The 71,933-nt window shown below is 44.0% G+C and overlaps 3 protein-coding genes and 1 long non-coding RNA gene across 6 annotated transcripts in view; 2 read left to right on the top strand and 2 right to left on the bottom strand.

The window, feature by feature from the left end:
* The window catches only part of LOC139544921 (BMP-2-inducible protein kinase-like), a 96,396-nt gene extending 68,977 nt beyond the window's left edge, over window positions 1-27,419 (bottom strand). For all 3 annotated transcript variants that reach the window (XM_071352122.1, XM_071352123.1, XM_071352124.1), the window contains exon 1: window positions 26,270-27,419. In XM_071352122.1, the coding sequence (XP_071208223.1) occupies window positions 26,270-26,414 (145 nt within the window). In that variant the 5' untranslated portion in view covers window positions 26,415-27,419. The remainder of the gene's footprint in view (window positions 1-26,269) is intronic.
* A 17,686-nt stretch (window positions 27,420-45,105) lies between these two features.
* LOC139544920 (uncharacterized) lies at window positions 45,106-51,612 on the top strand. The gene is made up of 3 exons (XR_011668971.1): window positions 45,106-45,515; window positions 45,730-45,795; window positions 50,691-51,612. It is a non-coding gene; the product is annotated as an uncharacterized lncRNA (long non-coding RNA).
* Window positions 51,613-51,737: 125 nt separating this feature from the next.
* On the bottom strand, window positions 51,738-55,360 carry LOC139544919 (probable glutathione peroxidase 8). Its single transcript, XM_071352121.1, has 4 exons — window positions 55,064-55,360; window positions 54,651-54,912; window positions 53,422-54,359; window positions 51,738-51,814 (listed from the first exon to the last, which is right to left on the bottom strand). Exons 1-3 carry the CDS (start codon window positions 55,283-55,285, stop codon window positions 54,196-54,198), a joined length of 648 nt encoding a protein of 215 aa, XP_071208222.1. The 5' UTR covers window positions 55,286-55,360; the 3' UTR covers window positions 51,738-51,814; window positions 53,422-54,195.
* Window positions 55,361-62,947: 7,587 nt separating this feature from the next.
* On the top strand, window positions 62,948-70,579 carry LOC139544917 (granzyme A-like). Its single transcript, XM_071352118.1, has 5 exons — window positions 62,948-63,100; window positions 63,278-63,449; window positions 63,745-63,883; window positions 69,457-69,741; window positions 70,131-70,579. The coding sequence occupies exons 1-5, from the start codon at window positions 63,037-63,039 to the stop codon at window positions 70,281-70,283; spliced, it is 813 nt and encodes a 270-aa protein (XP_071208219.1). The 5' UTR covers window positions 62,948-63,036; the 3' UTR covers window positions 70,284-70,579.
* Window positions 70,580-71,933: the final 1,354 nt, after the last annotated feature.

The raw sequence follows: 71,933 nt of genomic DNA, 5'->3' as shown, positions 1-71,933 counted from the left end.
AGCGGGCCGGGCGAGGTCATGGCTCAGCCTGGGCTTTAGTAGCGGGCCGGGCGAGGTCATGGCTCAGCCTGGGCTTTAGTAGCGGGCCGGGCGAGGTCATGGCTCAGCCTGGGCTTTAGTAGGGGGCCGGGCAAGGTCATGGCTCAGCCTGGGCTTTAGTAGCGGGCCGGGCGAGGTCATGGCTCAGCCTGGGCTTTAGTAGCGGGCCGGGCGAGGTCATGGCTCAGCCTGGGCTTTAGTGGCGGGCCGGGTGAGGTCATGGCTCAGCCTGGGCTTTAGTGGAGGCCGGGTAAGGTCATGGTCCCTGAATCTAGAGCACAGATGGGAAAATTCCCCACTAATGACAGGCCTGCTTCACAACACCCACACAGTAGGCGTAACGGAATACAACCAACGGGATTACGATTCCAACGGACTGTCAGGGCTGCCAAAGCAAGAGGAGGAGTAGAAAAGAGAAACCCAATAAGGAAATGGGGGGGAACAGGAAGATTGTAAAAGGCTTTAGTAGCTTCATAAAGAGACAAACACAGATGGTGTGTGTTCTGTTCAGGCATGAAGCAGATAGTTTCATCCATCTGATGCATGATGTCATTGATGATGACATGGTGTTTTCTGTTATGGAATTCTCCCTCTCTCAGGGTTCAGAGAACAGACGCCCCCCCTCCCTCTCTCAGGGTTCATCGGAGAACAGACGCCCCCCCTCCCTCTCTCAGGGTTCATCGGAGAACAGACGCCCCCCCCTCCCTCTCAGGGTTCATCGGAGAACAGACGCCCCCCTCCCTCTCTCAGGGTTCATCAGAGAACAGACGCCCCCCTCCCTCTCTCAGGGTTCATCAGAGAACAGACGCCCCCCTCCCTCTCTCAGGGTTCATCAGAGAACAGACGCCCCCCTCCCTCTCTCAGGGTTCATCAGAGAACAGACGCCCCCCTCCCTCTCTCAGGGTTCATCGGAGAAATGACGCCCCCACATGTGAAACTTTAATCCCACCCATTCATCACTCCCCCACCATCACTCCCCCACCCTCCCCCATTCATCACTCCCCCACCCTCCCCCATTCATCACTCCCCCAGTACTTCCCATTCATCACTCCCCCACCCATCACTCCCCCATTCATCACTCCCCCCCCCCTCATCACTCCCCCAGTACTTCCCATTCATCACTCCCCCACCATCACTCCCCCATTCATCACTCCCCCATTCATCACTCCCCCATTCATCACTCCCCCATTCATCACTCCCCCATTCATCACTCCCCCACCCTCCCCCATTCATCACTCCCCCACCCTCCCCCATTCAAGACTCCCCCACCATCACTCCCCACCCTCCCCCTTCATCACTCCCCACCCTCATCACTCCCCCACCATCACTCCCCCACCCTCCCCCATTCATCACTTCCCCACCCTCCCCCACTCATCACTCCCCCAGTACTCCCACCCCCCCTGCACGTGATCTAAATGTTTGCCAGCTCTATCTTATAACTATTGAGGAGTTAACTGTCTCAAATGTGATAAATGCTCTGTATTTGGTTTGCTAATTTAGTAGCTAGTTATCTAGCTAAGAGGTTAGCTTCTTGCAAAATCAAGCTTCTCTTGGTAGAGAACAGAGAATGCCCTTCTGGATCAAGAGCCTTGCTGTCTAATATTTGTTTTGGGCGTACCGCAAACTGTGAGTAGCATTTTTTTTGTTACTTGTATAACTGAGCTAAAATGTCTGTCCTGCAGACATTGTGTGTCTGAGACTGTATAAAATGTTGCGCTCATTAGCATTTAGCTAGCATTTTCGATGGGATTTTACATGTACTTGTTAGCATTGCTAACCTTCAGATAACAGAGGCTCAGTGGAGTTTGAAAATAGCTCCCCTTGTGTTCAGTGCCAGTATTAATTAAATATCCCAGGACAGCACAAGGTCGGTATGACAATCTGGATACTGCCCGAGCCTACTCAGTACAGTGTTTACTGTGTATTACTAAGCTTTCACTTTGTAATGGATTGTATTCACCTCTGTCACACACACACAGGTCTAGGATCTACACCACACACCCTGTGGTCTCCTTCATGTGCGGATATGGATATTTATTTCCCACTCACTAACATCAAGGCTCTCCTCTGTAGCCCACTTCACTTCAGGCTAGTAAGTATATGTTAAGAACACAGCTTAAAAATCACTCCCCCCCCCCCCGAGTCTACCAAAGTTACACCACATAATGATGTTCACAAAATATATCTGCGTTCTAGGTTGTCGGTCTAAAAATAGAGCGCAGCTTGCTTTTGGTGTGCAGTTGAGAGATTCTGCACCAGGAGCGTATACATCTCCCCCAACAGAACATGGCGCTGACTTGTCATTCTCTCTGGAACTTTCCAGGCGTTCTGGAATCAACAGAAGCCCTTTGATGAGGAGAAACATTCTTTCAGTTATTTTTTTTTTGTCAGGTTTGACGAACCAGGCTAGGTAATTCTGTCTTCTGTTTAAAAAAAATAAAAACACCTGTTCATTAAACTATTCAGATGTGTTCTGTATAAAAGCTTGTTTATCCAACATTTAATTGGTCTAGCTTGCTAATTTGTTAAAAAGAATGTCATACATTATGTAATAAGAGAAGAACGCATTGTGGCCTCGTGGTTTGTGGGTTTTGAAAAGACACTGGCTCTCGTGTTTTAAAAAGAGCCTCCTGTTATTCCGACCCTGCTCTATAAACTTCCACGAGTAGACTGCCTCAAAACAAGCAACCATGCTTTTACAAGGAAATTATATTTGCCATAGGACCACTGGCATGCAATAATGAGCTCTAGACCAATGTCACAAGACCCAAAGTGTGGGGTGGGACCTTATGACATCACTTATGACAGACCTATGACTGATTGTTTACGACACTTGACTATATATTTATTAATTCCATTGTTTCCAAACCTTTCCTCAGATAACCCCAACCAGCCAGTTCCACTTACTTGAAGTATTCCAATACAAGGTGACTTGATATCATTTTTTGGGGGGGGGGGGGGACTAATCATCAAGCCTTTCGGTAGTTGAATCAGGTGTGCTAGTTCTGAATAGATCAAACATGTAGAACTAGATAGCTGAGGGTACTCGGGGATAGGTTGGAGAAACATGGAAACTATGAGCACTTAAATAAAAAAAAAACAGGGCTCACCATCCCTTTGATCCTTAAATTAGCCAAAACAAGTCAGGAGTACTACCACTGTGTAGCTTAGCCCTACTCTTCCCATCTTTCCCTCCAAGTCGGTAGTGACCATGACTAGAAGATAAAGGGAGGTGGTTGGTTTTAGGTCAGATATTTATGAACCTAGAGAGAGAGGATGACACTGTCTACGGCTCTGGGATGGCACTAGCATCTAGCCTGAGATTCTTGCTAGGTTCAGAGAGAGTTCGAGGCAATCAGCTAACTAACTAATCATTCAATCCCCAGGAAGTGTTTAAAAAAAAAAAAAAATGAAATAAAATGTTTCAAATTCAAGTGGGCCAGAGTCGTCAGCACCTGGCTGTTGGCAACTTGGCATCAATGAGATATTAAACAGATGTGCAGTAGTGAGAGCTTGATATTTAGTTTGAGAAGGCCATGTAAAAAAAAAAAAAACATAATCCGGCCATATACTAAATCAGACCGACAGGGTAGTGGTGAGGCATTGGAGCCCAGAGATAAAATAGTCCCGTAGCATATTTTTTTTTTTTTAAACAGGTTAGTCTGACTGACTTAAGAGTATTCATTCCTTGTTTTTATTTTTCGATTTATTCCTCGTTAATATATTAAATAAATACATCCGATAAAAAATCTCTGCATTATTGGGAAGGGCCCGTAAGTAAGAATTTGACTGTTAGTCTACACCTGTAGTTTACGAAGCATTTCACTGTTAGTCTACACCTGTTGTTTACGAAGCATTTCACTGTTAGTCTACACCTGTTGTTTACGAAGCATTTCACTGTTAGTCTACACCTGTTGTTTACAAAGCATTTCACTGTTAGTCTACACCTGTTGTTTACCAAGCATTTCACTGTTAGTCTACACCTGTTGTTTACGAAGCATTTCACTGTTAGTCTACACCTGTTGTTTACGAAGCATGTGACAAATAACATTAGATATGATTTTAGACAACTTCATGGCATCACATGGGAGGAGAATACAAATCACATTTACAATTTACCGTGAAAATGCTTACTTACACACGTTTAAAACAACTGTGTTCAGGTCTACCCGGGGACAGTCTAATAGAGCAGTACTGTTTCTCAAAACCTCTACTCCAGTACACACGTTTAAAACTGTGTTCAGGTCTACCCGGGGACAGTCTAATAGAGCAGTACTGTTTCTCAAAACCTCTACTCCAGTACACACGTTTAAAACTGTGTTCAGGTCTACCCGGGGACAGTCTAATAGAGCAGTACTGTTTCTCAAAACCTCTACTCCAGTACACTAGCACAGCTGATTTAGTCACCTGATCATCACAATCATTTAGCTGTGTGTTAGTTCTGGAGTACATCAAGGAACATTGGACTGGCTAGGGTGAGGGGGGGGGGTGAGGGGGGTACTCCGGAAAGAGGTTTGTGAAACACTTCTGTAGCACACACACAAGTAGAATTGTGATCCTAACAGGGACTGTTATTTTAGGACATCATGACTTCTTCTGATGAAATACCTACTAGACAAGACTTGGGGCTGCTGAGGGAGGGATGGCGCAGGGCCCAGGGCAGGGACGGGAGGGAGGGAGGGAGGGACGGTGTAAGACCGCCCCTGCCAGCTGACTCAGTGTGTTAGACAGCCTTTTAGAGACTTGACTGAGTGTACGGTCAACCTCCATCCTCTCAGATCCAGCTTAAATGTCAGGGAGTGGAGAGATTCAGGTTATGCTGTGTGCGACCCAGGTTATGCTGGGTGCGACCCAGGTTAGTGCGTGTAGATCGACCCAGGTTATGCTGTTGTCGACACTCAAGGTTATGCTGTTGTCGACCCAGGTCTATGCTAGTGTCGAGCCCAGGTTCATGCGTGTGTCGACCCAGGTTATGCTGTGTCGACCCAGGTTATGCTGTGTCGACCCAGGTTATGCTGTGTCGACCCAGGTTATGCTGTGTCGACCCAGGTTATGCACTGCTCTTGCAATACATCAGTTAATTCAGTATTGTAGTGGAGAGAAGAGAGAGGTAAAGGTAAAAAATATATATACCTGAATAAAAAACAGACCCAACTCAAATCGACTTTATCAGGAACACAACCTGAAATGAACAGTAACAAGTGCAGGTGCTCCAATCAGAACGGTCTGAGCTGCAATATGGAAACACTGGGTGTTTTAACAACGAAACCGCCAGAGAAACTGCTCCGAGCTGACGCACGACGGCGAGGTATGCCAGCCTCAGCCTCCATTCGACCAACAGACTCGACTGACCTCATTTCTCCCACAACTCAATTTGCCGGACAAACTCCTGTCTGGCAAGTGTGAAAGGCAAGAATGAAGCACTAGTTAGGCCACGCGCCTCCAGAAGCAGGGACTTGGACAACTTTTGCTCGTCCTCGTTCACACAAACTACCTACCTTGGCCTCTTTTTACAGTACCAGTCAAAAGTTTGGACACACCTAATCATTCCAGGGTTTTTCTTTATTTTTACCATTTTCAACATGGTAGAATAATAGTGAAGACATCAAAACTATGAAATAACACGTATTGAATCATGTAGTAACCAAAAAAAGTGTTAAACAAATCAAAACATATATTTTAGATTCTTCAAAGTAGCAACCCTTTGCCTTGACAGCTTTGCACTCTTGGCATTCTCTCAACCTGGTTCATCTGGAATGCTTTTCCAAGTCTTGAAGAAGTTACTACATATGCTGAGCACTTGATAGCCGATTATCCTTCTGGTACTGTATATCAGGGTCATATTTATTAGTCCTCAACAAAAAAATACCTTTACATAAGTATTCAGACCCTTTGCTATGAGACTCGAAATTGAGCTCAGGTGCATCCTGTTTCCATTGATCGTCCTTGAGATGTTTCTACAACTTGGAGTCCACCTGTGGTAAATTCAAATGATTGGACATGATTTGGAAAGGCACACACCTGTCTATATAAAAGGTCCCACCGTTGACAGTGCATGTCAGAGCAAAAACCAAGCCATGAGGTCGAAGGAATTGTCCGTAGAGCTCCATGACAGGATTGTGTCTAACCACAGATCTGAGGATGGGGTACCAAAACATTACTGCAGGTCCCCAAGAACACAGTGACCTCCATCATTCTGAAATGGAAGAAGTTTGGAACCGCCAAGACTCTTCGAAGAGCTGGCCGCCTGGCCAAACTGAGCAATCGGGGGAGAAGGGCCTTGGTCGGGGAGGTGACCAAGAACCCTATGGTCACTGACAGAGCTCTAGAGTTCCTCTGTGGAAATGGGAGAACCTTCCAGAAGGACAACCATCTCTGCAGCACTCCACCAAATCAGGCCTTTATGTTAGTGGCCAGATGGAAGCCACTCCTCTGTAAAAAGGCACATGAGAGCCCGCTTGGAGGTTGCCAAAAGGCACGTAAAGGACTCTCAGACCATGAGAAACAAGATTCTCTGGTCTGATGGTGTGGGGATGTTTTCCAGCGGCAGGGACTGGGAGATTAGTCAAGATTGAGGGAAAGATGAGCAAAGTACAGAGTGTTCAGGATCTGACTGGGGTGAAAGTTCACCTTCCAACAGGACAACGACCCTAAGCACACAGCCAAGACAATGCAGGAGTGGCTCCAGGACAAGTCTCCGAATGCCCTTGAGTGGCCCAGCCAGAGCCCGGACTTGAACAATACTGGATATAGACATGAAAATTGCTGAGCAGCGACACTCCCCATCCAACCTGACAGAGCTTGACAGGATCTGCTGAGCAAAATATGCCAAGCTTGCAGCGTCATACCCAAGAAGCCTCGAGGCTGTAATTGCTGCTTCAACAAAGTAATGAGTAAAGGGTCTGAATACTTATGTAAAATGTGATAGTTTTTTATTTTTAAAACACGTACATTAAAAATAAAAAAAATTACCTGTTTTTGCATTGTCATTATGAGGTATTGTGTAGATTGATGACGGGGGGAGCAAATGTGTAAAAAGTCAAGGGGTCTGAATACTTTCACGAACTCAATCACTGTTCACATAAAAAAGACTGTTCAATGCATGGCTGAGCACATAGTGGTGTAGAGTAGGCCTATCAGAAAAGTGCAATGGTATTTATTAGCATTTAAATAAACACATTTTATGCAATTCTACAACACTTTATATATGACTTTATATATGACTGGAAACATTAGCAGAATCTTTTTTTTTATGCAACAAAAAAAGCCTATTCTACTGACGTTGTCTGATCCATATATACCGAACAAAAATATAAAAACGCAACATGTAAATGTGTTGGTCCCATGTTTCATGAGCTTAAATAAAATATCCATACACACAAAAAGTGTATCTCGCAAAACTTTGAGCACAACATTTGTTTACATCCCTGTTAGTGAGCATTTCTTCTTCGCTAAGATAATCCATCCACCTGACAGATGTGGCATATCAAGAAGTTGATTAAACAGCATGATCATTACACATGTGGACCTTGTGCTGGGGGCAATAAAAGGCCACTGAAAATGTGCAGTTTTGTCACACAACACAATGCCACAGACATAAGCTGCCTCCAACATCGTTTTAGAGAATTTGACAGTACTTCCAACTGGACTCAATGGCAGACCACGTGTAACCACGCCAGCCAAAGACCTTGTCATCCAGCTTCTTCACCTGCGGGATTGTCTGAAGGGGTGCTGGGGAGTATTTCTGTCTGTAATAAAGCCCTTTTGTGGGGAAAAACTCAATCTGATTGGCTGGGCCTGGCTCCTCAGTGGGTGGGCCCGAGGCCAACCCATGGCTGCACCCCCTGCCCAGTCATGTGAAATCCATAGATTAGGGCCTAATGAATTCATTTTAATTGACTGATTTCCTCATATGAACTGTAACTCAGTAAAATATTTTTTTAATTACTGCATGTTGCGTTTATATTTTTGTTCAGTATTACCCACCATTTTACAATGTGAGCTGGAGGCAGTATGCATTTTGAAAACCTACTAAATTGTTTGAAACCTGAATGTTTCACTTACATTGCGTGAAAATTCGACCATAGTCAAAAATTGTATTAAAATCATACGAGTATAGAGTATAGAAATAAATAAATAAATAAACTAATGTGAAAGCACCAGCCCCTGCCACACTGATACAACGTGATCATTGGTGGCTAAATAGATGGCCAATGCAGCAGTTGGCCTATAAACTTCCATTGTCAAGCATTTCGCTACACTCGCATTAATAATCGGCTAACCATGTGTATGTGAGAAATAGAAATTTGATTTGTCAACTAAGTAAAAATAGCCTACATAAAGCTGACAAATAACAAATATTTACTGATGAAAAGTCGGTTCCTGTCCATCACATTCATCCCTTTCTAAATCGGCCTTGACTTGAGTTGTCTAGTGATGAGCAACATCGTATGAAAAAATCAACTGGATCCATCCTGAAGCTGTATCAACTAACCTATTCCACTGGATATATGGGGATCATCAGATTACGATGATATTTTGCTCTTGGTGAATATCGAAGCGGTGATTGTTGGAAAGATTTTTCAAAATAGCCTAATACTTCCTCGCAGCTAACTCAGACTTAGCCTGCCCCGGAGCAGGTTAGTTCTGAAGGATTTGTTGCCATAGAAATTTACCTGGATAAAAAGGTCAGCCACTTTCGTGGTACAGGTTATCCCGAGTTGATCGAGTTGACCTCGGTAGGCTAACTCCTCAAACCTATCCCAAACCTTAATCCTTCTGAGGTTAATACCTAACCTTAAGATTATCATTATTTATTTCACTTAGGCTCCCAGCCCGAACACGCAGGACTAAGATTTGTGTACCCTTCAAATCACACCTGTAACAGAGTGACACAGACATTTTTTAAGTGAAAGAATCTGAGTCTAACATAAGCCAATGAATGCAAAGTTGAACAAACCACCTTTTGACGGTTTGTGCCGTAAATCTGTTACCAAACTTTGAATATGAACTGTTCAAGTAAATGTGTTTGTGACATTTTTATGTAGACATATTTTTTTTTAAGTAGTCCTTGTGCATAGAGTTGTATGGTTTGTTTAACTTTGCAATCTCTGGTTTTTGTTTGACAAACATTTTAAAGTGAAAAATATGAGTCTCAATGTCACTCTGTTATTGTGAAATTAACCTGAACCAGAGATCAAAACAGAGAACTTGGTCGAAGCAAGGACTGCTTGTTTGTGTAAAGATATGGAAATAACCCTGCCGACTTTGAGCTTGTCAGTGTTGACATTCTTGGAACACATGTTCAGTGAGTGGCTGTGGAGAAATCAGGGCTGTCCCCTCTCCCCCCCAAAAATGTGTTGGTTAACCAAGAGTCATCTGTTCTTTCGACATTTTAAACATCTATTTTTCCATATAGACACATCCTGTGTTTGAATAAAATCAACTATATGCACTGAGCTTGTCTGATGCTTTAAGCACACAGTTTGATTAAATATTTAAAAAGACACAATTGTCTCAAGAGGTCAAGATAACCAGAAGAACAAAAATTTAAAAACAGTTCGACCCTCCTCCCGCTGCTGCTGGCTTTCACAGATTCTGCTGTTAGGGAGTATTTCCTCGCCACCGTGCTTCTGCATTGCTTGCTGTTTGGGGGTTTTAGGCTGGGTTTCTGTATAAGCACTTTGTGACATCGGCTGATGTGTTAAAAAAAAAAAAAAAAAAAAAAGCTTTATAAATACATTTGATTGATTGAAATTTGATTGTTACGCTCCTGAAGTTGCCGTTAATAGGCTACACCTGATGTTTGCACCCTTTTCCATTTGGAGCGACAATTTATTTTACCATTCTACGTGCCAGTTATGATTTTTCAATTGCACATTTTTTGTAGAACAGTTTCATTTCAATTATAATAATGTCTTCGTATGTCAAAACCATTGTCATGTTTGTTCATGTAAATTCTAAATCCAAATAAATAAAATCTAAAAAAAAGTTTGTATGATAGGCTACACCGTGAGCCATTGGCAGCTAAAGAAGCCAGAATTGGGCCTATATATACCAACGCAAGTAACTTCTATTGCCCAAAAATAAAAACATTGCAGGTTTAAAATATTCTGATAAATATCATTGGCTACACATGGACATTTGCTTATGTTCATTTCTGTACTCCGCCTGTCTGCAACGAAATTGAAACATTGTATTAACTATCAACTGGGTCCACCCAGAAGATCAGCTAGCAAACCTGCAAAATTGTATCAACTATTCTGGGCCCTGCACCAGTGACCAGTGAGCTTCCTGCACCAGTGAGCTTCCTGCACCAGTGAGCAGTGAGCTTCCTGCACCAGTGAGCAGTCTCCACCAGTGAGCAGTGAGCTTCCTCCACCAGTGAGCTTCCTGCACCAGTGAGCAGTGAGCTTCCTGCACCAGTGAGCAGTGAGTTTCCTGCACCAGTGAGCAGTGAGTTCCTCGCACCAGTGAGCTCCTTGCACCAGTGAGCTCCTTGCACCAGTGAGCTCCTTGCACCAGTGAGCTCCTTGCACCAGTGAGCAGTGAGCTCCTTGCACCAGTGAGCAGTGAGCTCCTTGCACCAGTGAGCAGTGAGCAGTGAGTTCCTTGCACCAGTGAGCAGTGAGCGTCCTGCACCAGTGAGCAGAGAGTTTCCTGCACCAGTGAGCAGAGAGTTTCCTGCACCAGTGAGCAGAGAGTTTCCTGCACCAGTGAGCAGAGAGTTTCCTGCACCAGTGAGCAGAGAGTTTCCTGCACCAGTGAGCAGAGAGTTTCCTGCACCAGTGAGCAGTGAGCGTCCTGCACCAGTGAGCAGTGAGCGTCCTGCACCAGTGAGCAGAGAGTTTCCTGCACCAGTGAGCTCTGAACAGATGGCTGTATATGCACAAGGGATACAAAGTAATCAGTTGTTTTATGACGTTTCCACTGGATCAGAGCATGGCATCTTCCCCTTTCACACCGAGGCTCGGTGGTTATCGAAAGGGAGAGAGCTGGAAATATTTTTCATATACATTGAGGAACTATTGTCATTCTCAATGGATGTAAAGAACAGACTTTGTTTACTTGCTGTTTGAGGTGAAGAAAACATTACTTTGAGAAGCTCCACAGCTCATTAATGGTGGTGAGTTAAGACCATCAGAAATACTATCAGATCCACAAATGGGCACATTTATACATTTGTGCGCAGGCCAGGTAGCCTACTTCAATGTGTAATCAGGTGTGCGTTCATACTCAACATTGACAGGAGCACTCCAAAAAAAAAAAAAAAGAGACGATGAATAACTTGGCAAAATTTTTACATGGAATGAAATAAACCCAAGTGTAGCATAGGTTTGGAGCTCTGCAAACAACACGTCGACAACGACAAACGGTAAACGACGGTAAATGACTAATAATATATTGAATGCGTTTATAAATTAAAAATGACGGGTACTAAATGGTCAATGTACTACTGGTGATATATATATATAAAATGGAGAAACAAAAAAGGACAAAACAATTCACACAATGAAGTTATGGAACAATGAATGAGCATGACTTCACGGGAAAGAGCACATTGTGGAGAGAGACACACCATGTGCATCTTAGCAACACTTTCGTTCTTCTTGACTCAACATTTTAAAATTATACCCAAGACATATTATATTCACACCTACTGTAGGCCTAAGGAACTCACACAACCGGCGTCAGGTCCAAGGCAGGCGCCATTTATAGAAAACCAACGCAATTTCGAAACGGATGCAATCTAACTTTTTTTAAATACATTTTATCAAGGCAAATAAATGCCTTACGTTGCCGGTCTTACATGCTGACCACACCGCTCGTGTTACGTGCAAAATAAATGTACACATACATGTTTATTCAATCATTGCATCCAAACTGCTCACGAGCATCTGCATAGCCAGGCGCTAAAATATCACTATTTGTGACGCTTGACGCTGCAAGTCCTGCCTCTCCCATCTCCTCATTGGTTTTTAGGAGCATATACCCACGTGGGTGATTGAAAGATGAACTGAGGTCCACACTCCAGTCCAGTTGGTGGTGGTAATGCACCTTAAAGTTGGTGGCCAACCGCCATATAAAGTCCAAAGAAGAAGCCTGAAGGATGAGCGATGATCTAGAACGAACTTCGTGTACCGTTTTATCTGTAGATGGAATGTCAGAGTAGAGGACCTTGTGCATTTCAGGTAAAATAACAACCCAATGTTTATATCCCAGGACAAATTAGCTAGCAACAGCAAGGTAGCTAGCTAATTTGCCATGAATGCTTTTAGACCTGTCCCCAAACTAATATAGTTGGCTCTGAGTTTGACCATGCTGGTCATTTATGAACATTTGAACATCTTGGCCATGTTCTGTTATAATCTCCACCCGGCACAGCCAGAAGAGGTCTGGCCACCCCTCATAGCCTAGTTCCTCTCTAGGTTTCTTCCTAGGTTTTGGCCTTTCTAGGGACTTTTTCCTAGCCACCGTGCTTTTACACCTGCATTGCTTGCTGTTTGGGGTTTTAGGCTGGGTTTCTGTACAGCACTTTGAGATATCAGCTGATGTAAGAAGGGCTTTATAAATACATTTGATTCTGAGTTAGTTTTGATATTTCTACCTGCGTGCCCTGATCGCGTCTGGTGTGGCTGGACAAAAATCAACATGTGAATGCGCGCGCCCGATCTAGTCAGCATGTTAAGAGTGATGGACCGTGCCATCCCCGGCGGACTCAACGAGTTAGTCCACTGAGACAGGCGCAAAATCATACAAGTGTCTCTCTGGTGTCATGAAGATTTATCAAATTTGCAACCGCTCTAAAAAATAAAAATAAATTTAATCTATTAAAATCTATCCAACAACACAGCCAATCAACCAAATAATCAACTAAATGGGGTCAGCACTAGGATAAATAAACCACACTGGCTGTGGAGAAAAATAATAACACTCTGTCTACATCCCAATCAGCACCCTATTCCCTACATAAAGTGGTGGCCAATAGGGGTCAGGTCAAAAGTAGTGCACTATAATAGGGAATAGGGTGTAAATTGGGATCAAGCCCATGTCTGTTCTCACTTGTCAGTGGAACAATGTGGCCGTTTCCTTTTTTTTTTTAAACGCTCAATTCATTCGATTCGACAAAGATATGGTCTGTTTCGCGGCATGACTTCCAATTCAGAGCAACACTTCTACAAACATTTAGGTTAGTTAAGTCAGCTATGGCAAACTTTGCCCAACATATATACAATAATCTTAATTTGATCGCACTGTTGTTGCAGGTCATTTAAATGCAAACGTGTAGTGTTTAAAAAAGGCTTCTGAAGTTTGTAATTTCCAATTAAAAATGTCACTTGATTTGCCAACTACAAATGTAACAACCCCTACAAAAATGTCTATTAATTATAATCCACATTTCCTGTAGCTACAGGATTATTTATAATTCAACACTAGTTTTAGGCTTGATAAGTGAGTACATGTGAAGGATTTGCCACAGACTCTCCTGGTTAACAGACAGTCCTCATTATAAATAATCTCTACCTTCTTGCCCTTTGTGCTGTTGTCTGTGCCCAATAATGTTTATACCATGTTTTGTGTTGATACCATGTTGTGCTGTCATGTGTTGCTGCCTTATCGTCTTTGGTCTCTCTTCATGTTGTAGTCTTTGGTCTCTCTTCATGTTGTAGTCTTTGGTCTCTCTTCATGTTGTAGTCTTTGGTCTCTCCTCATGTTGTAGTCTTTGGTCTCTCTTCATGTTGTAGTCTTTGGTCTCTCTTCATGTTGTAGTCTTTGGTCTCTCTTCATGTTGTAGTCTTTGGTCTCTCCTCATGTTGTAGTCTTTGGTCTCTCCTCATGTTGTAGTCTTTGGTCTCTCTTCATGTTGTAGTCTTTGGTCTCTCTTCATGTTGTAGTCTTTGGTCTCTCTTCATGTTGTAGTCTTTGGTCTCTCTTCATGTTGTAGTGTTGTCTCACTTGTCGGGATGTGTGTTTTGTCCTATATTTTTTATTTTTAATCCCAGCCCCTGTCCCCGTAGGAGGCCTTTTGGTAGGCAGTCTGTAAATAAGAATCTGTTCCTAACCGACTTGCCTAGTTAAACGGTTAAATAAAATGATAGACCAAGAATGAGAACGTTTGAGGCATCTCATTTTGTTCACCTGCAATTAATCAAAAATACACTATTCTGTGCAAATCAATTAATCCACAACAGTCCAGCTATCTTTTTCTTTTTTAGTCTTTCCGAAGCGCCAAAGTTCACTTGGCCCGATGCCCACCCAAACCCCAATGGGATGAATAATGAGACATCCCACGACCCATAATGCTCTGGTCAAAAGTAGCACACTATGTAGGGAATAGGGTGTCATAGGGCTCTGGTCAAAAGTAGCACACTATGTAGGGAATAGGGTGTCATAGGGCTCTGGTCAAAAGTAGCACACTATGTAGGGAATAGGGTGTCATTTGGGATGCCGTAAATAAGTTGGTTGGTCGGAAAATAATTCATTTGGAATAACACAAAAGAGACAATGATGATTATATAGAGAGACGGATAGAGAAGGGTTGAATGATCCAGCACAAAGGATAGACCGCTCCGTCATGGGACCCAGAGAGAGAGAGCTGCATCGTACCAGCAGCATTCTTTATAGGGTACAAGAGCAGGACAAAAGGAGCCACAATCCACCCATTCATTATCAGTTACAGTATGCTAATAATGTAGATGGATGGGTAACAGGCAGCATTTTACCCACAGTTAGTCTCAGCAAAGACAAATAAATCAAATGGAGTCAAAGCATTTGAACTAATATTTGCAAATGAAGGCTGTAGTCATTAACCATCATTCATACATTATCAATTCAATATACCCCATTCTTATGACTGTATGCTGCTTTTAGGTCTTAGGGTTTTTTTTTTGCGGTTTGGGCCAGTTCTGACCAACACGTTGGTGTACAAAGTACTCTGTGAACGTTACAGGGTCCAGTACCTTGTAGTGGCAGAAAGTCCTCTCTGCTACCACTCTGTCAGTAGAGCTGATTTCAAGTCAGGTTTCACTCTCCACATTTGCATAGGGAGTGACGTGTCACATTTCCTGCCCATCCAGACAAAATCACTGATTTCTTCTGCCTGTGAGCGACGGAGCCTGGGAGACGGCATATTAAAGGGGGACTGTCTAGTGAATCCAGAAATGGTGGTTTCATCTCACTGTGGTATTCTCTGACAGATTTAGAGCTCTCAACATGAAAAAAATACTAAATCATTTCGTAGAATGGCGTACGTGGATAAGGCAGAAGGACATCGTTTTAACAATAAATAAAATAATCTGCACAATCTACCTTTTCCGTTTTTCAAATTGCCGGCGTCTTGAAGATAAAAATTGGGGTGGTGTGTACTGTGCTAATAATCATACAAAATAAAAATTACATTAAAAAAGATGGCGGTCTTAGCAAAACGAGGAATTTGTGGTAAGTGGATTGGAGCCGCCATCTTTATGCACCTCCGCTATTGAAATACGACCACTTTCTCTTGGTCACATGAGGAACGAAATCACTTTGTGCGTACAGCTGAAGTTGTCAAGAGTCCGTAGACATTCGAACGGTGTTTCTGCGTTGCTCAGAGGACGATCGGTTGAAAATGTTCTGTCGTCAGTTACATGAAATGGAGCCAAATTTGTACCATCACTAAATTACGATCATATTTATTTTACAGTTATAAAAAAGGTGAAGTCTTATAATAAGTGATTCATAATTTGATTTCAACTATTGATGAGTTCTAAACTTGAAATATTCTTATTAATCAAGTATCCTATTGTAATATTGAGTGGCATAATCTAGTTTTTACACCAGAAGTTAACGGGTATCTGTAAGGGTGAATGTATTGAGTAAAGGAAAGGCAATCACACGTGGCAGGCAATGATAAGGGTGGAGAGATGTGGTTTAGTGAGGAAAGGGGGGGGGGGGGTGCGAGGTCAGGACACGTTAAGGGAGAAGAAACAGTTTATTGCCCACGTCACTCAATTTCCTGCCTAGCAACAAAGATGTTGTTTAGAAAGAAGGACTGTTTGTTGTTTAGAAAAGGAGGACAGATACATCGATCGATCTACACACACTTCCCTGCAAAAGTATTCATCCCCCTTGGCGTTTTTTCTATTTTGTTGCATTACAACCTGTAATTTAAATGGATTTTTATTTGGATTTCATGTAATGGACACTTTTTATTTTTACAAACAAAACAGAAAAGTGGTGCATGCATATGTATTTACCCCCTTTGCTATGAAGCCCCTAAATGAAATCTGCTGCAACCAATTACCTTCAGAAGTCACATAATTAGTTAAATAAAGTCCACCTGTGTGCAAAGTGTTACATGATCTGTCACATGATCTCAGTATATATACACCTGTTCTGAAAGGCCCCAGAGTCTGCAACACCACTAAGCAAGAGGCAGCACCAAGCAAGCGGCACCATGAAGACCAAGGAGCTCTCCAAACAGGTCAGGGACAAAGTTGTGGAGAAGTACAGATCAGGGTTGGGTTACAAAAAAAATATCCGAAACTTTGAACAACCCACGGAGGAGCATCATTAAATCCATTATTTAAAAAATGAAAGAATATGGCACCACAACAAACCTGCCAAGAGAGGTCCGCCCACCAAAACTCAAAGAGGGCATTAATCAGAGAGGCAACAAAGAGACCAAAGATAACCCTGAAGGAGCTGCAAAGCTCCACAGTGGCGATTGGAATATCTGTCCATAAGACCACTTTAAGCCGTACGCTCAACAGAGCTGGGGTTAACGGAAAAGTGTCCAGAAAAAAATAAGCGAACATGTTTGGTGTTCGCCAAAAGGCATGTTGGAGACTCCCCAAACATATGGAAGAAGGTACTCTGGTCAGATGAGACTAAAATTGAGCTTTTTGGCCATCAAGGAAAACACTAGGTCTGGCCAAACCCAACACCTCTCATCAACCCGAGAACACTATCCCGTCACGTCTGGATGAAACCTGGCACCATCTCCAAGGTGAAGCATTGTGGTGGCAGCATCATGCTGTGGGGATGTTTTTCAGCGGCAGGGACTGGGAGACTAGTCAGGATCGAGGGAAAGATGAACAGAGCAAAGTACAGAGAGATCCTTGATAAAAACCTGCTCCAGAGCACTCAGGAGCTCAGACTGGGGCAAAGGTTCACCTTCCAACGGGACAACCACCTTAAGCACACAGCCAAGACAATGCAGGAGTGGCTTCTGGACAAGTCTCTGAATGTCCTTGAGTGGCCCAGCCAGAGCCCAGACTTGAACCCGACCGAACATCTCTGGAGAGACCTGAAAATAGCTGTGCAGCGACGCTCCCCATCCAACCTGACAGAGCTTGAGAGGATCAGCAGAGAAGAATGGGAAAAACTCTTCAAATACAGGTGTGCCAAGCTTGTAGCATCATACCCAAGAAGACTCGAGGCTGTAATCGCTGCCAAAAGGTGCTTCAACAAAGTACTGAATAAAGGGTCTGAATACTTATGTAAATGTGATATCAGCTTTAAATTTATAATAAATTAGCACATTTCTAAAAACCTGTTTTTGCCTTGTCAATATGGGGTATTGTGTGTAGATTGATGAGGGGGAAAACATTTATTTAATCAATTTCAGAATAAGGCTGTAACATAACAAAATGTGGAAAAAGTCAAGGGGTCTGAAAACCTTCCGAATTCACTGTATTACTATTTGTGCCTGAAAAAGGAACGTTCCAGAACTATGTAGCATTACTAGTTATTGTTCATGGTTATCTCATGAAAAAGTATTACTGTTGTGTATGTCTATTATATATATATATATATATATATATATATATATATAAAAACAAACTGAAGCCTTTCCAATCCAAGTTAAGTCCATATCCACTTAACATTTATTATACGTAGAATAAGGTCTACCATGTGCTGGACAAAAAAATATATATAATCAACGATGACACAATTCTATTACATCATTCTGTCATTTCTAGAATGGCCGTGGCTAATACTTGGGTCCGATAACCCCGCAGTGGTCCGTACCTCAACGATAAGTAGCAAAATGAGATCAAGTAGTGTCCCAAAATGGTAACCTAACCTTTATGTTGTGCACTATTTCTTGACTACTTTAAACCAGACCCAGAGCTCTGGTCAACAGTAGTGCACTACATAGGGGTTAGGATACCATTTTGAGACAAAGACACAGTTCGAAGCCCTGTGTTTTACTGTGACCACAGCAGCTGTGTGCATGGAAACCATTAGAAAACAAAACAGAAGAAAAACAGACTGAAAGCAGAGAGGGACTACATGGAAACCATGTTTACATGATAAGGGTCATTAGGGTCACAACAAAACGGAAGAAACTTCTTGGACTTATAAGAAAGAAGTCCTAGGGAAAAAATCCTGAGAAACTATTTTTTTTCTTCTTTTCTTTCAGTCGAAAACGTTTTCCATTGTGGGCCCCATTGAATACGACTCTAGCCAGCTGTAACCAACCAGGTTACTGGAGGTTATCCATCCAAATCCAGTTGTAACTAACCTGATTCAGCTTATCAGCCAAATTATTACAATCAGGTACACTACAGGATGGTAGCTCTCCAGGAACAGGGTTGGAGAGAAGACCTACAGGATGGTAGCTCTCTCCAGGAACAGGGTTGGAGAGAAGACCTACAGGATGGTAGCTCTCTCCAGGAACAGGGTTGGAGAGAAGACCTACAGGACGGTAGCTCTCTCCAGGAACAGGGTTGGAGAGAAGACCTACAGGACGGTAGCTCTCCAGGAACAGGGTTGGAGAGAAGACCTACAGGACGGTAGCTCTCCAGGAACAGGGTTGGAGAGAAGACCTACAGGATGGTGGCTCTCCAGGAACAGGGTTGGAGAGAAGACCTACAGGACGGTAGCTCTCCAGGAACAGGGTTGGAGAGAAGACCTACAGGATGGTAGCTCTCCAGGAACAGGGTTGGAGAGAAGACCTACAGGACGGTAGCTCTCCAGGAACAGGGTTGGAGAGAAGACCTACAGGATGGTAGCTCTCCAGGAACAGGGTTGGAGAGCCCTGATCTAGCCTCTCAGTTTGCGCTCATCTCTCAAAACAAAGGCCTCTGGTCAAGATACAAAAAGCTGATTACACAACAGAACAATGTTGAGGCTGTTTGTCGTGATCAAACTGAGTGAGTGTGTAGGGCAGGCTTGGTTTCTGAATTTTGCTGACAGAAAATTTAATTTAAAATAGTGACACCATCAGCATGTTCTGTGAGTGAAACTACAGGCTCACTTCCCTTTTTCTCTCTCAAATGCATCAACTGTACATACACGCAGAGGACTTTCCCAGGATGCATTGTGTTTTGTGGTAGTCCATTTAGACTTGGTAATAATGGTGATCTCCTATATACAAACATTATCTTACTATAAAAAAAGGGAATTCAAATCACAAAAATTTGTTTTAGGGCTGGGGGAAAAAAGCTCCTAAAGACAGGAAATAAATTCAACTGAGCACCATAAAACCTGAACTTCTCTCATGCAAAGCAAGGAACAATACAAGTTAAAACACAGAGAAGAACTTCTCTGGGCAAAGTAGGCTCAGCTGCTTCACTACATAGAGCACTAGACCAGAGTGTGTTCCCTATACAGGAAATATGGTGCCATTTGGAATGCACTTACACCTCATTGCCGTGGCTACGGACTAACACCGCAGGTGAGCGACTGACTGAGACCAGTGATACTGACAACCTGAAATGTCTGGTGTCGTTGATTTCGTAAAACAAAACAAAAAACACAACAAAAAAAAGGGCAGAGAGACATTTCCTCTTGGTCGGCTGTGCGACAGACAAGCTGACATTTGCAAGCCCAGCACTGTTACATAAACAGATGTAGGCTAGCTTGTCTGCCTGGTAGCTTTAAGGAAGGGGGAACAGAACCCTGATGGGGTGTGTGTGTCTGTTCGGTATTGGAGAAGGGATCAGACGGTCTCTTTCTGTGTTCCAAATTGCATCCTCTTCCCTATATAGTGCACTACTTTAGGGAACGGAATAGGGCTCTGGTCTAAAGTAGTGCACTATATAGGGAATAGGGCTCTGGTCTATAGTAGTACACTATATAGGGAATAGGGCTCTGGTCTATAGTAGTACACTATATAGGGAATAGGGCTCTGGTCTATATAGCGCACTACTATAGACCAGAGCACTATGTGCCCTGTGCAAATTTGAGACACAGACCATACCTGCTTACTTACTCAGTCTGCTACCAAAACACAAAATCAGCCTGAGGAGATTGGCTGGCTCCAGAAAGGAACCACCCCCCACCACCATTCTATCAGTCCTTTAATTCACTTTTATATATTGGCCCAAAATTTGATTTGACTATGTACTTACGGTCAACCACGTATCACATAACGTGAGTGTCAAGACGCAGAGGAGTTTTAGGCGATTGCCTGTGGCGAGAGGACAAGAGTAGGAAACCTAGTCAAGTCTGCTATCCCGTATAGGTGACAAGTGAGTCAGTCAACCTATAGCCTATGGGTCGAGGAAGAGAGATAGTAGGCCACGGGTGACTTCCTGTGACTAGATCCCATCTTGTCATTTCTGTAACCATCTCTGAGACAGTGACAGACCTCATCAGAGAGACTGAGAGCAATGTGGTGGGAGGAGAGTGGAAAAAACTAAGTTCTTGCTTATCACTAGATAAAACCACTGCAGTGTATGTGTGTGTGTGTCAGGGTTTCCGTTAGCCGGTAATAGCTGGCTTTTTGGTCGATAAATAAAAATTGGCGCTGGCAAAGTGTCTGGGACAAGGAAAAAAAAATCCCATTGCAAAAGAATGCCTTTTAGCCTTCCAGACAATGTAAATACATTTGAATGGTCATGCTTATCGGTTTAAAGGTCAATTTGCATAACTTCGCGGAATTAAATCGGCGCGTGTATTTTTCTTTAGTCGTTATGTATTTTATTTATCACAAGCCAACAGCATACAGATACAGAGCCTCGTTTGAGCGGGAAAATCATTTCACACAGCACGAGAGCAGCTGCTACAGCTTGTCAAACAGCTCACAATTTGCCGTTTGAGTGAAACGTGATTTTTTTTATTTTTATAAGCCTAATAATTGCACAACAATTCAAAATGCAATGACGTGTTAAAAATAGCAAAAAAAATGTGTCTATCAAAACTGTTTCTATTTCTCAACTGGTGATTGAAGCACGCTTCCCATTCGCCATTCAAGTGCATAGGCTCGAGCTCCTGAGTGGACACTGCATCTCAGTGCAAGAGCCGTCACTGCAGTCCCTGGTTCGAATCCAGGTTTGGCCGGGGGTAGGCCGTCATTGTAAATAAGAATTTGTTCTTAAACTGGACTTGCCTAGTTAAATAAAAAGGTTAAATTTTAAAATTTTAAAAATTAAAAATAGGCAATGGTAGGCAGACTTCAGTGCATCACACACCACTTTGCATTGAGCTGAAGTAGTATGAAAACATATTTAAAATTGTTTAAAACCTGAACGTTTTAGTTAATGTTATGAAACATGTCGTCTTACCTCGCTACAAAGTAGCCTAGCCAAAATCAGACCATACAAACGAGGAGGCAATTAAAAAGGACTTCCATAGGCCACTGAAACCAGTAGCCTATTTCGCTCATATTCTATTGGTTTTCAATTCAACTTTCTTTCACTGACCAGTAGCCAAAGGCACAATTCCAGGTCATATTAGCAAGCCATGCTAGTTGATGATAATCCTAGTCATATTAGCATCCCATGCTAGTTGATGATAATCCTGGTCATATTAGCAACCCATGCTAGTTGATGATAATCCTAGTCATGTTAGCATCCCATGCTAGTTGATGATAATCCTAGTCATATTAGCATCCCATGCTAGTTGATGATAATCCTAGTCATATTAGCATCCCATGCTAGTTGATGATAATCCTAGTCATATTAGCAACCCATGCTAGTTGATGATAATCCTAGTCATATTAGCAACCCATGCTAGTTGATGATAATCCTAGTCATATTAGCATCCCATGCTAGTTGATGATAATCCTAGTCATATTAGCATCCCATGCTAGTTGATGATAATCCTAGTCATATTAGCATCCCATGCTAGTTGATGATAATCCTAGTCATATTAGCAACCCATGCTAGTTGATGATAATCCTAGTCATATTAGCAACCCATGCTAGTTGATGATAATCCTAGTCATATTAGCAACCCATGCTAGTTGATGATAATCCTAGTCATATTAGCATCCCATGCTAGTTGATGATAATCCTAGTCATATTAGCATCCCATGCTAGTTGATGATAATCCTAGTCATATTAGCAACCCATGCTAGTTGTTGCATCTTTACATCTCCCCTCTTTGTAACAGATATTTTCATCTCCGTCTCATGAAACCACTGGCAGGTACAGTACGCTTTATGACAATGGTGTTTTTTTCCCGCCAATTGCATTACAGAACCAACATTTGCATGTGGCCTACGGCCTTGTGCGCATTGCTGCGCTTATGTGTAGAAATAATGTATCAACATTTGAATCTGAATGTTCTGATCTGTTCCATCAGCCTCATTGCTTTTTAACATGTTTTGGATGTATCCTAGGCCCACTGGTTGTATGAATTTGGGATCTAATCGACCCACAACTGTCCCAAAGTCTGTTTGGAAAAGGCTATTTCTTTCTAGACAAGCTGACCAATAGAATAGGTTAACTTTTCTACTAGTAGATTGACATAAACTAGGTGATTTTGCTGTTCATTACTGGTCTTGTAGACTAAGGACAAGTGTGCCCAGTTAATATAAAATGTTCAATCTGCGCATCGGAATTCGTTAAGGTCGCACGCCATCGCATCCTCGAGTCGACTGTTCTGTTAAAACGAATGACCATAATCTATATGTGATTTTTGTAATTCTGCGCAAAGTGGGTGGATGCCCTAATCAGGCAATGAGTATGAGTCCGGTATATTTCTGAAATGTCCAGTAAATTAAAATATAAATTTACCAGTCAAATGTCCTGTGCCACATTTTCCTGTGTTGTTTTGTGTGTGTTCCTGCTCATAGCTAGATACAACCATTCTGTTGTGACTGATGCTTAGCACTGGACAATGATGAGCAGAGTTGAAACGCCATGTATTTTTTTTTACTGAACCTTCCCCACAAACATCCTAATTTGGACAATAAAAAGATACTGACTTGATCACACAAGACAAATGTGAGTATTTTTCAAAATTGTCAAAAGAAAAGCCAATCGATTAAAAGTACACTGAAAACAATAGAAAAGTTCACTCTTCAAAATAAAGTTGGAGCTTTTAGTGCCCTGAAAAGGATGGTCAAAAAGCTAGGATACCTCCCAGGTTAGAAGCTTAGGTTACTCACACACTTCACATTACTTCCTCCTATAACATTTTGTGCAGAGCAGACCACATTCTCTGTTAAGTTGGGCTTTGAGGGAATCTCATGCTTTTCATTAAACTGGCACAGCTCTGGTACAGAGGGGGGCAAAAGAGAGGGAGTGAGAGAAGAGCGAGAGAGAAGAGCGAGAAATGGGGTAGAGATAAAGATAGGAGAAAAATAGAGGGGGTGGCGGAGATGAGCCTCCCTCTGAGGAACATTCCATGATTCATTGAGTTGTTTCCTGAGACAGAAAGAGAGCAAAGTCACACCAGCAACGACCCTTTGACAGACACCACCCGGCTGCAAGCAGGGCAGCCGGTCTTAAGAGGGGGCCAGAGAGAGGCGAGCATTCAGATTAGCCGAGCGTCTCTGCCCTTGCTTTGTGTCCTCAATTCCTCGGTGGAACGCCAACAAGCCTGAGGCCCCATTCCAATACCTTTACAATGCTGAAGTCACAGGGCGACTAGCCTGAGGCCCATTCCAATACCTTTACAATGCTGAAGTCACAGGGTGACTAGCCCGAGGCCCCATTCCAATACCTTTACAATGCTGAAGTCACAGGGCGACTAGCCTGAGGCTCCATTCTAAGTCCCAGGGTGAACCTCAGTAATATTTACTTGATTCCTCACATTTCCCTTTTCGTCTCCTTCTCAAAGAACATTAGAGCAGGAGACCGGAGGTTACTTCCCTTGGATTTTCTCCGCCAATGCTTTTTGAGAAGGATGATGCTAGGAATCAAGGAAATACAGTTGAGATTCACCCATGGTTTCCACTTCCTTGTTTTTGCCGTGTTGGATCCGTGGTTTCCTCTAGAGAAGAATGAGGATGTCCTTGATGGTTTCCTGAAGGAAAGATTGAATGAATGGTGCTTGTTTAACCACCAATCCTACGGGACGGACGCAGTTGGAACCACCGAACTTCACACTCTGCTTCTCAAATGAAGATTTCAGTAACTTCATGTGATTACATTGTGACACTGGGCTTACAGCCTCTTCTGTAAAAGAGTGGTGTTTTATTCCAGTAGGATCACGATGATTCAAAACTCCATCGCCGAGGTGATTCATATCAGTTGATTGGGTTCTATTACACCAACTAGAGTATCTTTTTCATAGTGTGAATAGTGTAGTTTATGTCCAATGGGTTGAGGCTGGGTGCCATCGTGATCGTCCTTAAGTCAGTGTCTACGACCCAAATTACACCCTATTACCTATGTAGTGCACTACTTTTGACCATGGTCCATAGGGCTCTGGTCAAAAGTAGTGCAATATGTAGGGAAGAGGCTGTCATTCGGGACACAAAAAGTGTTTCTGAGACGTGGCGCAAAGGAAGTTGCATAACATTAGATATATCCTGCTGCACTGTCTATGGGCGTCAGTGTAAAGCATCTTCATTAAGCCATACTTCAAATAAAATGTAGTTTAAGCTCTATTCTAATATAGAGAAGGATCATTAGGCTACAGAGCTTTTACGGGGAATGTAGGGCCCTATAAAATCTACAGACGGAATCACGGAATACAGACATTAAAACCGAATTCAACAATCCTGAAAAATTAAAACGTGAAAAATTGGGGGGAAAAAACAGAAACCTGGAAAAAATAAATAACTGGAATATGGGAGATAAAAAACTACACGGAATCAGGCATCATGACAGTGTACTGCAGTCAGCGTCTGTGTGTTAATGGCGGAGGTGCATAACAGGCCAGGGGAAGGCAGTCAGTGTTTGCTTTCAGAAAAAAACAAAATGAACTTCCTCCTTCGCTCCTCACTTCCCCAATTCTAAATGGTGGGGTCCTTTCCAGACCACGTCTGAACATGTTCCTAGCAGTCATCCTTGCTTCCTACGTCCTTGTTATGGCCTAAAATTCCTCACCTCCCTCTCAAAGCTCATTGGAAAAGGTCAGTAAAGGGAGGGACCTTGTATCCGTTTGAGAGGGAGACTGACACACACAGTATACTCTCCTGTGCACAGACAGCTTCTGTTTTAAAATAAGGAGTGGTAGAACAGGTTAAGTGGTTAGTCAGTGACTTGTTGACATGTGGGATCAGGACACCTGTATAATTAGGGAGCAGGTTATAGGCTAGATCAGGGCTGGAAGGCCTAGCATCAGTGGGTTTTTTGGTTTCTTCTCTTTCAATGAATCCCTAGACAACCAGGTGAGGTGAGTTCTTTAGTAATTAGTTACCTTAATTCAAAACAATCAAGTACACGGGATGAGTGAAAACACACCGTCACTCGGGCCCTCCGTGGAATGAGTTTGACACGTGGGCTAGATGCTACCTCAACGGAGTTTGTGAGCTGGTGACGGGTCATTCAGCAGGCCATGGGCCTTCTCCATGTTAAAGTCAAGTGAGGACTACCGAAACGCAGAACGAGACAGGGAAATTAGAGACCGTACAGGGGCGTGTTCAGTATGCAAACAGTGTGGAAAGTTGCAGATGCAAATACAAATACATAGAACAACAACGCCACCGACATTTTGCACTGTTTAGGCCCTATTATAAATTCTGACATACTGTACTGTAATTGTCAATGTAATAATCAATGCCACCCCTTACTTGGCTCCAGAGTGGCGCAGCAGTCTAAGGCACTGCATCTCAGTGCTATACAGGAGTCACTACAGACTCTGGTTCGATTCCAGGCTGTATCACAACCGGCCGTGATTGGGAGTCCCCATAGGGTGGCACACAATTGGCCCAGCGTCATCCAGGTTAGGGTTTGGCCGTCATTGTAAATAAGACTAACATAGTTAAATAAAAGGTTAAATAAATAGCAAATAAAAAAAGAATAACAGCCAGTGGAAGGTGCTGTGTATTTACTCGTGTGTTATGTAATGCATGTACTGTATGTGCAATAGCCTTACGACACATACATAGGCCTATAGAGACATACCTTCCGCTATGAGTTCTTCCACGGTGACTTGAAACCGGCCCACGGCGAACACTTTCCCGAAGTAGTTGCTGAGTCCGGAGCCGGACCCGGAGCCCCCTCCCAGCCCGCCACTCTCAGACTTCGGCATTCGGGAGAACTTCTTCATTCTGGCTTCCTTTTGACAGTCTTGACCTCCAAATGCAGTCCTTTGGGCAGCCGATACAGTCGATACGAACTTCAATCAATGTAGGATTTCACTGTCCCCTTGCTATATACTTATCCCAAATCGTTTCTTGTCCTGCATACTCTTCGGAGGGACTTCACTTACACTTGAATGTCATGACACAGCAAGGCGTAGCTATCAACAGAGGAAACGTTGCTCTTCTTCACTAGTTCGCTCGGTTAGTTATGTGGTTAACAGCGTTGCCTCAGAATAAGACAACAAATGTTATTGTTTTTTTTATTTCGACGTTGAAGCGAGCTCCACGCTGCTGGCTAACGTTAGAGCCAATGTAATGATATCAACTAGCTAGCTACTGTGGCTAACTAGCTAGCATACATGCAGGCGTTGCTGCACCCAAGAGACAGTTAGCAGACGCTTCAAAAACAATGAGTCCTAAAAGGCATGATATACACAACAAAGCATATGGGACGCTACCGGTGTTGAACACGGTCTGCGGCTTCGTCTCGCTAATAGTAGCCACAATCTGACTGCCCCTTTGTCAGACTTATTGTCGAAGAACCACTCCCCCTCCTTCTTTCCACTATCTCAGCCCCCGACTTCTCCACGGCACTTCCCAATAAGGTTGGTGGTTAGCTCGCTGACTGGCTTCACTAACGTTAGCTTCTATCAAAATAGCTAGGACAGCATGTAGCCACCACCTCCACAGTGGAATACCCACAGTGCAATAAATGTCGCGTCCGATTCAGTTTATTTTGTCTTCGTCCCAGCCCCTCGGTAAACTTCCAACTCTCTCTTGACTCTCAGCAGCACCTAATGTGTGGTTTTGGTTTGTTATTTCCCAATCAGACAGTTGACAACCTAACCCAGCGTTGTCCGTCCCCTCCTATTGTTATGATTGGTGGTGTACGGAGCGCAGAGACGTACAGGGCGCTTCTATGATGGGGCGGCGTGAATGACAGTCTGCACGGTCTCACCTTTCCTCTGTTAGGTTGAGGGAGAAACACACAAAACAGCTTCAAAAGGATTGATTGATAATATTTCTTATCAAGTAGATAGTGATCCTCATTGAGAAAATGTCTACGTGTTCAGCGTGTAGAACATGCCTTTCTCATCTTATTTGACAAATGTTTTGTATGATTCCTTCAACACGATGTCAGAGTTTGTGATTATATCAACTGGACAGATAACAAAGCAAAGTGGTTTTCAAATGGTTTCCTCATGCCAGTCCAAATCACATGAGAATAGGGTTGTTTTGAGGAAGTGACTTGGCATGTCTCTCATTGGCTGCGTTTAAACAGGCAGCCCAATTCAGATTTTTTTTTCTCACTAATTGGTCTTTTGACCAATGAGATCAGCTCTGAAGAAAAGATCTGACAGAAAAGATCTGATGTGATTGTTCAAGACCAATTAGTGGAAAGAATAATTGGGCTGCCTGTCTAAACGCAGCCATTGACATCACTTTAGGCTACAATAAATCATATCAAATTGTATTTGTCACATGTGTTGAATACAACAGGTGCAGACTTTACAGTGAAATGCTTGCTTAACCAACAATGCAGTTTTTTTAAGTAAATAAGAAAATGGTTGCTAAAAAATATATAAATAACGAGGCTATATACAGGGGGTACCGGTACCGAGTCAATGTACGGGGCTACAGGTTAGTCCAGGTAATTGAGGTAATACATGTAGGTAGGGGTAAAGTGACTATGCATAGATAATAAACAGTGAGTAGCAGGACCGTAAAAAGAGGGGTCTGGGTAGCCATTGGATTAACTGTTCAGCAGTCTTATGGCTTGGAGGTAGAAGCTGTTAAGAAGCCCTTTGGATCTAGACATGGGGCTCTGGTACCGCTTGCCGTGAGGTAGCAGATAGAACAGTCTATGACTTGGGTGTCTGGAGTCTTTGACCATTTTTAGGTCCTTCCTCTGACACCGCCTGGTAAAGAGGTTATGGATGGCAGGAAGCTTGGCCTCAGTGATGTACTGGGCCGTACGCACTACTCTCTGTAGCACATTGCGATCGGATGCCGAACAGTTGCTATACCAAATGGTGCAACCAGTCAGGATGCTCTCGATGGTGCAGCTGTAGAACGTTTTGAGGATCTGGAGACCCATGCCAAATATTTTCTGTCTGTTGAGGGGGACTAGGCTACTTTAGTAGGTTACTTATGTAATGTTCATTGTACTGTATTTGTACAATGAATCACAAAACAGTTGACCCCTAGGAATTTATTTAGGATCCCCATTAGTTGACACCAATGGCGACAGCTAGTTTTACTGGGGTCCAATACATAATGTCAAAGACATTACCAACAAAAATACAATTGACAGACATTCAAAAACATTAACATGTTGACATTCCAGACTTATACAGTGCATTCAGAAAGTATTCAGACTTTTTCCATATTTGGTACGTTACAGACTTATTCTAAAATGGATTCAATTGTTTTTTTTCCACCTCATCAATCTACACACAATACACCATAATGACAAAGCAAAAATAGTTTTTTTGAAATTTTGGCAAATTCATGATTTTTTTATTTTTTTTTATTTTAACATTTACGTAAGTATTCAGACCCTTTACTCAGTACTTTGTTAAAGCACCTTTGGCAGTGATTACAGCCTCGAGTCTTCTTGGGGATGACGCTGCAAGCTTGGCTTGTCAGGTTGGATGGGGAGCGTCACTGCACAGCTATTTTCAGGTCTCTCCAGCGATGTTTGATTGGGTTCAAGTCCGGGTACTGGCTGGACCACTCAAGGACATTCAGAGACATGTCCCGAAGTCACTCCTGTGTTGTCTTGCCTGTGTGCTAGTGTAACGGATGTGAAATGACTAGCTAGTTAGCGGGTACGCGCTAGTAGCATTTCAATCAGTTACGTCACTTGCTCTGAAACCTAGAAGTAGTGTTTCCCCTTGCAAAGGCTTTTGTGGAGCGATGGGTAATGATGCTTCGTGGGCGACCGTTGTTGATGTGTGCAGAAGGTCCCTGGTTCGCGCCCGTGTCGGGGCGAGGGGACGGTTTAAAGTTATACTGTTACATTGATGCTGTTGACACGGATCACTGGTTGCTGCGGAAAAGGAGGAGGTTGAAAGGGGGGTGAGTGTAACAGATGTGAAATGGCTAGCTAGTTAGCGGGTACGCGCTAATAGCGTTTCAATCAGTTACGTCACTTGCTCTGAAACCTAGAAGTAGTGTTTCCCCTTGCAAAGGCTTTTGTGGAGCGATGGGTAACGATGCTTCGTGGGCGTCAGTTGTTGATGTGTGCTCCGTTCATCTTTCCCCCGATCCTGACTAGTCTCCCAGTCCCTGCCGCTGAAAAACACCCCAGCGTGCACCTGCTGACTCCATTCCATAGGTGCGTGTTTCTGTCAGAGTCTAGGTGATGTGGGTAAGGCAGAGTCAGGCCCAGACAACAGAGATGAGTCATAATAGTAACTTTACTCAAAAATAATCTTCCAACAAGGAGAACGAAAATCCAGAATCACATAAACGAGACAACTGACAACAATAAACACGCACAAAACCATGACGGCTCCAGAGGGTTTAATAGGGAAATAATTAAAATGTAATGGGAACCAGGTGTGTACAATACAGACAAAACAAATGGAAAAAGAAATGTAGATCGGTGGAGGCTAGAAAGCCGGTGACGTCGACCGCCGAACACCGCCAGAACAAGGAGAGGCACCAACTTCGGCGGAAGTCGTGACAGTTTTTGCTCTGACATACACTGTCAACTGTGGGACCTTATATAGAAAGGTGTGTGCCTTTCCAAATCATGTCCAATCAATTGAATTTACCACAGGTGGACTACAATCAAGTTGTACAAACATCTCAAGGAGGATCAATGGAAACCGGAATGCACCTGAGCTCAATTTCGAGTCTCATAGCAAAAGGTCTGAATATTTATGTTAATAATCTATTTCTGTTTCTATTTTTAATAAATTAGCAAAAATTGTCATTATAGGGTATTGTGTGTAGATTGATGAGGATATTTTTTTTTTTTTATCTATTGTAGAATAAGGCTGTAACGTAACAATGTGGAAAAAGTCAAGGGGTATGAATAAAAGTCTGCAATGAAAACTAAACACACACAAATAATTCTGGACAAAATAAATAAACATTACAAACAAAGATTATACATTTTTAAGAAATACAGGATCCAGTTTTCTCTTAGCCTAGGCTACTGTTTCTGTTAGACTAGGCAACTGTTTCTGTTAGACTAGGCTACTGTTTCTGTTAGACTAGGCTACTGTTTCGTGTAGACTAGGCTACTGTTTCTGTTAGACTAGGCTACTGTTTCTGTTAGACTAGGCTACTGTTTCTGTTAGACTAGGCTACTGTTTCTGTTAGACTAGACTACTGTTTCTGTTAGACTAGGCTACTGTTTCTGTTAGCCTAAGCTACTGTTTCTGTTAGACTAGGCTACTGTTTCTGTTAGCCTAGGCTACCGTTTCTGTTAGCCTAGGCTACTGTTTCTGTTAGCCTAGGCTACTGTTTCTGTTAGACTAGGCTCCTGTTTCTGTTAGACTAGGCTACTGTTTCTGTTAGCCAAGGCTACTGTTTCTGTTAGACTAGGCTACAGTTTCTGTTAGCCAAGGCTACTGTTTCTGTTAGACTAGGCTACTGTTTCTGTTAGACTAGGTTACTTACAGAACCACATAACAAGTTAAATATTATATTCTGAGGTGACCTATTTGCAAAGTTATGTTAATTGATTGATCATAATATTCAGGTCATTGGGTAGTTTAGGCCAGTGGTTTAGAAGGAGAGGGCGAACATGGCAGAGATACATTTACATTTACATTTAATTCATTTAGCAGACGCTCTTATCCAGAGCGACTTACAAATTGGTGCATTCACCTTATGATATCCAGTGGAACAACCACTTTACAATGGTGCATCTAACTCTTTTAAGGGGGAGGGGGGGGTTAGAAGGATTATAAATCGATGAGATGTGAGGAGGAGGTAACTAAACTACTCTACCATGTCTGGACAGGGAGGAGGGATCCCGTTCCACACTAGGCCCACTGCCACATATAGGGTCTCAGAGGAGGGTCTCTGTGTCTCTCTGTCTATTGACACAGTTATTGTTCTGTGTTGTGGAATGATATATATTTTTTATTTAACCTTTATTTAGCTAGGCAAGTCAGTTAAGAACAAATTCTTATTTACAATGACGGTCTACACCTGTCAAACCTGGACGACGCTGGGCCAATTGTGCGCCGCCCTATGGGACTCCCAATCACGGCCGGTTGTGATACAGCCTGGATATGCTGCCCCCTGTTGCCGTTTTAGGCTACTGCTGGGCTATAGGATGAAAGGGAAGCTGCCTATGTATGTCATGGTCCTACTAAACCCACTATCTAACCCAGAGAGAATGGTATTAGGGGAATGGATACGATAACAATCCACTATAGGCATGCTTCCTCGAGAGAATACACACACACACTCTGGTGTGACAGGGATGGGCGGAGGGAGGGGGGGAGCTGTGTACGTGTGAGGATAGAGATGTGGGTTAGCAGGTCTTCTCCACCTCTCCTCTGAGCAGAGATGGGGAGGAGTGAAGGATGCTGGGTGATTACATGGCTCTGATGAGGATCTGCCTTCCTCCACCTCAATAAGCTCTAACTAGTGTGTGTGTGTGTGTGTGTGTGTGTGTGTGTGTGTGTGTGTGTGTGTGTGTGTGTGTGTGTGTGTGTGTGTGTGTGTGTGTGTGTGTGTGTGTGTGTGTGTGTGTGTGTGTGTGTGTGTGTGTGTGCGCGCCTAACCTACTCTCCTCATCACACTAATATAATATCTGCTATTTAGCAGATACTTTTATCTTTTTATCCAAAGCGACTTGCGGTCGTGCATGGTTGGTCCCGGGAATCGAACCCACCGCCCTGCAATTATCTGCACCATCAGCTCCAAAATGACGAGCTCTCTCATCTAATCAGCGTGTTAAGGAATTGAACATGTTTAGAGTATGACAACCACACCCAGTACACAGTACAATAACAGTAGATTGCAGTAGGACTGAGAGAGAGAGAGAGCAGTTTGAACATATAGGAATGTTGGAGACTTAGACATCTGAGAATTGGAACCTATATGATAATGATAGGGCCCTAGTATTCGTTGGGTGTATATCAACTGTTGTGCTTTTAATAGCTCAGTGGGTTTACGGCATAGTGCTAGCAGCATCAGAGGGTCTTCTGCTCTAGAACATTGAATAACCGCACCATATTATTGTGGGGGGGGGGGGGGGGGCTATATAGGCCAAAGCTAGGGTTGCAAAACGACAGGTAATTTACCAAAGTTTTACCATAATTTTTAGGTAATCTATGTCAATCTATGGAAATGTAAGTAAATTATTACTTGAATATGCCTATGCACGACAGTCATTCATAACTTTCCGTTATTGAAGTCTAGATTCCATGACACTATTTCACCATGCTTCTCCAAGCAGTCTGCAGACTACATTGGTTATGTCATTAAAGAAAGGGCTTTGGACAGAGGTTGATATTTCCTGCTAGCATCAACCACTCCCTTCATGCAGTGGAGGTCTACGTGTTTTTTGTTGATGTTGCACCCTCTCTCATAGTTTCAATAAAATAGTTACAAAATTTGGAATTTAATTTAATTGGCTAGTAGGCTATAACAGCTCAAATGAGGCAATAATAGGCTACTCTTTTAGAATATATTCACCTATGACTGGAACAGAAACAATGCCTAAGGTAAGCTACTTCCCTATCAAAACATAAGACGTTGAAAATACATATTTTCGGTTGGAAAAAAAACAACATTGAAATTATGAATTTTGTGCTCACTGGGTTACTGTAAATGGCCAAGGTGAAAGATGTATAATTCAACCATGTGTCCATTGATTGAATTCACAGTTGGTGTACACTGTACCGATTCCTCTACCCGCTACCCCTGTATTTCTCTCTATCCCTCTCCCTCTCCCTCTCTCCCACTCTCCCTCTCCCTCTCTCCCTCTCTCCCACTCTCCCTCTCTCCCACTCAGTCTTTCCCCATCTCAAGGCCATCTGACATCACAGAGGAGCATCGTTAAACACAAGGCTGCAGTAAAGGAGCTGCATAGATCTTTCTACCTGCACTTCCCTAATGGCAGAATCAGACCTCTCTCTGTCTCTCTCTGTCTCTGTCTCTCTGTCTCTCTCTCTCTCTGTCTCTCTCTCTCTGTCTCTCTCTCTCTCTCTCTCTCTGTCTCTCTCTCTCTATATATATATATATATATATATATATATATATATATATATATATATATCTCTGTCTCTCTCTGTCTCTGTCTCTGTCTCTGTCTGTCTCTGTCTCTCTCTCTGTCTCTCTCTCTGTCTCTCTGTCTCTGTCTCTGTCTCTCTCTGTCTCTGTCTCTCTCTCTCTCTCTCTCTCTCTCTCTCTGTCTCTCTCTCTCTATATATATATATATATATATATATATATATATATATATCTCTGTCTCTCTCTGTCTCTGTCTCTGTCTCTGTCTGTCTCTGTCTCTGTCTCTGTCTCTGTCTCTCTCTGTCTCTCTCTGTCTCTCTCTGTCTCTGTCTCTGTCTCTGTCTCTCTCTCTGTCTCTCTCTCTGTCTCTGTCTCTCTCTGTCTCTCTCTGTCTCTCTCTGTCTCTGTCTCTGTCTCTCTCTGTCTCTGTCTCTGTCTCTGTCTCTGTCTCTCTGTCTCTCTGTCTCTCTGTCTCTCTCTAAATCTCTCTCTGTCTCTGTCTCTGTCTCTGTCTCTGTCTCTGTCTCTCTCTAACTCTGTCTCTGTCTCTGTCTCTGTCTCTGTCTCTGTCTCTGTCTCTCTCTCTCTCTCTCTCTCTCTCTCTCTATATATATATATATCTCGCTCTCTCGTCCATTGGCAGTGGTAGGCAGAGGAGCTATAGCTAGTTGAAGGACAACAGTGAAAGACCCGCTCCCTCACCGTTCCCTGAAAAGAGCTTGATTTCCTTGTGCTGGTTCTTCTAAGTCTAAGACAATGTGGCATGTGGCCACCTGCTGGACATAAAATGAAGTCGCTCAAACTGACAAGACTAGACGAAACAGACAATCAAATCAGAATGTACGTTACGTTTGGTATGTGTTGTCTTTTAAGGGTAAAAAAGGAACCACCACTGTGTTTAACAGCAGAGAAAACCCCCCAAAATTATACATTTTTCAACTTGAAATTTGATGACTTTTCCTCGAGTGACCCCAACATTAGAAAGAGTGAAACATCTCCTTTGTTCATATTTCCATGAAAGCTGTACACCACCAGGGTACAAAGGTTTTCTTAGGGTCATTTTCTACCCGGCCGTTATAAAATAATTTACACACCAGAAAAACCACAGACACACACACACACACACACACACACAATGAGAAATTGAGATTATGTGTGATACGGATTGAACTCAGACAAAACTAAAACGTTCTTGTGCATTGGCAGCATCTCCCCTCCACGACCCACACGACACAAGTTCACAGACAAAATAAAAACAATTTCAGACAAAATAAACAACATTTCAGACAAAATAAACAACATTTCAGACATAATAAACATTCCTTGAAAGCATTGTTTACTAATGGGGAGTGCAGTCAGAGGCTATAAGGGTGCTGCAGATGACAGTCCCCCCAGTTCTCTCTTTGCTGAAGCCATGAGGGCACGTTTCAGTAGATCAGATTTTTTCAGATGTCCAGGAGGAACATGTTAGGGGTGTGTACGGAGGCGAAGTCAGGTGCAGGAGATCAGAGTGTAGTAAACAGGCGCACTTTAATTCCGGTCCAAAAACGACAGCACATAAAAACATAAACCAGGTGTGTATGGAACAAGACAAAACAAATGGACACATGAGAAATGGAGCGGCGATGGCTAGAAAGCCGGTGATGTCGATCGCCGAACGCCGCCCGAACAAGGAGAGAAGCCAACTTCGGCGGAAGTCATGTCAGAACAAGAGAACAATGATTTAGAAGAGGAGGAGGTATCTGAAGAAGAAGACGAGGAAGAATACAACCCAGAGCACGATGCATCAAAATGTCATAAGGACCCCAGGGCCCACAAGACATGCAGTTGCCCAGGACATCGCCTCAACATTCTACATGTTCATCACACCAGCCATCGAAAAAATCATCCTGTAGATGACACATAGGGTTTACGTAAATATGGAGACAACTGGAAAAGGATGGATGAGATTGACCTGCGTGCCTACATAGGGCTGCTAATCTTAGCGGGTGTGTATAGGTCCCGAGGCGAGGCTACATGTAGTCTCTGGGATGCAGAGAGTGGAAGGGTGATTTTCCGTGCCACGATGCCACTGAAAGTCTTTCACACTTTCTCAAGAATGCTACGGTTTGATAACCGTGAGTCAAGACCTGCAAGACGTGTGAGCGTCTCTACAACCTCTACAACCCTGGGCCTGAAGTAACAGTGGATGAGCAACTGGTTCGCTGGGCTTCCTCTCACTACCATATTTGGTAGTGAGTGGAAACTCCAAGCAGATGCTTCACATTTATACATCTGGTAAAATATCTGTCTTTGTTCTATCTGTTGCATAGCCTACTTGAACTGGGGGAGTACACACGCTCAGCTTCCGTTGCTATGGCAACACCCCAGATGCACAAAAGTTTGCAACTGGCGAGGTGTTTTAGCATGGGGACACCCCCGGGTGTTTTAGCATGGGGACACCCCCGGGTGTTTTAGCATGGGGACACCCCCGGGTGTTTTAGCATGGGGACACCCCCGGGTGTTTTAGCATGGGGACACCCCCGGGTGTTTTAGCATGGGGACACCCCCGGGTGTTTTAGCATGGGGACACCCCCGGGTGTTTTAGCATGGGGACACCCCCGGGAAAATACGTCATCGAAGTGAGCATAAAAGGCATTTAGCCCGTCTGGTAGGCTCGCGTCACTGGGCAGCTCGCAGAATGGTTTTCCTTTGTAGTCCTTAATAGTGATAAGCTGAGCTGAGTGATAAACTGAGCTTCACTGTGCATGTAGAGAACTTGATAAGGAAGCTCAAGCTGAATATAGGTTTTTATTACTGGCATAAGGCTTGTTTTTCTTTTGAGGTCAGGAAGGAGCTGGTACGATGTACATTACTGGCGGTTTTAGATTTTAGTGATGTTATATATATATGCAGGCCTCAGCCACTACCCTGAGAGCACTTGATTCAGTGTATCATGCAGCCCTCAGGTTCATTACTGTCACGCCCTGACCTTAGAGAGCCGTTTTATTTCTCTATTTGGTTAGGTCAGGGTGTGATGTGGGGTGGGCATTCTATGTTTTGTGTTTCTATGTTTTGGCCGGGTATGGTTCTCAATCAGGGACAGCTGTCTATCGTTGTCTCTGATTGGGAATCATACTTAGGCAGCCTGTTTTGCCACCTTAGTTTGTGGGATGTTGTTTTTTGTTAGCTCTTGAGAAGCTTTCAGAACGTGACGTTCGTTATTCTTTTGTTGTTTTGTTTGGGTGTTCTGAGTAAATAATGTATCATGAACACGTACCACGCTGCATCTTGGTCTACTTCATACGACGAGCGTTACAATTACAATTCAAAAAACGTCTAACACATCATTGTGATCTCTACAGCGCTGTTGGCTGGTCGTCATTGACCTTGCGTAGGCTTAAACACTGGAATACACTGATTTATAAGGCCATATTGGGTAAAATTCCATTTTATCTCTGTTCTTTTTTAGTCAGGTCGGTAAATAAATATAAATTACGGTCCCATTCTGATTTGCTTCTAACATTACCAAGAATTAGAACAGGTCATGGTAGAAATAGTTTTAGTTACTCAGCTCCGTGGTCCTGGAATTCTCTCCTGAACATTTTAAAATGTGATGATCTAGTTTCGTTGGTGGAGTTTAAACACTTGATCGATGTATATATCATAGAAGAGTGTCATTGTTTTTAGGACAGCTGTTTTTAGTCAAGACTTTCGTGTTTTTAATGTAAAATGTAATTGTTGTACTGTATGTGTGTTTATAGTTTTGTTTAATGTTGTGTTAGTGTATGTAAGTTGTTTTGTCTGAAACGTTGTTCCCCCTGCTGCTATTGGACCAGGTCTCTCTTGGAAAAGAGATGTTATCTCAATGAGAAAAAACCTGTATAAATAAAGGTAAAATTAAACATTTTTAAATAGATTGCAAGCCCTGCACATCCGACGAGCGTCAGAGCCGGTGTACTACGATTTAATCTTAGTTCTGTATTGACGCTTTACCTGTTTGATTGTTCGTCTGAGGGCATAGCGGGATTTCTTATAAGCGTCCGGATTAGTGTCCACCTCCTTGAAAGCGGCAGCTCTACCCTTTAGCTCAGTGTAGATGTTGCCTGTAATCCATTGCTTCTGTGGGGAGGACGTCGTCATCGATGCACTTATTGATATAGCCGGTGACTGAGGTGGTGTACTCCTCAATGCCATTGGATGAGTCCCGGAACATATTCCAGTCTGTGCTAGCAAAACAGTCCTGTAGCATGGCATCCGTGTCATCTGACCACTCCGTATTGAGCAAGTCACTGGTACTTCCTGCTGTAATTTTTGCTTATAAGCAGGAATCAGGAGGATAGAATTATGGTCAGATTTGCCAAATGTAGAGCGAGGGAGAGCTTTGTATGCATCTCTGTGTGTGGAGTAAAGGTGGTCTAGAGTTTTCCCACTGGTTGCACATGCTGGTAGAAATGAGGTTAAATGGATTTAAGTTTGCCTGCATTAAAGTCCCCGGCCACTAGGAGCGCCACTTCTGGATGATCATTTTCCTGTTTGCTTATGGCCTTATACAGCTCATTGAGTGTGGTCTTAGTGCCAGCATTGGTATATGGTGGGAAATAGACAGCTACGAAAAATATAGATGAAAACTCTCTTGGTACAGTAGCTAGTGTGGTCTACAGCTTATCATGAGGTACTCTACTTCAGGCGAGCAATACCACGAGACTTCCTTAATATTTGACATTGCGCACCAGCTGTTATTGACAAATAGACACACACCACCACCCCTCGTCTTACCAGACATAGCTGTTCTGTCCTGCCGACGCACGGAAAATCCAGCCAACTGTATAGTATCCGTGTTGTTGTTCAGCCATGACTCGGTGAACATAAGATATTACAGTTTTTTAATGTCCCGTTGGTAGGATAGTCTCAAATGGAGCTCATCCAGTTTATTCTCCAGTGATTGCACGTTGGCCAATAGAACGGATGGTAGAGGCTGGTTACCCACTCACTGACGAATTCTCACAAGGCACCCCGATCTGCGCCCCCTGTACATCCATCTTTTCTTCATGTGAATGGGCCTGGTCTCGGAGAAACAGTACAGTCGTGGCCAAAAGTTTTGAGAATGACACAAATATTAATTTTCACAAAGTCTGCAGCCTCAGTTTGTGTGATGGCAATTTCCATATAATCCAGAATGTTATGAAGAGTGATCAGATGAATTGCAATTAATTGCAAAGTCCCTCTTTGCCATGCAAATGAACTGAATCCCCCAAAAAACATTTCCACTGCATTTCAGCCCTGCCACAAAAGGACCAGCTGACATCATGTCAGTGAGTCTCTCGTTAACACAGGTGTGAGTGTTGACGAGGACAAGGCTGGAGATCACTCAGTCATGCTGATTGAGTTCGAATAACAGACTGGAAGCTTCAAAAGGAGGGTGGAATCATTGTTCTTCCTCTGTCAACCATGTTTACCTGCAAGGAAACACGTGCCGTCATCATTGCTTTGCACAAAAAGGGCTTCACAGGCAAGGATATTGCTGCCACTAAGATTACACATAAATCAAACATTTATCAGATCATCAAGAACTTCAAGGAGAGCGGTTCAATTGTTGTGAAGAAGGCTTCAGGGTGCCCAAGAAAGTACAGCAGGTGCCAGGACCGTCTCCTAAAGTTGATTCAGCTGCGGGATCGGGGCACCACCAGTACAGAGCTTGCTCAGGAATGGCAGCAGGCAGGTATGAGTGCATCTGCACACACAGTGAGGCGAAGACCTTTGGAGGATGGCCTGGTGTCAAGAAGGGCAGCAAAGAAGCCACTTCTCTCCAGGAAAAACATCTGGGACAGACGGATATTCTGCAAAAGGTACAGGGATTGGACTGCTGAGGACTGGGGTAAAGTCATTTTCAAAGATGAATCCCCTTTCCGATTGTTTGGGGCATCCGGAAAAAAGCTTGTCCGGAGAAGACAAGGTGAGCGCTACCGTCAGTCCTGTGTCATGCCAACAGTAAAGCATCCTGAGACCATTCATGTGTGGGGTTGCTTCTCAGCCAAGGGAGTGGGCTCACTCACAATTTTGCCTAAGAACACAGCCATGAATAAAGAATGGTACCAACACATCCTCCGAGACCAACTTCTCTCAACCACCCAGGAACAGTTTGGTGACAAACAATGCCTTTTCCAGCATGATGGAGCACCTTGCCATAAGGCAAAAGTGATAACTAAGTGGCTCGGGGAACAAAACATCGATATTTTGGGTCCATGGCCAGGAAACTCCCCAGACCTTAATCCCATTGAGAACTTGTGGTCAATCCTCAAGAGGCGGGTGGACAAACAAAAACCCACAAATTCTGACAAACTCCAAGCATTGATTATGCAAGAATGGGCTGCCATCAGTCAGGATGTGGCCCAGAAGTTAATTGACAGCATGCCAGGGCGGACTGCAGAGGTCTTGAAAAAGAAGCGTCAACACAGCAAATATTGACTCTTTGCATCAACTTCATGTAATTGTCAATTAAAGCCTTTGACACTTATGAAATGCTTGTAATTGTACTTCAGTATTCCATAGTATCATCTGACAAAAATATCTAAAGACACTGAAGCAGCAAACTTTGTGAAAATTCACATTTGTGTAATTCTCAAAACGTTTGACCACGACTGTATATTCTTCGCGTCGGACTCATTAAAGAAAAAATCTTTGTCAAGTTCGAGGTGAGTAATCGCTGTTCTGATATCCAGAAGCTATTTTCGGTCATAAGAGACGGTAGCATCAACATTATGTACAAAATAAGTTACAAACAATGTGAAAAAACACAAAATAGCACGGTTGGTTAGGAGCCAGTAAAACGGCAGCCAGTCCCTCCGGTGCCATTTTTCACCCTCAACAAACACAACATGTTGCCCTGCGTGTGCCCACTGCTCATTGATTGTCTGTATTGTAATTATTTTTAATAACCTGCCCAGGGACTGCGGTTGAAAATTAGCCGGTTGGCTAAAACCGGCACTTTTACTGAAACGTTGATTAATGTGCATTGTTCCTGAAAATTTTTTATAAACTCAAACACACCACACACACACACACACACACACACACACACACACACACACACACACAACACACAACACACCACACCACACACACATAACCACTGTATAGGCCTGTGGTGTTTCCTGGGTTTGATTTGATTATAAGAATGTTGACATGTGCCGAAGGGGGGAAAGATGTGTTTGTGGTGACCTCCTGTCACTCAGAGGGGGTTTCCTCACCTGGCCCCTGACCCCTGTGATGTCACCACGACGTATCATTCAAAAACACACACAACAGGGATGAAATTGAGGAAGGCAGGGTGCAGAATGTAGGTTTTTCCAAACAGGCACAGTAGGGACCCTTCTATCTACTCTCCTCTGAGCAATAAAACTTCCCCCCACACACACACACAGATAGAATGTCCAAATTGTCCTAATGATGATGTTATATAAAAGTCTAGAGCAGATTAGAGTGGAATAGAATGTTCTGAAGAGTTTACATTGTTTAAATTATTAAAGGTGTTATTATATTTGGGGTTTCGCTTAAGTACGCATATCACGTTTCTTTTTAATATATATTGAAGTGTTCATAGTTGGTATCCTTGATGCCGTTTGTAAATAAAACAAGACGCTTGCTGTCAGAAATAATGGGTTTCCTCCTTTGAAAAACAACTTTCGAGTCAGCTTGTATGGCCAAAGAGTGGCTTGAGCTATTCTTCTAGAAAACTAATCATTTTCTCACTGATGAACACTCAGAACAATGAACCGCGGGCAGTTCAGCACAAGTGCCGCTGACAGGTCTAGCGGTTTACTACCAAACTGCGGGAGAGAATGCGGGAAAGAAAATGCGTCTCCAAGGCAACTGAATTAGGAAGTATTTCAGCGGGTGAAATGAATGGTAGACTAAATAGGCCTATAAATGTAATCAGTAACTGATGCAGCTGCTGAGGAGGAGGAGGAGGAGAAGAAGGATGATGACGATAGCGGTGACGATGATAAAGACAAAAGTGATGATGATGATGATAATAAAACATAAATTTAGATAAAATACATGCCTGCTGAAAACATCCATTCTCTCTCTCTGTATTGACATTAAGGGAAAGTATATGTTGTTTCTCCTGTCACTGAGCGCACCTGTAACATCAAGGCCAGACTGAGGCTGAGGATCAGGGTGTGATGAAGAGAGGCATATGGGAGTGGGATGCGGTTCTCAAATCAACCCCTCTCTTCCGCGGTTCAGTCAGGTTGATTCATAAGGAATTGCCCGCGAGCAACGGAGAGCTTTCTGGGTTGATCTCATTCTGATGGCCAATCAGAGCCACTTTATCTTCGTGTAATTTTACAACAAAGATGGCAAGAACAAAAATGGTATCCTATAGTCTAGTAGGCCTAGGCAATGATAGACTAATTGCAATAGCATATTAATATTAATAATAACCTCATAATAATAACCTCATAATAACATGCCTAATTGATTCGTCAACATGTTATTGCTTAGTAATAATACGACAACATAGTCTATTTTGTTTCCTATCCCAAACCATTCGATTTTCATTTTTACTAGTCGAAGTTGAAAAGCTGAAATAATATATTTTGGGATCAGGTAATTCAGGTTCACTTGGAGCAGAGTGGGATTATATTGGGGCTACAATAAAACATACAGGAGTGTGCAAAATCGAATTATTATTGAAGAGCATTTTCGATTGTCTCTAAATATCCCCTGATTGACCTTAGTTTTGTTGTTATGTCTTTGTTTTAGTATGGTCAGGGCGTGAGTTGGGTGGGTAGTCTATGTTCCTTTTTCTATGTTATTCTGTTTCTATGTGTTTGGCCTAATATGGTTCTCAATCAGAGGCAGGTGTCAGTCGTTGTCTCTGATTGGGAGCCATATTTAGGTAGCCTGTTTGGCATTGTGGTTTGTGGGTGATTGTTCCTGTGTCTGTGTTTTACCATACGGGACTGTTTCGTTTTCGTTCACGTTGTTGTTTTTGTTTCAGTGTTCTATTTTCTTTATTAAAATATGGACACTTACCACGCTGCGCATTGGTCCTCCGATCCTTCATACTACTCCTCCTCAGAAGAAGAAGAAGAGGAAGACGAGCGTTACACTGATGATCAAATCAAATGTTATTTGTCACATGCTCCGAATACAACAGGTGTAGTAGACCTTACAGTGAAATGCTTACTTACAAGCCCTTAACCAACAATACATTTTTAATAAATAAATAAATACATTGATAAGTAAACAATAAGAAAGAAAAGTAACAAATAGTTAAAGAGCAGCAGTAAAATAACAATAGCGAGGCTATATACAGGGGGGGGGGGTACCAGTACAGAGTCAATGTGGAGGCTATATACAGGGGGTACCAGTACAGAGTCAATGTGCAGGGGCACCGGTTAGTCGAGGTAATTGAGGTAATATGTACATGTAGGTAGAGGTAAACTGACTATGCACAGATAATAAACAGCGTAGCAACAGGGAAAAAATGGGGGCTGGGGTGGGTACATTCCAAATACTCTGGGTAGCCATTTGAGTAGCTGTTCAGGAGTCTTATGGCTTGGTGGTAGAAGCTGTTAAGAAACCTTTTGGTCCTAGACTTGGAGCTCCGGTACAGCTTGCCGTGCGGTAGCAGAGAGAACAGTCTATGACTAGGGTGGATAGAGTCTTTGCCAATTTTTAGGGCCTTCCTCTGACACCGCCTGTTATAGAGGTCCTGGATGGCAGGAAGCTTGGCCCCAGTGATGTACTGGGCCATACGCACTACCCTCTGTAGTGGCTTGTGGTCGGAGGCCGATTAGTTGCCATACCAGGCAGTGATGCAACCAGTCAGGATGCTCTCGATGGTGCAGCTGTAGAACATTTTGAGGATCTGAGGACCCATGCCAAATCTTTCCGTCTCCTGAGGGGGAATAGGTTTTGTCGTGCCCTCTTTACAACGGTCTTAGTGTGCTTGGACCATGATAGTTTGTTGGTGATGTGTTGTTACCTACCCTCACCACCTGGGGGCGGCCCGTCAGGAAGTCCAGGATCCAGTTGCAGAGGGAGGTGTTTAGTCCCAGGGTCCTTAGCTTAGTGATGAGCTTTGAGGGCACTATGGTGTTGAACGCTGAGCTGTAGTCAATGAATAGCATTCTCATGTAGGTGTTCCTTTTGTCCAGGTGTGAAAGGGCAGTGTGGAGTGCAATAGAGATTTGTGGATCTGTTGGGGCGGAATGCAAATTGGAGTGGGTCTAGGGTTTCTGGGATAATGGTGTTGATGTGAGCCATGATCAGCCTTTCAAAGCACTTCATGGCTACAGATGTGAGTGCTACGGGTCAGTAGTCATTTAGGCAGGTTACCTTTGTGTTCTTGGGCACAGGGACTATGGTGGTCTGATGCAGTTAATTACAGTTTATGGTGGAGACCGACAGTTTGAAATCAAATAGACTATATTTTAAATATTTTTTTAGTCAATTAAGAACACATTCTTAATTACAATGACGGCCTACCAAAAGGCAAAAGGCCTCCTGCGGGGACGGGGGCTGGGATAAAAAATAAAATAAAAATATTTGACAAAACACACATCAAGACAAGAGAGACACCACAACACTACATAAAGAAAGACATAAGACAACGACATAGCATGGCAGCAACACATGACAACACAGCGTGGTAGCAACACAACATGACAACAACATGATAAAAACACATGGCAGCAGCACAAAATGGTGGCAGCACAAAACATGGTATGAAGCTTATTGGGCACACACAACAGCACAAAGGCATGAAGGTAGAGACAACAATGCATGTATTATTTGAAATGTTTATTTAACCTTTATTTAACTTGGCAAGTCAGTTAATTAAGAACAAATTCTTATTTACAATGAGGCAACCAAAAGTCAAAAAGGGGCTGGGATCTAAAAAATAATAATATATAAATATAGGACCAAACACACATCACGACAAGAGAGACAACACAAACCCACATAAAGAGATACCTAAGACAACAACATAGCAAGGCAGCAACACATGACAACACAGCATGGTAGCAACACAACATGACAACACAGCATGGTAGCAACACAACATGACAACAAACGCTAGCAACAATACATCACGCAAAGCAGTCACAACTGTCAGTAAGAGTGTCCGTGATTGAGTCTTTAAATGAAGAGATGGAGATACAACTATAACCGCGCCAAGACCATTAAAACGTTGGGTGCGTTCATAAATTCCCTCTGGCTATCTACTCCAATTTCAGAGCACTCTCGTCTGAGTGTAACAGAGCGCAGAATAACTGATGAAATTACGAACGCTCAACACCAGTTAAATATGGCCGGTGTCAGTAAACGTCGGCAAAAAAAAGCGTCATTAAATGTGTTGCCACCAGGACAGTTACAGTCACCAACGCTCTAGATAACATGAAAACAGCCTAACCAGCTCTGCTGGCGGGCGTAAAATTGTCAGAGTGAGGTGTTCTCTTATTTGTGTCTGGAAATAGCTAGCCAACATTAGCCAGTTAGCTTGGGTGCTTGACTACCGTTGTGAGGTCAGAACACTCAGTGTGCGTCTCTGAACGATTGAAGAGCGAATCGCTCTGAATTTACGAACGCACCCTTTGCTGCGTTTGGCTCTGTTGCCTCTTTAGGTCACTGTGGCAGTTCATGTCGTTCTCCAGGGAAACCAGGTCACTGTGGCAATGCGTGTCCGTCTCCAGGGCAACCAGGACGCGTCTACTGAGGGGATCCTGCTAGTGACTGAGGAACACGTTTCTATCCACCAATGGCCAGCCGGGGAACAGGCTTCCCGCTCCATCAACCGCCCCTGCGCGTATTTGTAGGAGGCACAGAGAACAGGCACAGGTGCACGTTAAGTCACAGTGAATTGAAGGGTAACAAGTTACGAGACAGTAAAGTTTTCACCTGAATTATTTCAGTAATATGGACTTCAAGTTAAAGAGATATTTATAATTTTAAAGTTAATACCGAGGACAGTTGTGTGTTGTTGTGGTCGTCGTCGAATTCACCTGCAGCTGTTGTAGTGTGTTGTTGTCTAATACCGTCAGCAATAAAGTCATGTTAACTAATGTCTTTTCTAACTGGCAGGACAACACCATGAGGAGATTGCTGGGGGATTTCAGGACGAAGAGGAGACATTGCTCCAGCCAGAGGGTAAGGAGGTGTTATCGACATTGTAGTAATAGGAACAATTATTATATTACGTTTGAGTGTCATAGTGGAATTCTTATAGAAATAAGTTAAATAAAGAATGGTTCAACCAGTTTGTTTTAAACGCATCTTTGGAAGAAAATGTCCAGGAGGAGAACAGGAAAGTAAGTCATGGATGGAAGGAAGGATGGATGGGAGGAGAGGCACGGGGAGAGAGATATAGAAGAAAGTGTGACATCAATGGCAGTCTGAAGCTTCTCAGACAGATGGAGGGAAAGGGGGAAGACAGATGGAGGGAAAGGGGGAAGACAGATGAGAGGGAAAGGGGGAAGACAGATGAGAGGGAAAGGGGGAAGACAGATGGAGGGAAAGGGGGAAGACAGATGGAGGGAAAGGGGGAAGACAGATGAGAGGGAAAGGGGGAAGACAGATGAGAGGGAAAGGGGGAAGACAGATGAGAGGGAAAGGGGGAAGACAGATGAGAGGGAAAGGGGGAAGACAGATGGAGGGAAAGGGGGAAGACAGATGGAGGGAAAGGGGGAAGACAGATGGAGGGAAAGGGGGAAGACAGATGAGAGGGAAAGGGGGAAGACAGATGAGAGGGAAAGGGGGAAGACAGATGGAGGGAAAGGGGGAAGACAGATGGAGGGAAAGGGGGAAGACAGATGAGAGGGAAAGGGGGAAGACAGATGAGAGGGAAAGGGGGAAGACAGATGAAGGGAAAGGGGGAAGACAGATGGAGGGAAAGGGGGAAGACAGATGAGAGGGAAAGGGGGAAGACAGATGAGAGGGAAAGGGGGAAGACAGATGGAGGGAAAGGGGGGAAGACAGATGGAGGGAAAGGGGGAAGACAGATGGAGGGAAAGGGGGAAGACAGATGGAGGGAAAGGGGGAAGACAGATGGAGGGAAAGGGGGAAGACAGATGGAGGGAAAGGGGGAAGACAGATGGAGGGAAAGGGGGAAGACAGATCGAGGGAAAGGGGGAAGACAGATCGAGGGAAAGGGGGAAGACAGATGAGAAGAGGATAGTGACGGTGCCCCTCTGCTGGCTGCGCTCCTGTCAGCTATACACTCCTCACTGCTTTTGGTCTCGAGCTCTGCCCTACACCTCTAACAGCAGGCAGACAGCTCTATCTGAGCAATGTGTTACTCAGAGGAGGCTGGTGGGAGGAGCTATAGGAGGACGGGCTCATTGTAAACCAAACATGTGGTTTCCGTATGTTTGATGTGTTCGATACCATTCCATCTATTCAATTCCAGCCATTACAATGAGCCTGTCCTTCTATAACTCCTCCCACCAGCCTCCTCTGGTGTTACTCTGTCTAGCTTTGAGCACCATGAGTTTGACACGCAAGATAATAATGTCTAATTATGACATTTCGCTACTTGTAGTTCTGTCTCTGCCAGCTGCTTGTTTGACATCTGGTGTTAGTCTAATGAGCTGAATCAAATAGGTGTTAGTCTAATGAGCTGAATCAAATAGGTGTTAGTCTAATGGGCTGAATCAAATAGGTTTTAGTTTGATGAGCTGAATCAAATAGGTGTTAGTCTAATGAGCTGAATCAAATAGGTGTTAGTCTAATGAGCTGAATCAAATAGATGTTAGTCTAATGAGCTGAATCAAATAGATGTTAGTCTAATGGGCTGAATCAAATAGGTTTTAGTTTGATGAGCTGAATCAAATAGGTGTTAGTCTGATGAGCTGAATCAAATAGGTGTTAGTCTAATGAGCTGAATCAAATAGATGTTAGTCTGATGAGCTGAATCAAATAGATGTTAGTCTGATGAGCTGAATCAAATAGGTTTTAGTCTAATGAGCTGAATCAAATAGATGTTAGTCTGATGAGCTGAATCAAATAGATGTTAGTCTGATGAGCTGAATCAAATAGATGTTAGTCTAATGAGCTGAATCAAATAGATGTTAGTCTGATGAGCTGAATCAAATAGGTGTTAGTCTAATGAGCTGAATCAAATAGGTGTTAGTCTAATGAGCTGAATCAAATAGGTGTTAGTCTGATGAGCTGAATCAAATAGGTGTTAGTCTAATGAGCTGAATCAAATAGGTGTTAGTCTAATCAGCTGAATCAAATAGATGTTAGTCTAATGAGCTGAATCAAATAGGTGTTAGTCTATTGAGCTGAATCAAATAGGTGTTAGTCTGATGAGCTGAATCAAATAGGTGTTAGTCTGATGAGCTGAATCAAATAGGTTTTAGTCTAATGAGCTGAATCAAATAGGTGTTAGTCTAATGAGCTGAATCAAATAGATGTTAGTCTAATGAGCTCAATCAAATAGGTGTTAGTCTATTGAGCTGAATCAAATAGGTGTTAGTCTATTGAGCTGAATCAAATAGGTGTTAGTCTGATGAGCTGAATCAAATAGGTGTTAGTTTGATGAGCTGAATCAAAAACGTGCAGTAAGTTACATGGTTCTGATGTAATGTATCTGGTTAATAGATAGTAGTAACCCACAATATGATTGGTCAATAAAGGGGGCCATGAATATGCAGTATGATGTGATTGGTTAAGAAACAGTTGTGAAACATGATTGATTTTTTACATTTTATTTTACAAGGTAAATTGACTGAGAACACATTCCCATTTACAGCAACAACCTGGGGAATAGTTACAGGGGAGAGGAGGGTTAGTAGGCAGCGTAACGTAACATGTGATTGGTTAGTAGGCAGTGTAACGTAACATGTGATTGGTTAGTAGGCAGTGTAATGTAGCATGTGATTGGTTATTAGGCAGTGTAACGTAATATGTGATTGGTTAGTAGGCAGTGTAATGTTAACTGACTGTTATCTGATTCGTCAGCTCACGCTACAGCTGCCCTCTAAACTCTCACCTGAAACTCCGCCTCCACCTGGGTGTGAACTCTGTGTAACGGATGTGAAATGGCTAGCTAGTTAGCGGGTACGCGCTACTAGCATTTCAATCAGTTACGTCACTTGCTCTGAGACTTAAGTAGGGTTTCCCCTTGCTCTGCAAGGGCCGCGGCTTTTGTGGAGCGATGGATAACGACGCTTCGTGGGCGACTGTTGTTGATGTGTGCAGAGGGTCCCTGGTTCGCGCCCGTGTCGGGGCGAGGGGACGACGTAAAGTTATACTGTTACATTGATGCTGTTGACCCGGATCACTGGTTGCTGCGGAAAAGGAGGAGGTTGAAAGGGGGGTGAGTGTAACGGATGTGAAATGGCTAGCTAGTTAGCGGGTACGCGCTACTAGCATTTCAATCAGTTACGTCACTTGCTCTGAGACTTAAGTAGGGTTTCCCCTTGCTCTGCAAGGGCCGTGGCCTTTGTGGAGCGATGGGTAACGATGCTTCGTGGGCGACCGTTGTTGATGTGTGCAGAGGGTCCCTGGTTCGCGCCCGTGTCGGGGCGAGGGGACGACGTAAAGTTATACTGTTACATCTGCATGCAGGGTTTTTTCTCCAACCCTGCACTAACACACCTGATCCTATTAATCAGCTGTTCCTTGTGACATTGATTAGCTCAGGGATGGGCAATTCCAGTTCTCGGAGGCCTGATTGGTGTCACACTTTTGCCCCACACACCTGACTCCAATAATCAACTAATCACGATGTTCAGTTAACTTTAATCAGCTGAGGACTGGATTTGCCATCATTGGATTATCTGAATTAGGTGTTAAAGCAGGGCTGAATTAGGTGTTAGAGCAGGGCTGAATTAGGTGTTTAGAGCAGGGCTGAATTAGGTGTTTAGAGCAGGGCTGAATTAGGTGTTTAGAGCAGGGCTGAATTAGGTGTAAGAGCAGGGCTGAATTAGGTGTTAGAGCAGGGCTGAATTAGGTGTTAGAGCAGGGCTGAATTAGGTGTTAGAGCAGGGCTGAATTAGGTGTTAGAGCAGGGCTGAATTAGGTGTAAGAGCAGGGCTGAATTAGGTGTAAGAGCAGGGCTGAATTAGGTGTTAGAGCAGGGTTGAATTAGGTGTTAAAGCAGGGTTGAATTAGGTGTTTAGAGCAGGGCTGAATTAGGTGTTTAGAGCAGGGCTGAATTAGGTGTTTAGAGCAGGGCTGAATTAGGTGTTAGAGCAGGGCTGAATTAGGTGTTAGAGCAGGGCTGAATTAGGTGTTAGAGCAGGGCTGAATTAGGTGTTAGAGCAGGGCTGAATTAGGTGTAAGAGCAGGGCTGAATTAGGTGTTAGAGCAGGGTTGAATTAGGTGTTAAAGCAGGGTTGAATTAGGTGTTAAGAGCAGGGCTGAATTAGGTGTTAAGAGCAGGGCTGAATTAGGTGTTAGAGCAGGGCTGAATTAGGTGTTAGAGCAGGGCTGAATTAGGTGTTAGAGCAGGGCTGAATTAGGTGTTAGAGCAGGGCTGAATTAGGTGTTAGAGCAGGGCTGAATTAGGTGTTAGAGCAGGGCTGAATTAGGTGTTAGAGCAGGGCTGAATTAGGTGTTAGAGCAGGGCTGAATTAGGTGTTAGAGCAGGGCTGAATTAGGTGTTAGAGCAGGGCTGAAAGAAGGAAACGCTGCTCATGTGCCTGCTATGTTAAGATAGGCTGCCCCTTCCCTACTCTGTTCTGATTGGGCAGCTGGGAGGCAGTGTCTTGTTAGCTGATTGGTCTGTTTTATCAGTTTACCTGCTGCTGCCCTCTAGCTGTCCATGTAAACCATCACTGGTGTTGAAATGAGACGTTACACGAATCAATGAAGTGCTGCTACCACACTGCTGAGTGCTAAGTGTTGAGTGCTAAGTGTTGAGTGCTAAGTGTTGAGTGCTAAGTGTTGAGTGCTAAGTGTTGAGTGTTGAGTCCATACAGACCATCTAGACTCATCTCAACTGGTTCACATTTTGTCAGTTGAATTCAGATTTTAAAAAATCTCGGAACCACAGAGGTTGTCTGATTTTTTTTCTTCTCTCCCTTCACTTTTCTCAGATGGTCTGTGTGGACTGGGCTTTGTTTCCATCATGTGTCACGATGAGGCAGTGCTTTGTTAGCTGGCTGTTCTCACTTCAGCTGTTACATACTTCCATGTCACCACATGTGACTGACTACCTGACCCCTATGGAATAAGATAAATAAATACATTTACATTGCATAAATGTTTGAGCGTCTATTCCTTCTATAAATCAATTAATTCAAGTGTCATCTGAATATTTGAAATCCAACATTTGTAAACGTTTATCTATAAATCCAGTACTGGTAGAGATGTTTTACATTAAATTATTGTTCTACATTACTGTAAACGTGGGTTAACGTGTTTAAGGACAGAATGATTGTTCTACATTACTGTAAACGTGGGTTAACATGTTTAAGGTCAGAATGATTGTTCTACATTACTGTAAACGTGGGTTAACATGTTTAAGGACTGAATGATTGTTCTACATTACTGTAAACGTGGGTTAACATGTTTAAGGTCAGAATGATTGTTCTACATTACTGTAAATGTGGGTTAACATGTTTAAGGACAGAATGATTGTTCTACATTACTGTAAACGTGGGTTAACATGTTTAAGGACAGAATGATTGTTCTACATTACTGTAAACATGGGTTAACATGTTTAAGGACAGAATGATTGTTCTACATTACTGTAAACGTGGGTTAACATGTTTAAGCACAGAATGATTGTTCTACATTACTGTAAACGTGGGTTAACATGTTTAAGGTCAGAATGATTGTTCTACATTACTGTAAATGTGGGTTAACATGTTTAAGCACAGAATGATTGTTCTACATTACTGTAAATGTGGGTTAACATGTTTAAGGACAGAATGATTGTTCTACATTACTGTAAACGTGGATTAACATGTTTAAGGACTGAATGATTGTTCTACATTACTGTAAACGTGGATTAACATGTTTAAGGACTGAAAGATTAGTGGAATCTGTGTGGGTAGCAGGACAGGTAGGATGACTGACAGGGAAGGTGAACAGGTGGTCACGTGTCAGGTGACAGTGGAATGGATGAGATTGAGGATTAATATGTTTAAAGAACAGTCTTTTAATCTGACAACGGCAATGACAAAACGAGTAACAACTTGCTTTAAATCAGACACATCTACAGTGGGGAGAACAAGTATTTGATACACTGCCGATTTTGCAAGTTTTCCTACTTACAAAGCATGTAGAGGTCTGTAATTTTTATCATAGGTACACTTCAACTGTGGGAGACGGAATCTAAAACAAAAATCCAGAAAATCACATTGTATGATTTTTAAGTAATTAATTTGCATTTTATTGCATGACATAAGTATTTGATACATCAGAAAAGCAGAACTTAATATTTGGTACAGAAACCTTTGTTTGCAATTACAGAGATCATACGTTTCCTGTAGTTCTTGACCAGGTTTGCACACACTGCAGCAGGGATTTTGGCCCACTCCTCCATACAGACCTTCTCCAGATCCTTCAGGTTTCGGGGCTGTCGCTGGGCAATACGGACTTTCAGCTCCCTCCAAAGATTTTCTATTGGGTTCAGGTCTGGAGACTGGCTAGGCCACTCCAGGACCTTGAGATGCTTCTTACGGAGCCACTCCTTAGTTGCCCTGGCTGTGTGTTTCGGGTCGTTGTCATGCTGGAAGACCCAGCCACGACCCATCTTCAATGCTCTTACTGAGGGAAGGAGGTTGTTGGCCAAGATCTCGCGATACATGGCCCCATACATCCTCCCCTCAATACGGTGCAGTCGTCCTGTCCCCTTTGCAGAAAAGCATCCCCAAAGAATGATGTTTCCACCTCCATGCTTCACGGTTGGGATGGTGTTCTTGGGGTTGTACTCATCCTTCTTCTTCCTCCAAACACGGCGAGTGGAGTTTAGACCAAAAAGCTCAATTTTTGTCTCATCAGACCACATGACCTTCTCCCACTCCTCCTCTGGATCATCCAGAGGGTCATTGGCAAACTTCAGACGGGCCTGGACATGCGCTGGCTTGAGCAAGGGGACCTTGCGTGCGCTGCAGGATTTTAATCCATGACGGCGTAGTGTGTTACTAATGGTTTTCTTTGAGACTGTGGTCCCAGCTCTCTTCAGGTCATTGACCAGGTCCTGCCGTGTAGTTCTGGGCTGATCCCTCACCTTCCTCATGATCATTGATGCCCCACGAGGTGAGATCTTGCATGGAGCCCCAGACCGAGGGTGATTGACCGTCATCTTGAACTTCTTCCATTTTCGAATAATTGCGCCAACAGTTGTTGCCTTCTCACCAAGCTGCTTGCCTATTGTCCTGTAGCCCATCCCAGCCTTGTGCAGGTCTACAATTTACCCCTGATGTCCTTACACATCTCTCTGGTCTTGGCTATTGTGGAGAGGTTGGAGTCTGTTTGATTGAGTGTGTGGACAGGTGTCTTTTATACAGGTAACGAGCTCAAACAGGTGCAGTTAATACAGGTAATGAGTGGAGAACAGGTGGGCTTCTTAAAGAAAAACTAACAGGTCTGTGAGAGCCGGAATTCTTACTGGTCGGTAGGTGATCAAATACTTATGTCATGCAATAAAATGCAAATTAATTACTTAAAAATCCTACAATGTGATTTTCTGGATTTTTGTTTTAGATTCCGTCTCTCACAGTTGAAGTGTACCTATGATAAAAATTACAGACCTCTACATGCTTTGTAAGTAGGAAAACCTGCAAAATCGGCAGTGTATCAAATACTTGTTCTCCCCACTGTATGTTACACATACTAGTGGTTCTTTGAGGTTATTATACTGGTTTAGCAAGCCATGATATGGGAAATTATGTGCTTAAGAAATCCTTCCATTGGTTTCCTCTTGAATATCCCAATCATTATGGACCTGGTGGTTGTCAGGGAATTCACTATGGACCTGATTGTTGTCAGGGAATTCACTATGGACCTGGTTGTTGTCAGGGAATTCACTATGGACCTGGTGGTTGTCAGGGAATTCACTATGGACCTGGTGGTTGTCAGGGAATTCACTATGGACCTGGTTGTTGTCAGGGAATTCACTATGGACCTGGTGGTTGTCAGTGAATTCACTATGGACCTGGTGGTTGTCAGGGAATTCACTATGGACCTGGTTGTTGTCAGGGAATTCACTATGGACCTGGTGGTTGTCAGGAAATTCACTATGGACCTGGTTGTTGTCAGGAAATATCAGTGTCACCTTTTTAGTGGCATAACACTTTATTATATTCATGGCAGTAGGGCCATTACAACACACACACACACACACACACACACACACACCCTTTAATCTCTTATTGCAATAGTCATCATCTTCCGTCTTCTTCATCTTCAGAAAAGAATGGCAAATCCTTTCCCATACCACAAGGCACTAGGCCTAAAGTCACCACTCAGCACCGAACAACAGAGTTTACTTTGTATCTTAATTAATACCTCATAACCTTTCATTCAAACTCTGAAACTCTGGAAACATCAGAGGTGTCCTTACTCCTCGCCATCTCAGAGCCCACCATCTCGTCAGAGCTCTGTCCTTTTCTTTAGAATAATCTGGCGCACCATGGTTACGGCCTCCTTACGCACGCTCTCGGCGGGCTCCTCTGCCTTCCAGAACCTCACCACCTGGCCTTCGGGGTTCACCAGGAACTTCCAGAAGTTCCACTTCGGAACCTTCTTCACGGAATCTGTATGGTGAATGGAAAGAAATGGTTATTAGGCCCAGCGTCTTTGTTGTGTTGTGTGCCACCATGTGATGTGCCAATATGCCATAATAACTGCAATTCCTCCCACACCCACAGTACCCATGAATAATATTATCTTGAATATAATATTTTACTATTTTTAAAACGTTAGACTAAAGATAGGCCTGTATGTCTAGGCTTTGTTAACCTGTGATAGACTACCCGTCGTTTTTCTTGTCCTTTATAAATAGCATCAACTGTATTTATTAAATATCAGACTTATAATAAGCCTACCTGTTATGAATTTGAAGGCTGGCTCCGCCTCCGACCCCATGATTTTGACCTTACTGAAGATGGTGAAAGTGACGCCATAGGTGTTCTTGGCGTAGGCCTCGATGTCCCGGCTGGCCCCCATCTCCGTGTCCCCGAACTGGCCGCAGGGGAAAGCCAGGACGTTGAAATGGGACGTACCCAATTCCCGGTGCAGCTCCTGCAGGAAGCGATAGTTCTCCTCAGTGTGTTCGCTGTGGCTCGCCACGTTGACAACCAGAGACGCCTGCGCCAGGGGGGGAAAAAATATATATATATCGGGGAATTGTAAACATACTACATCTCAGAAACAAGTTATCAACCTTTTAGATAAACTGACTGACTTTTGCAGTACACAGAGTTAGTCTACTCGTTGAGTTTTGCTGATGTGGACTTACTTTGCCTCGGTATCTCTCCAAAGAAACGCTTCTCCCTTTGGCGTCCTTCACCTCAAAAGAATAGAAATCTTGCGGCTTCCTGGACTTGGAGATTTTGAGAAAACTATGTAGCATTAATAAACATCCCATGCACACCGTCATACTCAGTAGAACCCTGACCATTCGGGCTCTCGGGTTTAAGGGCTTGGTCGGGTAGCCCCCCAAAACCTCCAGCGCCTCCATCTTGGAGGGGGAAATAAGGAAGATTTGGGGCGGGGAAAGGAGTTTGGCAACGGGGGTTGGGTTGAATCTGGCTGGGCGGCGGGAACATAGTGAATTTCTCGATTGAGGAGGTAACGGTTTTGGAGGAGGAGGTCTCTTCCGTTTTAGGGATCAGATTTCTCTAAGGGAATTCCGAGTTTTCTGGGCGATTCAGCAGCACTCTAATTTCATAATCTAATTTGTTTAAGACCTGTAATCATTATTAAAAATAACATTTAAAAAATAACATGGAGAGTCAAGCAGGCAAACCTTGAAATCTGGAAATGTTACCTTTAGTCTAACCTACTTTTCTTTTAACTTTTACTGCCTCAGAAACCCGGATCCGGGAGCACCCCCCACCCCCCACACACTGATTAGCATAGATAGCATAGCTTCAGAAGTAGATAGTAGCATCTAAATATCATTAAATCACAAGTCCAAGACACCAGATGAAAGATACAGATCTTGTGAATAAAGCCACCATTTCAGATTTTTAAAATGTTTTACAGGGAAGACAAAATATGTAAATCTATTAGCTAAACACGTTAGCAAAATACACCACTATTCTAACTCCATCAGTTTCTTACTCCTTCAGGTGCTATCACCAATTCGGCTCAACTAAGATATTGATAGCCAATAACCTATAAAAAAAACCATCAGATGACAGTCTGATAACATATTCATGGTATAGGATAGTTTTTGTTAGAAAAAAGTGCATATTTCAGGTAGAAATCACAGTTTACAATTGCACCGACCATCACAAATCCACTAGAATTACTAGATAGAGCAACGTGTATGACCAATTTACTCATCATAAAACATTTCATAAGAATAGACAAAGCATAGCAATGGAAAGACCCAGATCTTGTGATTCCAGACAATATTTCAGATTTTCTAAGCGTTTTACAGCGAAAACACAATAAATCGATAAGTTAGCATACTACATGTGAAAACGTTACCAGAGCATCGATTCCAGCCAAAGAGCGCTATAACGTAATCACCGCCAAAAGATATTAATTTTTTCACTAACCTTCTCAGAATTCTTCCGATGACACTCCTGTAACATCATTTTACAACATACATATACAGTTTGTTCGAAAAGGTGCATATTTAGCCATACAAAACCGTGGTTACACAATGAAAATACTAGGAAATCAAGCCTCAATATGTCTGACGTCATCTATCAGAGTGATCTAGTTTAATTAAAAGCTAATCATATACTTGACTAAAAAATACAGGGTTGACAGGAATCGAAAGACAAATTAGTTCTTAATGCAACCGCTGATTTACATTTTTAAAATTATCCTTACTTTTCAATACAGGGTTGGCCAAGTGAAGCTATACAAAACAAAATGGCGAAAAATGCGTTTAAAATATTTCGACAGAAACACGGTTTATCATATTAAATATTGCTTACTTTGAGCTGATCTTCCATCATATTCTTGGGCAATGTATCCTTTCTATGTTATAAACGTCTTTTGGTCGATAGATGTCCTCTGTCCTTCGAAATGTCCACTAACAACGACCGAGACCGCGAAACGTTCCCAAAGCTAGAAAGTGCACGACAAATAAATTCCTCAGAATCGCACTAAACGGATATAAATTGCTATAAAACGTTTCAAATTAACTACATTATGATGTTTTTAACAACTATAACGACTGAAAACATGACCGGAGAAATATAGCTGGTTAGAAAACGATTTGGAACGAGACAGGTCCGATGGCCTTCACGCTTGAGGCGCACGTTGAGAAAGAGGGGTCTCTGTACATTTTTGTCATTTATAATGGCTGTGAACGTCCCATCGAGTTCATTGAAAACGTGATGACGTACAGACACCCAGAGGAAGACGTAGGTAGTGTCGGTTTCTTCATAGCATTCACTGTGGCCTTATAAACAGACCCCAGATCAGAGGTAAAAATTTCTGAAATCTGAACCCTGTCATGAAAAGTGCTGTAAAAATTGTTCTGTACCACTCAGAGACAAAATTTCAACTCCTATAGAAACTATAGACTGTTTTCTATCCAATAATAACAATAATATGCATATTGTACGATCAAGAATTTAGCACGAGGCAGTTTAATTTGGAAATGTAAAAAAAAAAATAATGCTAACAGCTCCCCCTATTGACAAAAGGTTAAAGTGAAAATGATGTAAAAATAGGCCGATAATTTATCCAATGGCTTTCAGTTAATAAGTCATCTTTTATCAGACATTATTCTAATGTCAACTAAGTATTATTAGTATTTTCTGTTTTCTTTAAATAAGCATTGAGGCATCCTTGATCATTTCACAAGCGCTTTAAATCGGATGGTGAGCGGGTGGCTGAGCGCAGAGCCGATTTTAGCCAATATCCCCGTAGCCACCAGATGGCGCCATTCTCCCTGCCTGGAATTCCACGATCTGCCAGAGACTCTGTATTCACCGCAAGAAGAGAGCACAGAGACACGTCTTCAAGGTTTGAGTGAATGAATCAATAAATACTTTAATATCTAATAGGGGAAATTGCTTTGCAGTGTAAATACTGCTACGGCAAATAAGTTTACACACCCTCAAATTCACACACTATTGGTCTATGGTCTTATTGTACACCCCAAAGACTGTAAAGGTATACAAACACCCATGATGCAAGCTGATGATGTGACCTTTCGCCGTCAGACACAGTGGTGAAGGCCGGACTGTCACACAGTAATATGAAACCTGTCATAACATCAACCACCTACAGGAGGAATGTGCCTAAACAGGTCTGTCCGTACAGGCACACACACATACACAAGCATTGTACACACACACACACGCTTCACACCACACACACACACAAGCGCGCGCTTCACACCACACACACACACAAGCACGCATCACACCACACACGCGCATCACAACACACCAAAACTCTTGATTGGCGTTAAATGTTCTAAAATTGTCCTCCTGAAAATATATGCACCCGTTGTACTGTAAGTGTCAATAATTGTTTGTGTTGGTGGACGTGTTGTTGTAGGACTGGGTATGATCTGATTCTAGAGAACAGGACATGTTGTTGGACTGGGTATGATCAGATTCTAGAGAACAGGACATGTTGTTGGACTGGGTATGATCTGATTCTAGAGAACAAGACATGTTGTTGGACTGGGTATGATCTGATTCTAGAGAACAGGACATGTTGTTGGACTGGGTATGATCTGATTCTAGAGAACAGGACATGTTGTAGGACTGGGTATGATCTGATTCTAGAGAACAGGACATGTTGTTGGACTGGGTATGATCTGATTCTAGAGAACAGGACATGTTGTAGGACTGGGTATGATCTGATTCTAGAGAACAGGACATGTTGTTGGACTGGGTATGATCTGATTCTAGAGAACAGGACATGTTGTTGGACTGGGTATGATCTGATTCTAGAGAACAGGACATGTTGTTGGACTGGGTATGATCTGATTCTAGAGAACAGGACATGTTGTTGGACTGGGTATGATCTGATTCTACATTTACATTTACATTTAAGTCATTTAGCAGACGCTCTTATCCAGAGCGACTTACAAATTGGTGCATTCACCTTATGATATCCAGTGGAACAACCACTTTACAATAGTGCATCTAACTCTTTTAAGGGGGGGGGGGGTTAGAAGGATTACTTTATCCTATCCTAGGTATTCCTTAAAGAGGTGGGGTTTCAGGTGTCTCCGGAAGGTGGTGATTGACTCCGCTGACCTGGCGTCGTGAGGGAGTTTGTTCCACCATTGGGGTGCCAGAGCAGCGAACAGTTTTGACTGGGCTGAGCGGGAACTGTACTTCCTCAGAGGTAGGGAGGCGAGCAGGCCAGAGGTGGATGAACGCAGTGCCCTTGTTTGGGTGTAGGGCCTGATCAGAGCCTGAAGGTACGGAGGTGCCGTTCCCCTCACAGCTCCGTAGGCAAGCACCATGGTCTTGTAGCGGATGCGAGCTTCAACTGGAAGCCAGTGGAGAGAGCGGAGGAGCGGGGTGACGTGAGAGAACTTGGGAAAGTTGAACACCAGACGGGCTGCGGCGTTCTGGATGAGTTGTAGGGGTTTAATGGCACAGGCAGGGAGCCCAGCCAACAGCGAGTTGCAGTAATCCAGACGGGAGATGACAAGTGCCTGGATTAGGACCTGCGCCGCTTCCTGCGTGAGGCAGGGTCGTACTCTGCGAATGTTGTAGAGCATGAACCTACAGGAACGGGTCACCGCCTTGATGTTAGTTGAGAACGACAGGGTGTTGTCCAGGATCACGCCAAGGTTCTTAGCACTCTGGGAGGAGGACACAATGGAGTTGTCAACCGTGATGGCGAGATCATGGAACGGGCAGTCCTTCCCCGGGAGGAAGAGCAGCTCCGTCTTGCCGAGGTTCAGCTTGAGGTGGTGATCCGTCATCCACACTGATATGTCTGCCAGACATGCAGAGATGCGATTCACCACCTGGTTATCAGAGGGGGGAAAGGAGAAGATTAATTGTGTGTCGTCTGCATAGCAATGATAGGAGAGACCATGTGAGGATATGACAGAGCCAAGTGACTTGGTGTATAGCGAGAATAGGAGAGGGCCTAGAACAGAGCCCTGGGGGACACCAGTGGTGAGAGCACGTGGTGCGGAGACAGATTCTCGCCACGCCACCTGGTAGGAGCGACCTGTCAGGTAGGACGCAATCCAAGCGTGGGCCGCGCCGGAGATGCCCAGCTCGGAGAGGGTGGAGAGGAGGATCTGATGGTTCACAGTATCAAAGGCAGCCGATAGGTCTAGAAGGATGAGAGCAGAGGAGAGAGAGTTAGCTTTAGCAGTGCGGAGCGCCTCCGTGACACAGAGAAGAGCAGTCTCAGTTGAATGACTAGTCTTGAAACCTGACTGATTTGGATCAAGAAGGTCATTCTGAGAGAGATAGCAGGAGAGCTGGCCAAGGACGGCACGTTCAAGAGTTTTGGAGAGAAAAGAAAGAAGGGATACTGGTCTGTAGTTGTTGACATCGGAGGGATCGAGTGTAGGTTTTTTCAGAAGGGGTGCAACTCTCGCTCTCTTGAAGACGGAAGGGACGTAGCCAGCGGTCAAGGATGAGTTGATGAGCGAGGTGAGGTAAGGGAGAAGGTCTCCGGAAATGGTCTGGAGAAGAGAGGAGGGGATAGGGTCAAGCGGGCAGGTTGTTGGGCGGCCGGCCGTCACAAGACGCGAGATTTCATCTGGAGAGAGAGGGGAGAAAGAGGTCAAAGCACAGGGTAGGGCAGTGTGAGCAGAACCAGCGGTGTCGTTTGACTTAGCAAACGAGGATCGGATGTCGTCGACCTTCTTTTCAAAATGGTTGACGAAGTCATCAGCAGAGAGGGAGGAGGGGGGAGGAGGGGGAGGAGGATTCAGGAGGGAGGAGAAGGTGGCAAAGAGCTTCCTAGGGTTAGAGGCAGATGCTTGGAATTTAGAGTGGTAGAAATTGGCTTTAGCAGCAGAGACAGAAGAGGAGAATGTAGAGAGGAGGGAGTGAAAGGATGCCAGGTCCGCAGGGAGGCGAGTTTTCCTCCATTTCCGCTCGGCTGCCCGGAGCCCTGTTCTGTGAGCTCGCAATGAGTCGTCGAGCCACGGAGCAGGAGGGGAGGACCGAGCCGGCCTGGAGGATAGGGGACATAGAGAGTCAAAGGATGCAGAAAGGGAGGAGAGGAGGGTTGAGGAGGCAGAATCAGGAGATAGGTTGGAGAAGGTTTGAGCAGAGGGAAGAGATGATAGGATGGAACAGTTCAATTCTAGAGAACAGGACATGTTGTAGGACTGAGTATGATCTGATTCTAGAGAACAGGACATGTTGTTGGACTGGGTATGATCTGATTCTAGAGAACACAACATGCTGTAGGACTGGGTATGATCTGATTCTAGAGAACAGGACATGTTGGACTGGGTATGATCTGATTCTAGAGAACAGGACATGTTGTTGGACTGGGTATGATCTGATTCTAGAGAACAGGACATGTTGTAGGACTAGGTATGATCTGATTCTAGAGAACAGGATAGATGCACAGAGAATGCAGATAGAGTATGGAGGCTCATTTAACAACTGATACGTTTCACTTCTATTTACTACTATTTATGGGTTGACTGTCTATCTATTTGTTGACAATAGAAACTTCTGATCCACTGGAATTGTGACATAGTGAATTATAAGTGAAATAATCTGTCTGTAAACAATTGTTGGAAAAATGACTTGTGTCATGCACAAAGTAGATGTCCTAACCGACTTGCCAAAACTATAGTTTGTTAACAAGAAATGTGTGGAGTGGTTGAAAAACGAGTTTTAATGACTCCAACCTAAGTGTATGTAAACTTCTGACTTCAACTGTAGGATTTTCAAGAAGCAAAGTTTCTGCATTCAAAACAACTGGGAACTCAGAAAAAAAGAGGTTATACTGGGAAAAATATTTTTGAACGGACATCCAAGTCATAAACTTTGGCATCTTTCTAGAGCTCCGACTGCAACCTGAAGATCACTGACATCATGATTGGACCCCCCCCAGCAGACACATTTGTGGCCTGCTGGAGGTCATTTTGCAGGGCTCTGGCAGTGCTCCTCCTTGCTCAAAGGCGGAGGTAGTGGTCCTGCTGCTGGGTTGTTGCCCTCCTACGGCCTCCTCCACGTCTCCTGATGTACTGGCCTGTCTCCTGGTAGCGCCTCCATGCTCTGGACACTACGCTGACAGACACAGCAAACCTTCTTGCCACAGCTCGCATTGATGTGCCATCCTGGATGAGCTGCACTACCTGAGCCACTTGTGTGGGTTGTAGACTCCGTCTCATGCTACCACTAGAGTGAAAGCACCGCCAGCATTCAAAAGTGACCAAAACATCAGCCAGGAAGCATAGGAACTGAGAAGTGGTCTGTGGTCACCACCTGCAGAACCACTCCTTTATTGGGGGTGTCTTGCTAATTGCATATAATTTCCACCTTTTGTCTATTCCATTTGCACAACAGCATGTGAAATTTATTGTCAATCAGTGTTGCTTCCTAAGTGGACAGTTTGATTTCACAGAAGTGTGATTGACTTGGAGTTACATTGTGTTGTTTAAGTGTTCCCTTTATTCTTTTGAGCAGTGTATATACAGTCCATTCAGAAAGTTTTCAGACCCCTTGACTTATTTCCACATTTTGTTCCGTTACAGCCTTAGTCTAAAATTGATGAAAACATTTTTTCCCCTCAATCTACACACAACACCCCATAGTGAGAAAGCAAAACCTCTTTTTTTTTTTTTTTTTTTAGCAAATTTATTAAAAATAAAAAACAAAATACATTTGCATAAGTATTCAGACCCTTTACTCAGTACTTTGTTGAAGCACCTTTGGCAGCGATTACAGCCTCATGTCTTCTTGGGTATGATGCTACAAGCTTGGCACCCCTGTATTTGGGGAGTTTCTCTCATTCTTCTCTGCAGATCCTCTCAAGCTCTGTCAGGTTGGATGGGAAGCGTTGCTGCACAGCTATTTTCAGGTCTCTCCAGAGATGTTTGATCGGGTTCAAGTCCGGGCTCTGGCAAAGTATTGTGACTGTGAGTTGACCAGTGTCTGGAAACTGAGGGTGCTGGCTGTCTGTGTGAGTTTCTGACTTGTTACCACGACCACATCCTTTGAGTTGAGCATAAACAGCGGTTCAAAAGTCAGAGAGAGACCAGAGCTCCTCACAGCTTTCTTCACACCAACATCAGAACAACATTAGACAGCATCTCTACACCAGAGCCTTCTGAAGGACACGACCATGACACACATCATAGTCGTCTGTCTCTGGGTCGTCACTATTCTCCCGTTGTATCTGCACACAGGTAAGAGTCTCTGTGTGCCTGTGTATGTGTGGGTACAATGCACGCCATCGTATCTGATCTTCTCCATTGTCTTGGTGCTCAGTGTCTGTATACGTTCAGTGTCTGTCAGTATGTATGTACCCATGTTCCCTGTCTTCACTGATCCACTTCGATGTATACTTTCATATTTCCTCCAAGGTGATTGTGCAAAGATCATTGGTGGAGCGGAGGTGGTGCCTCACTCTTTACCCTACATGGCCCGATTGGAGAACGGCAAAGGTGATCTGGTCTGTGGAGGGATCCTCATCAACGAGTCATGGGTCCTGACTGCAGCCCACTGTAAAGTAAAAAAGGGCTTGTCCTCACATTTGTAGGTTGTCACAATACTAAATGTTTTTTTTGTGCATCTTTTGTAATATTGTTTTTTGTTTAATTGCTGAGAAAATATGTATTAATACAAATATATATTTTTTATTACGCAAGCTGAAATGAATTAAGTCAAACTGTATCGTGCTGAATGTCAATGTTTAATTTTGTGGTGTAACATCGATCTGTGATCCTATACTGTATATTCAGAGATGCTAGTGTATCCAACACGTCTCCATGTACATTTTTTCAAAGGAATGTATTGTCTAACGAAATCGGATTCTGGATATTGTCTTTAGAATAAAGAGGGTCAACCTGGGTGTCCACTCCGTAAATGCAACTGAGAAGGCTTACAGACAGGTCAGAGATGTGGAGAACCACGTTCCTTATCCCGACTACAATGCTGCGGACCACCGCCACGACATCATGCTGCTACAGGTCAGGATCATTCAGAAACAATAAATTGCACCAAACATAATCCATGATATTTCTCATTCAAAATTAGGTGTAAAAACAGATTGAGAGACCCACCACGTGTATTTGAGAATAATGTTTTTAATTTAAAGTAATAACAACAACAACAACAAATAATGGATTGGATTTATAAATAGCGCCTTTCTACCTACGGATGTACTCAAAGCGCTTTACATAGTAAAGGGGATACACCTCGTCCGCGGTCAATGTGTGGCACCCAGTTGGGAGATGTGGGAAACCATTGTTTGTACCAGAACGTTCACGACACATCAGCTAATAAGATACATATACTTGTGTCACCTTGCATGTGTCCTAGTGATGCGCGTGTTGACTCATAACCCGCAGGCCAAGCGGTTATATCCACGGGGCAGACGGGTTTAGGGTCATTCAATAAGGGCGATTTGAATAAAGCGAAAACAATCTTTAAAATATCCATACATGTATAATTATTGTGCAGTTTATATCTATAGTTTATATCTATAGGCTACCTGGAGGTTATTCTTGCAGTAGTACATAAACCTAAACTTAACCGTACGTGCGCCAAATAGCCTACACGCCAATCACCAAATCATGCTAATGGCAACAGGCAGAACAAGTTAATGTCAATCCACGGAGGCAAAAGTGACATTGTCGGGGTTTAATTCAATAAGACAAAAGCTGCGAAAGGAGAGTTAAAAAAGAGAAGGGAGGGCCAGAACAGTAATATTTGGCTAAGATTGGTAAAGTGTTATGAGGATGATAGCAGTGCCGTCTATGTTATGTGATTGTGAGGCGCTGTACAAATTCCACAGTCACAACATGACCGAGGTAAAGACAGTTTCAAGTTGGATATTCAACGGATATTAGCGCTTTCAAACCTCAATAGCTTTCAAGCCACTTGAGCCACAGACTCCAAATCAGTGTCATGATGTTTGAAAAATTGCACAAAACATTGCACAGGTCTTATTTTCACGATTTGGGCATTAATTTGCTTTCCAAAGCTAATAAACATGTGGAAATTTGAGCAGCATTTTGTATTCCTAGTTTAAAATTAGTTTTCCTAGTTTAAAATTAGTTTTAAACAAAGTACAAACTTTTTTGACATTAGAATTTCAATAGCTCCTTGGTCATGTGACCTACTTGACTCAAACAAGGTTCAGAATGTCCACTCAGTGGGCCTACACATTGCACACTCTTTAGTTTGTTAATTTTCATCTCACACGGTTTTACATTCATTTTTTTAACTTTTTTAATTTCAATAGTTCCCTGGTCATGTGACCTACAACCCTCATACTACTTTCAGAATATCCACTGACTAGCCTTATACATGGCACACCCTGTTTGTCCATTTTCATCTCACACGTTTTTACATTCTAATTTCAATAGCTAATTTCAATAGCTAATTGGTCATGTGACCTACTGGACTCAAACAAGGTTCAGAATGTCCACTCAGTGGGCCTACACATTGCGCATCCTTTGAATTTGTCAATTTTCAACTCACAAGATTTTACATACATTTTTCAAACGTTCTAATTTGTGACCTACTGACCTTAAACTAATTTCAGAATGTCCACGGACTGGCGGAGACGGGCACTGCGAGACGTCCAGTGCGGTAACGCGACCGATCCCGGAGAAGCTGGCGGGAGCCCCGGGGAGAGTTCTCTTTTCTTTGTGAAGGGCAGGGCGCCCTGGAATGGGTTCGCCCCAAGAGAGGGGCCCAAGCCTGGAAAGCGTTGCGGTTCCGGTGGAGTCCGGTGAGCTCTCGCTGGCCCTTGAAAATCCAGGGGAGAGGGTGTAAATCTCGCGCCGAGCCGTACCCATATCTGCAGCAGGTCTCCAAGGTGAACAGCCTCTGACATGTTAGAACAATGTAGGAAAGGGAAGTCGGCAACTCAGATCCGTAACTTTCGGGATAAGGATTGGCTCTAAGGGCTGCGTCGTCAGGCTGGGGTGCGAAGCAGGGCTCGAGCCGCGGCTGGGGGAGCAGTTGCTCCGTCGCCCTCCTCTCGCCACCATTGGAAGTTCGTTGTGCGGCCCATCTCGCAGTATATCGTGCGTGGTCTCGCAAGGGGCTGCGTGCGGGGGTTTGTCGGGGTGGTGTCCGTCGGCGGACCGAAAGTGGGCCGGTGGGGGGTTGGGTCTGGCGGTTGGTGGCAACGACTCGGGACATGCGCCGGGCCCTTCTCACGGATCTGCCCAGCTACAGCGCTCGCCGGCCCCGTTCATGCTGGGACTCTGCCGGGTTGCGTCGGCCAGGGCATAGCAGCTGACTTTGAACTGGTGCGGACCAGGGGAATCCGACTGTTTAATTAAAACAAAGCATCGCGAAGGCCCGAGGTGGGTGTTGACGCGATGTGATTTCGGCCCAGTACTCTGAATGTCAAAGTGAAGAAATTCAATGAAGCGTGGGTCAATGGTGGGAGTAACAATGACTCTCTTAAGGAGTCCTGAGCTTTAGTAAGGGAGATAACGAGGTATCCCTCTAGCAGGGCTCTTCCAATCCCTCCCTGTATGTCACCTGTTTTCAGGTGTCGCTAACGATGCAAACCAAAACGAGAGTTACCTTGGTACTAGTCCGTACGCAAAGAGAGTCCTGCAGATGGTGAAGGCTGTTGATCGTTAAAAGGAAGGCAGCAGTCGGTCCTAGGATATGGCTCTTTCCGTCAAGCATGAAAATGTGACGGCAGTTACACCAGACTCAATGATTTGCTGCGGGGCTCTTGTAAACGAATCCTGACCTTAACAGGAAGCCAATCAGTTAATGATGGCTCGAACGCATCCCTGGATTTGGCTGGGAGGGTGGGTGGAGTTAAGACCTGGGACGGCTGATGAAAGTGTAGTACTGGCATCAGTCTGATCACAGAGCGGCTGTGGTGAAACGTTTAAACACACGTCCCCAGTATACTTAGCTAACTCTAAACCGCAAAGGTTTGAAATCGGGCGCTGGCTTCGGCTGGACCCGCTAACAGTGGAGCACTAAATGGAGATGGAATGTGCTTAGCGTTTATGGACACCGCCAGGTCTCAGGTCCGCCTGGGTGTGGGACTCTACACGTTCTATGTGGGAGCTCTCCTCCACTCTCCTTATACATGTAGTGGAGATGGCATGTGCCTTACCATTAACTGACACTACCAGGCCGCAGGCTTGCCTGAGTGCGGGACACCACACATTGTAGGTGGGGAGGTCTCCTCTACGCTCACTAGACTCGCGGCGGAGACTAAACCAATTGGCCCTGTAGTGATAGGGCATTGCATGAATCTGCATCATGCCCAACGAAGTGGGGAGAGGTATCTCCAGCTTGTCTGGGGAGGGAGGCCGACATCTGATGTGGGTAGTACCATCCACGCCCAATGATTTGCTGCGGACCCATGAAACGGACGGGCACGGATCACTGAATGTCAACTTGACGAAATTCAAAGGACCATACCCAGCTCAAATCGGTCGCACTCAAATCCCCCAAGTACATTTGGTGTATGTGCTTGGCTGTGGAGCCAATGGTGCGAAGCTACTGTCTGTGGGATTATGACTGAACGCCTCTAAGTCAGAATCCCCCTTAAACGTAACGAAACGTAACGATAGCCTGCCTCTTTTGGCAGGTGAGTAGAGCCATTCGTGACGGGATTGGGGTGCGGCCGCATGAGTTGCCGGCCCACTCCTGATGTGCATCGCATGTTTGTGGGGAACCTGGTGCTAAATCACTTGTAGACGACCTGATTCTGGGTCAGGGTTTTGTACGTAGCAGAGCAGCTCACTCGCTGCGATCTATTGAAAGTCAGACCTCGCTCCAAGCTTTTGTCGGGGACGGAAGGCGTCTTCCTCCACCTTCCTCCTTCTTTACTTACGGGTTACCAGGTTCACACAGAAGGGCCAGAGGCCAGACACAGAATGTGAGAGAGCCCAGGCAGGCGGGTAGAAGGCGTATGACATTTACATGGGGCTCTGGATAGTAATGGGCTAGGTGGTGGTCGCCGATCGTCCCGGGCCCGTCCTCTGGTGGGACTGTGAGTCAGGTTGGGACTCGCTGTGGAAGTCAAAGGGTCACCAGGTGCGCGAGGAGCCCTCCAACAAGACAGAGGGAACTCAGAGTCTGAGCAGGGACGGCGGGACTCGCGGGCCATGGAGGTTGGAGTGGGGACTTAGTCTCTGAGTGGAAAAAAGAGGGCGGTTGCACAAAGCCTGTTTCGGGTTACCAGGTGCACATAGCCTGTTTCGGGTTACCAGGTGCACATAGCCTGTTTCGGGTTACCAGGTGCACATAGCCTGTTTCGGGTTACCAGGTGCACATGGTTCCTGACAGTAGGAATATAGACGTCTTAGTGTCCGGGGAGGGGTGCTTAAGTGTGGGTGCCCCGGTTCGCCTGGTGGGCAAGGTTATGGAGATGGCTGAGTCCCGGCCGGGACGCGGTGATGCCCAGTGAGAGGGGTGTTGACTGTGTAGGGAGAGTGGGTGTGGAGGCCTAGAGGTCTGTCGTTCCAGGGAGTAAGCTATACACTCTCAGGCCCAGGAAGAGGGCAGGCAGGCAGGCAGGCAGGGAGTGTAGGCCTAGAGGCCTGGAGTCAGAGGTCACCAGGTCAATGGGGGCCTGCCTGGAGGTCAGGAAGGCCCTAGGGAGAAGGCCCAAGTGAATAGGTGAGTGAGTGACACTGTCCTTCAGGGGAACAGAGAAGGCAATTAATGTAAAAACGTGTGAGATGAAAATGGACAAATTCAAAGGATACGCAATGTGTAGGCCCACTGAGTGACCAATTAGCTATTGAAATTAGAATGTATGTAAACACGTGTGATATGAAAATGGGCAAACAACAGGGTGTGCCATGTATAAGGCTAGTCAGTGGATATTCTGAAAGTAGTATGAGGGTTGTAGGTTACATGACCAGGGAACTATTGAAATTACAAAAGTAATTTTTTTTAATGTAAAACCGTGTGAGATGAAAATTAACTAAAGAGTGTGCAATGTGTAGGCCCACTGAGTGGACATTCTGAACCTTGGTTGAAGTCACCAGGTCACATGACCAAGGAGCTATTAAAAAATAAAAATAAATGAAACACTTACATAAAATCACCTGAGATGAAAAGGGACAAACAAAAGGGTGTGCAATATATAAGATTAGTCAGTGGACACTGAACCTTGGTTGAGGTCAGTAGGTCACATGACCAAGGAGCTATTGAAATTTAACATTTTGAAAAATTCATGTAAAATCGTGTGAAATGAAAAATGGACAAACGAAAGTTTGTGCTACATTTAAGGCTACTCAGTGGACATTCTGAACCTTGGTTTTTCAGTCCAGTAGGTCACGTGACCACCAAAGACCTATTGAAATTAGAAAGTTTGAAATAATTAATGTAAAACAAATCCTGCACCACCTGTCAACACAGCGTTCTGCCATTTTTGACTGTAGCAAACCTGTATTTGCAGGTTAGGGTTTGGTGCGATTTTTCACATGATCAGATATAGTCGGGCGGTTTCCAATGGGTTATTAGCAATTGCGGGCGGGTGAACAAACCGCCGACATGCGCACCACTAATGTGTCCCCCCCCCCACCCCCATTTCCTCCAGCTGACGAAACCAGTGGAGCTGACCAAGACTGTGGACATCATGAGTCTACCCGATCCTGTATGGGACGTCCCGGCTGGGACAGAGTGCTCTGTGGCCGGATGGGGATTAACGATAGAAAACGGTAACAGGTCAGCCCAGTCTGATGTCCTGTTGTCTGTAGACGTCACCGTGATCAACAGAGCCAAGTGTAATTCCGGAAAATACTACAACTTCAACCCTATCATCTATGGAGGCATGCTGTGTGCTGGTTACGTTGGATGTCAGCAGCCGGCTGATGCTTGTCAGGTGCGTGCGTGTGTAACGGATGTGAAATGGCTATCTAGTTAGCGGTGGTGCGCGCTAATAGCCTTTCAATCGGTGACGTCACTCGCTCTGAGACCTTGAAGTAGTGGTTCCCCTTGCTCTGCAAGGGCCGCGGCTTTTGTGGAGTGATGGGTAACGATGCTTCGTGGGTGACTGTTGTTGATGTGTGCAGAGGGTCCCTGGTTCGAGCCCTGGTCGGGGCGAGGGTACGGACGTAAAGTTATACTGTTACACGTGTGTGTGTGTGTGTGTGTGTGTATATGTGTGTGTGTGTGTGTGTGTGTGTGTGTGTGTGTGTGTGTGTGTGTGTGTGTGTGCGTGTGTGCGTGCGTGCATGCGTGTTAAAGTAATATATGTGCTGTGTGTTTCAGGGAGACTCCGGTGGCCCGTTGGTGTGTGGAGGTAAACTAAGGGGAGTCGTGTCCTTCGGGCATGGATGTGGTCGCAAGACCAAACCTGGAGTGTACACACTCATATCTAAATACCAGGACTGGATCAATACAAACATCCAGACCGCTGGCTGATTTAGCCAACTTCTGTCTATTCTGAAAAACATTGATATATTATGATCAAAATGCCATTTAATATCATTATTTTTTTAGCAACTGGAAAACACAAAGTGTCTTTCTCCTTAAATATGAATTAATATCAATCAAAAAATCACTAATCAAATGAGCATGTTGTGAACAGTCAAGAAGTGAAAGTATAACATTGTTCTCTGAATTATTGGGTGATATAACGCAACAATTTGATATACATTATTGCTTCTGTATGCTTACTTTTTACTTTTCCTGCATTTGAAAATCAATAAAAAAACATCTTAAAAGCCCCAATTATTATATGAATTATTTTAGTACCACATCGACTGCTATAAGCCCCGCCCATCACAACACCAGAGGTGATTTCAGTTCTCTTGAACGTCTGCTATGTTGCTGAACGTTTCCCCAAAAATGTTCTCGAACAGACTGAGGTATGTTTGCTCCCGTTTGGTGGGTGGCGAGGTGTAGCTTAATGCAATAAGTGATGTATTTAAAAGGGCAGTGGCCATGCTGACAGCGTTCCACAACCCGAACCGGGTTTTTTAACTGGTCGTTTAGTACAGACCCGTTTCCGTTCAATTGAACGTTTCAGAACGTAAAAACATACTGAATGCAGCCCTGTTGTAAGCCCTGCCCACTAGCATCACGTCTTCTGCAGTGAGAAAGACAAAGAATGAAAGTGAGAGAAACGTAAAAAAAAAAAAAAAAACATATTTATGTTTATTTCTTTTCCCTTTTGTACTTTCACTATTTGCACATCGTTACAACACTGTATATATACTCATCATCAAGCTGGAGGCCCTAGGTCTCAACCCCGCCCTGTGCAATTGGGTCCTGGACTTCCTGACGGGCCGCCCCCAGGTGGCCGCCCCCGCCTCCACTTCGCTGACCCTCAACACTGGGGCCCCACAAGGGTGCGTGCTCATCCCCCTCCTGTACTCCCTGTTCACCCACGACTGCATGGTCATGCACGCCTCCAACTCAATCATCAAGTTTGCACATGACACAACAGTAGTGAGCTTGATTACCAACAGCGACGAGACAGCCTATAGGGAGGAGGAGGTGAGGGCCCTCGGAGTGTGGTGTCAGGAAAACAACCTCACACTCAACGTCAACAAAACAAAGGATCGTGGACTTCAGGAAACAGCGGAGGGAGCAGCCCCCTATCCACATCGAAGGGACAGCAGTGGAGAAGGTGGAAAGTTTTAAGTTCCTGGGCATACACATCACAGACAAACTGAAATGGTCCACCCACACACATACATACACATCACAGACAAACTGAAATGGTCCACCCACACAGACAGTGTTGTGAAGAAGGCACAACCGCGCCTCTTCCAACATCAGGAGGCTGTAGAAATGTGGCTTGTCACCTAAAACCCTGACAAACTTTTACAGATGCACAATCGAGAGCATCCTGTCGGGCTGTATCACAGTCTGGTAAGGCAACTGCACCGCCCACAACCGTAAGGCTCTCCAGAGGGTAGTGAGGTCTGCACAACGCATCACCGGGGGCAAACTACCTGCCCTCCAGGACACCTACACCACCCGATGTCACAGGAAGGACAAAAAGATCATCAAGGACAACAACCACCCGAGCCACTGCCTGTTCACCCCGCTACCATCCAGAAGGCG

The sequence above is a fragment of the Salvelinus alpinus genome, chromosome 19 (assembly GCF_045679555.1).
Source record: "Salvelinus alpinus chromosome 19, SLU_Salpinus.1, whole genome shotgun sequence".
Lineage (NCBI taxonomy): Eukaryota > Metazoa > Chordata > Actinopteri > Salmoniformes > Salmonidae > Salvelinus > Salvelinus alpinus.
The sequence above is the reverse complement of the archived record's forward strand: the minus strand, read 5'-3'. Positions and strand labels throughout refer to the sequence as shown.

Bases quoted from the DNA above. Each gene is read 5' to 3' on its own strand.
- LOC139544919 (XM_071352121.1), bottom strand. From the start codon at position 55,285: ATGGAGGCGCTGGAGGTTTTGGGGGGCTACCCGACCAAGCCCTTAAAC. The intron at 54,913-55,063 runs GTAAGTCCACAT...CCCCTGGCGCAG, and splicing joins TGGAGAGATACCGAGGCAAA to GCGTCTCTGGTTGTCAACGT. The intron at 54,360-54,650 runs GTAGGCTTATTA...TTCACCATACAG, and splicing joins AGCCTTCAAATTCATAACAG to ATTCCGTGAAGAAGGTTCCG.
- LOC139544917 (XM_071352118.1), top strand. From the start codon at position 63,037: ATGACACACATCATAGTCGTCTGTCTCTGGGTCGTCACTATTCTCCCG. The intron at 63,884-69,456 runs GTCAGGATCATT...CATTTCCTCCAG, and splicing joins ACGACATCATGCTGCTACAG to CTGACGAAACCAGTGGAGCT. The intron at 69,742-70,130 runs GTGCGTGCGTGT...TGTGTGTTTCAG, and splicing joins AGCCGGCTGATGCTTGTCAG to GGAGACTCCGGTGGCCCGTT.